The sequence below is a fragment of the Myxocyprinus asiaticus genome, chromosome 9 (assembly GCF_019703515.2).
Source record: "Myxocyprinus asiaticus isolate MX2 ecotype Aquarium Trade chromosome 9, UBuf_Myxa_2, whole genome shotgun sequence".
Lineage (NCBI taxonomy): Eukaryota > Metazoa > Chordata > Actinopteri > Cypriniformes > Catostomidae > Myxocyprinus > Myxocyprinus asiaticus.
The window spans coordinates 52,489,412-52,561,500 of record NC_059352.1 but is presented as its reverse complement, the minus strand read 5'-3'; the positions used below and the strand labels follow the sequence as shown (position 1 = coordinate 52,561,500).

At 37.8% G+C, this 72,089-nt stretch overlaps 4 protein-coding genes across 6 annotated transcripts; 1 reads left to right on the top strand and 3 right to left on the bottom strand.

Annotated features, from left to right (window-relative positions):
• Nucleotides 1-961: 961 nt before the first annotated feature.
• On the bottom strand, nt 962-18,126 carry LOC127446193 (transmembrane protease serine 6). Its single transcript, XM_051706923.1, has 18 exons — nt 17,768-18,126; nt 17,560-17,680; nt 17,002-17,144; nt 14,847-14,914; nt 14,571-14,758; nt 13,103-13,144; nt 10,707-10,911; nt 10,395-10,531; nt 10,068-10,180; nt 6,969-7,078; nt 6,735-6,877; nt 6,438-6,536; nt 6,081-6,194; nt 4,967-5,083; nt 4,721-4,889; nt 2,447-2,718; nt 1,624-1,760; nt 962-1,525 (listed from the first exon to the last, which is right to left on the bottom strand). The coding sequence occupies exons 2-18, from the start codon at nt 17,651-17,653 to the stop codon at nt 1,364-1,366; spliced, it is 2,313 nt and encodes a 770-aa protein (XP_051562883.1). The 5' UTR covers nt 17,654-17,680; nt 17,768-18,126; the 3' UTR covers nt 962-1,363.
• A 3,671-nt stretch (nt 18,127-21,797) lies between these two features.
• On the bottom strand, nt 21,798-48,129 carry LOC127446198 (uncharacterized). Of its 2 annotated transcripts, none has more exons than XM_051706941.1 (12): nt 47,963-48,129; nt 37,985-38,039; nt 32,358-32,452; nt 30,710-30,836; nt 28,137-28,263; nt 27,481-27,559; nt 27,252-27,360; nt 26,951-27,084; nt 25,500-25,683; nt 24,430-24,544; nt 23,594-23,678; nt 21,798-23,322 (listed from the first exon to the last, which is right to left on the bottom strand). In XM_051706941.1, exons 4-12 carry the CDS (start codon nt 30,792-30,794, stop codon nt 22,663-22,665), a joined length of 1,578 nt encoding a protein of 525 aa, XP_051562901.1. In that variant the 5' UTR covers nt 30,795-30,836; nt 32,358-32,452; nt 37,985-38,039; nt 47,963-48,129; the 3' UTR covers nt 21,798-22,662. The 2 variants fall into 2 exon arrangements, with proteins under 2 accessions (XP_051562901.1, XP_051562902.1); XM_051706942.1 differs by having other exon boundaries at nt 37,985-38,035.
• Nucleotides 47,738-50,002, bottom strand: LOC127445702 (uncharacterized). Its single transcript, XM_051705920.1, has 2 exons — nt 48,958-50,002; nt 47,738-47,772 (listed from the first exon to the last, which is right to left on the bottom strand). Exons 1-2 carry the CDS (start codon nt 50,000-50,002, stop codon nt 47,738-47,740), a joined length of 1,080 nt encoding a protein of 359 aa, XP_051561880.1.
• Nucleotides 50,003-55,930: 5,928 nt separating this feature from the next.
• rps19bp1 (ribosomal protein S19 binding protein 1) lies at nt 55,931-60,939 on the top strand. Of its 2 annotated transcripts, XM_051706964.1 has the most exons (5): nt 55,931-56,025; nt 56,524-56,579; nt 58,893-59,060; nt 59,156-59,259; nt 59,391-60,939. In XM_051706964.1, exons 2-5 carry the CDS (start codon nt 56,531-56,533, stop codon nt 59,520-59,522), a joined length of 453 nt encoding a protein of 150 aa, XP_051562924.1. In that variant the 5' UTR covers nt 55,931-56,025; nt 56,524-56,530; the 3' UTR covers nt 59,523-60,939. The 2 variants fall into 2 exon arrangements, with proteins under 2 accessions (XP_051562924.1, XP_051562923.1); XM_051706963.1 differs by lacking the exon at nt 55,931-56,025 and having other exon boundaries at nt 56,427-56,579.
• Nucleotides 60,940-72,089: the final 11,150 nt, after the last annotated feature.

Here is a 72,089-nt window from a genome sequence, read left to right as displayed (position 1 = left end):
TGATTGACAAGTGATGTCTGTATCTAAAAGGTGATTGGCTCTTTTACCTGTAAGGTGGGACTTCCTTTCTCCATCCGTTGACCGTTCCAGTATCTCCCACTCATTTAAATAGAAGTGGCCCGTCTCTGCTAAATAATCTCTGATAATATGGCATTCTAAACTTCACCTTTGACTTTCTTTATGCTTTATACTTTTTTTTAAATTTTATTCCATGAACAATAACATTTTATAACACTAGATCGCAAACAAGAAATTCTTTGAGTCTCATTTTCGTTACCTGAGCATGTGCAGAATCCCTGATGACGTCACGATGTGCTGTCACTGGTCACTGCGAGTAAATGGGAAACCGGGGCTAGTTGTCTTTTTATTTTACTCTAGTAAATATCTCTCACAGTAGGTTGATTTGAAAGTACATTTCTGTCTTTTACTAAGACACATACCTTGAAGTCTTAGTTACAAAACAGCAATTGAACATTCCCACTGTTATTGTACAGGAAAAAGACGGTTCACAGCGACTGATAATGTGTTTCATGTGATTCTGCGGCTGACCGCTGGGTGTCAGAAAAGCTGAAAGCTCGTTTAAAAAAACAAAAACATTTAAATCTTCACACCAAGGGTGTTACCTCCCCCCAACCCCCCTGGAATCTACACCCCTGCTTCTCACAGTTTCAGTACAGAGTTTATTTGTTCCAGAACATGTAACCATAATTAGTTGTTTGTGGATTAGTTTAGTCTTGCTTTTGATTTCTCAACTACATAAAGTGCTTGCAATTCACAAAACCTCTGCTGGGCATTAGTTCACCCAAAAATAATTATTCAGTTTCATGTCACTGATTACATCATCTTCATTTTTGACTGGGTTGAAAAGTGAACAATAACAATAACAATGTTATCAGATCGATACAGAGTATCGGGAGAGAAAAAGCGGTAGCGGTGCATCTCTAATGAGGACCTCACAATCTGAACATCACACAGCAGTGGTTTTTATTTATCAGTTCACATCATCCTGAAGAGGAAGTTTTACACTTGAAGGAATGAATACTACTTCCATATAAAAAGACATATTTATATGAGATGAAGACTCCATTCACATCAGTATCCTAATAAAAGCTGTTTTATTTCACATGGAGCAGGTTGCCTAATTGAGTATTATTGCTACAAAAGTTGAATAGAGTGTGGAAATAGACCGACTGCATTTCAACACGCACAGAACATGACTGACATTTACACTGATATACTACACAAACACACAACTACATCTCCATGAGTCTTTGAGCAGACGGACACAGCATTAACAAAACTCTCATCCTGGAGGTTTTCCAAACCAACCTTCCATTCTGAACCTCTACTGAACTGATGTTCCTCAGGAGGAGATGAGGGGTTTGATCCAGCTCGTGAGTTTGGTGATCCGTGTGTAAACTCCATAATAATCGGGCCGTCCGCAGCCTCGGCCCCAACTCACCACACCTGCGAGAAACCAGCGTCCCGACGGCTCCTGGCACACCAACGGACCTCCAGAATCACCCTGATGGAGAAACACATGGTTTTCACTTCAGCACTCTGTGGAGTAAATAGATCATCACAGTTAGTGAAAGTAATGTTAATATGATAATGACGTGTCACCTGACAGGCGTCCTTGCCTCCACTACGATAACCAGCGCAAATCATTCTGGGAGTGATCGTGTAACCATAGGAACGGACACAAGCATCTTCACTGACCAATCGCACATCTACTTTCTGTAGAACATCACTTACCGCTCCTGACAGAGGGATAGAGAAGACGTGAAGAAGACAAAGAAAGAAAGAGGAAGATTTTCGCTTGTCAACACTGAGAGTCCAAAATGAACTTTTTGCATCACGTGCCAATGGTGAGTGAACTGAGACGATTAACTGGCCATAAATATTTCTTACTGTCTAGTATTGTAAAGTACATATTTGTCCTTATGACAGTGAAATTATTTAATTGAATTATTTCTTCTTTGCATACTCAATTACTCAAAAAAAAATACTCAAAAATATTGCAGTTTGTACTCACATTTGGCGCTTGGTGAATTATATATATTTTTCTTTTTATCATAAGATTGTAAACATATACAATATTATTTATAAATAATATAAATGAGTCTTTTTTTATTTGAGTTTTTTATTTAAAACATAGACCAATTTCTGGCAGATAGTCCACAGTATGTGTTAAGCGGCAGGTGGCAGTTTGCGTTTGGGTTAAAACAAAACGCACCTCAAAACCCCGGCATGGTGCAAAATTGATTGTTATTCATTTTATTGATTTATTTTTCTACAACTAATCACACTGAATTAACATGTTATTAACTATTAATTATAAGTGAAGAACAACAGAAGTCAGTGGGAAATCCCTATTTAGATCATGAGGTAAACGTGAGTGTGAGTGTGTGTGTGTTTGTGTGTGTGTGTGTGTGTTTGTGTTCACCTCCCTCTCTCAGCGCTCCCCAGCCCGTCACCCAGCACAGCAGGTCAGGCTCCAGCTGGTGTGTTGGGGGTGGCAGACAGACCGGATGCGCTAACGTTCCCACCCACACGGGCCGCACCAGTCGCAGCAGCGCCACGTCATAATCATGCGTCTCATCGTCATAGTAATGATGCAGGTGAATGTGTGACACACGAACCGCCTCTTCTGACTGACTGTTGCCCTGGAGATGCAGTTTACCCAGATACACCGTCCAAACGGATGGGGAGAACAGTCTGAAGAAAGAGACAGATAAGATGTATTTTAAGCTTCATAGGCACCCCAACACTTCAAACTCTATTGGAATCAATTGTGAGTCAAGTCTGCTTTAACCCTGCTGGATTTTTTCTGCATAACAGCGGAAACAACTTAAAATACTCCGTCATTTTTAGGCATACAGATAAGTGTCATCATTAGAGACTATAAAGGGTCTACTTTTATTTGTGTTCACTCACAATAACAACAAAACCTTGTGCTTTTGTAAAATAAAGAAAATAAACAGGGTGCGCTTTCAGCCGTCTCTGAATCTTTCTGAAACACGTCACAAAAATGAACTGAAACTCCGCGAATACTTATCACACAAACAAGAAACCTATGTCTAAAGAAAGCTTAAAATGTCTACTTTTAAATAAAATAATTCAAATTTAAAACAAATATTTTCCTGCAATGTAATCTGTATGAAACAAAGCGATGTACAGTTTCTCCTGGCTCAGCTCATTATCCCTATTGTGACCCCACCCACCAGCAGAGGGCGCTATTCATACGGTAATGTGCTGAGACGATCAATGCAAATGGTGAACGCCCCCAACAGAGCCTTAAAAAACATCAAGTTCATTCACTGTTCTGCATGTTTGGAAGATGGCACGCTACACAGATGAGGAAGCTCTACAGATGGTCCTGGATATTGACGAAGAGTTCACATTTTCCTCAGAAGAAGAGCGGGACTCCGACGAGGAACGTTTGCATTTTGAAGAGCGATTTGATCCAGCCGAGGTTACAATTTCGGATGAGTAAGTCATTTAGTTTTACTTACATTAGTTGACATGCTATTTTATATAAACATGGACATATTTTACTAGCTGGACTATTTCCAGACTTGCCAGTCAGGATTCAGAGTGTTGAAATGTGAAATATGTCCTAATAGGCAAGTTTTAGTTACATTTAAATGTTTCAGCTAAAGCAGGTATTTAAATTGTATGCTGTATGATATAAATATGATATGTAATATGATATAAAAAAAATATGAATGTTTAGATTATAGTTTTAACTAGTGTTTATGCTGCCTCATTATCATCAACGAAGCTTGTGCTTGCAAATATCTGTTTGGGTGTAAATGTGTAAAATGTGCTGTAAATATGCCCATATTAGAAAATCAGCATATTAGAATGATTTCTGAAGATCATGTGACACTGAAGACTGCAGTAATGATGCTGAAAATTCAGCTTTGATCACAGGAATAAATTGCATTTGACAATATATTCAAATAGAAAACAGTTATTTTAAATTGTAAAAATATTTCACAATATCTCTGTTTTTGCTGTATTTTGGATCAAATAAATGCAGCCTTGGTGAGCAGAAGAGACTTCTTTTAAAAACATTTAAAAAATCTTACAGATCTATAAACTTTTAAACGGTAGTGTAGGTTTAAAGTTATTAAGTAAAGTCTTTATGTACAGAAAATGTATAGTCAGATAATACATTCAACCATTAAGTCTCCTCACATTCATTCTCTCTCAGGGGAGGGGTCTTTGTCTCCTCAGGTGTGAATCACATTAATATTCATGATCATCCACACCTCCTCACATATGGCCTTTCTAACACTAAAAGTGTCTTACAAAAGTTAAATGACTTTATTGTTTGTGATCAGGATGGTTTTCACATCATGTTCGTAGCAAAAACTCTAGGCTACAAGATCCAGTTCTCAAAAGTCTTGTGAACAAATGTTTAGTATGTGTTATATGGCCTTATTTCAGTGACTTAAAATATTTGTTTTTTAAAATCCACACATAAACGTTATTTTCTCAAAAATACAAACATGTACATACATGTTGTTCACATAGTATTGTAGCCCAGTTTGTGCTGAATACAGTGTTATCAGACTTTAGCCATTAATATGTTTATAAGCAACTGAAAAAAGCACAAATGTCAAGGCATGTCCACGGCCCAAAACACCCTCAGACCCCAAAGGGTTATAAGGCAGCTAAAACAGAGATACAGACATAGAAAATGGTTCTTCACCTGTCATCATAGAAGCAGTGAGCTGCAGACACCACCCACTGGGTGGAGACTAACGCCCCTCCACATATGTGACGCCCACTGAGCTGCAGGCTGGCTTGCCATGGCCACTCCCCCTCCACTGCATCGGCCCCACCCACCACACGACTGCTGAATGGCCGCAGTCCACAGTCTGCACAAAGAACATGCTTGCATGTCAGAAACATGTGCTCACACACTCACACTTACACACACTGAAGTCATACTTACCGCAGTATTTCTCATCAGATTCATCAGGACAGTCGGTGATAAAGTCACATTCTGGGTTTGGCTTCTTCAGACATGTCCCATCACCACAGACATATGTCATATCAGAACATGGAACACCTGAACACACACACACACACACACACACACACACACACACACACACACACACACACACACACACACACACACACACACAGAGAACCAGGGCATCAATAAGTGGAGCTCTACAGCCATCTTTTGGTCATTGTTGGCATAACAAGTCATCTGTTAATTTTGCAGTTCATTTCTGTTTCTTGATGTTCATTTTCTTGACATTATTATGCATTTACTCAAGGTAATTTTTGTTTGAAATAAATTATTGGTATAAAAATGCTTATTCTGTGTTTTCTCTTTGTAACACCATGGTCAGGTTTGATTGCAGCATAATGACATTAACTGCAAAAACTGACACTTCAAATCAATTTTAAAATGCTAAACTTTGACAAATAATAGTTTGATAATGTCTAAATATATATCCAAATGATAAAATATAAAATTAGGTTACAAAACTCCATCAGACTACACAGTATGTGTCTACAGTCATCTACTGGCTGTTACTGGCATGATGTGGTGTTCAACTCATGTTATTTATATTTTGTTCACCAGACGACAGCAATCTGCCTCCAATTTATGTCACATTCTCATGTTTCCTTCATGTTTCAACTTATAGAAGTGTAGGTTATATTTATATTTGTATATGCAAATTAATGGTAACATTTTGACATTTACATGTAATTTATACCAAAATAACATAAAATCCCAAAAGAAATGCATCATTTTATTGTTCTTATTTCAGGGAAGAAGAAATGTTATCATTATCATCATCAATAATAAAAAGGTGTTACACATCTGACAATGATGACAATTAAGCACATTTCCCCTATTACTATATTCTTATTATCACGATGCAGATAATCTTAATAATCATAAAATAGGATTCATTTTCTCTATGCAAAATATAATTATTTTTTTCTTTTGGGGTGAGATATGAGCTGGACATGTTTTAATGAGATTCACCAAAATTCAACAGCAGTTTGTGTGTGTGTGTGTGTGTGTGTGTGTGTGTGTGTGATACCATGTGTACAGTTGTCCTCATCGCTCCCCTCTCTGCAGTCTGAATGCTGGTCACACACTTTATACTGATCGACACACTGACTGTCCTCTGTGCACTGGAACTGAGCGATACACACTGAAACACAATTACACTGTTTTAGTAAGACTCATACTGTTGTTTGGACCTCATATCTACTGTGTTTTTTGGATTTCATGCCTCATAAATGCAGTGACGCATTTTCTGTGATATTTGCGTCTCTGCCCACACTCATGTCTCATTTCTCACTTCCTCATTTCTTTAGAATTAGAATAAATGTCATTAGTCATCGCTCTTAAAATTCACCAGAACTGTGAAAGAAGGGGATAAATGGTGTTTTACCACAGTTTCTCTCATCCAGTCCATTGGGGCAGTCTGCAATACCATCACACGCTGACACGCAAAGACCGTTGATGTTACAAAGCACCTGACCAGGACATGCTGAAAAAACAACAGCAATATAAACCAAATATTAAAATATAAAATAAATAAACAGCGTATGGTAAAAAATACAACTGATATAACCCCAGTGCATGCTGGGAAACTAAGTGCCAGGATGTCACATATTAAGGGCATTTTACAAAGTGTGTGAAAAACAGCCAATCAGAAGCAGTTAAAAAAAGTCAGAGCTGTACTAACGATCCGACTGGTTAAAGATGCTGTAGTGGACCTGTAACCCCGGGCCTGTGAGAGACACCTCTGACATCATAGCAACCGTGATAGTGGTGGAGAGCAGGTAGATTCGCTCAGCGTACGGCTGTAACCCTCGAACCCCACACAACCTGCACACAACACACACACACTCATTATCACACACACTCACACTGAGCGTTAGGAACCATGAAGAGTGTTTATGTGGAGTGTTGGACGGACCTGCGGTTCTGGATCATCCATCGGCCCTGTGTGCATGTCTGACTGTAACTCGCTCGATTCAGTTCATATCCTTCAAACGACAAAGTCAGACCGTACACCACAGACGGCACCTACACACACACACACACATAATATAGAGCAGGACATTTGCATGGGTCACTGACTGAAAAACGATTGTCTAAGGTGAAAAAAATAAATTAACAATCTTTTTAAAATCTAGTTTTAAATGTGTCAAGTTCATAATAATGTAAACTTTGAGTGTGTGCATGTTGGTTTCATGCATTGTTAAAAAATATTACAGCATTTTCTACGAAACATTGATGATTTAATAGCTTTAAAAATGTCATGTGGTGTAACCATCAAGTAATAGGTATTAAAGTACTTTTCTTGCACATTGAAAAAACTTGAATGTATTAATAATAATAATAATAAAACATTCAAACTTGTTTTTTAAGGTAAAAAAAAATAAACACTGCCTGGCCGCATACTATAATATTTCGTTGGACCGTGTTTTGCTTTGATTACGGTGCGCATTCGTCATGGCATTGTTTCGAAAACCTTATGCAACGTCACAACATTTATTTCTGTCCAGAGTTGCATTAATTTTTGGCCGAGATCTATTGATGATGGGAGAGTCGAACCACTCCATAAAGTCTTCTCCAGCACAGGTCAGGTCAGGACTCCGTGGTGGCCAATTCATGTGTGAAAATTATTCCTCATGCTCCCTGAACCACTCTTTCACAATTTGAGCCCGATGAATCTTGGCATTGTCGTCCTGGAATATACCTGTGCCATCAGGGAAGAAAAATCCACTGATGGGATAACCTGGTCATTCAGTACATTCAGGTAGTCAGCTGACTTCATTTTATTACCGCATAACATTGCTGAGCCTCGACCTGACCGATTGAAGCAACCCCAGATCATAACACTGCCTCCAGAGGCTAGTATAGTGGGCACTATGCATGACGGGTGCATCATGTGCTTCCCTTCTTACCCTGACATGCCCATTGCTTTGGAATAGGGTAAATCTGGACTCATCAGACCACATGACCTTTTTCCATTGCTCCACTGTCCAATCTTTATGCTCCCTAGCAAACTGAAATTGTTTTTTCTGATTAGTCTCACTAACAAGTGGCTTTCTTGTGGCCTCACAGCTGTTTAGTCCCAATCCCCAAAAAGTTCTCGTCTCATTGTGCGTGTGAAAATGCTCTTACTTTCACTATTAAACACAGCCGCGAGTTCTGCTGTCGATTTTTTACGATGTGACTTCAAGCGTTAGGTGATCTCCGATCACGATCATTCAAGATTTTTTTTCGACCACATTTCTTCCGTGAAGCTGGCAGTTCACCACTGTCCTTCCAGGTTTTAATAACGTGTTGGACAGTTCTTAACCCAATTCCAGCGATTTCAGCAATCTCCAGTGTTTTCTTTGCTTGATGCAGGCCAATAATTTGCCCCTTCTGAAACACAGTAACATCTTTTCTACGACAATGGGATACGTCTTCCGACATGATTGTTTAAGAAATGAGAAGCTGCACACCGCATCAGTTAGGGTTAAAAGAAATGTTGCCATCTGAAACATATTAATCACTGTAATAATGATCCAATCATAGGCTCTTAAGGATCTGCTTATTTAAATCCAAACGGCAACTTTTTTTTTTTGGCCAGGCAATGTATATAGTATGTGTATATATATATATATATATATATATACACACACACCGATAAACCAAAACATTATGACCCCTCACAGGTGAAGTGAATAACATTGATCATCTACTAACAAGGCCACATGTCATGGTCTGGGTAGATTAGATGATAAGTGAACAATCAGTTCTCATAGTCAACATGCTGAATGCAGGAAAAATGGGCAGGAGTAAAGACCTGAGTGACTTTGACAAGGGCCAAGTTGTTGTGGCCAGACAACTGTGTCAGCAGTGGTGAGTACCTACTGACAGTGATCCGAGGAGGGACAAACCACAAACCAGCGACAGGGTGTTGGGTACCCTAGGCTCATCGATGCACGAGGGCAATGAAGGCTATCCCGTCTGGTCCAAACCAACAGAAGATCTACTGTGGCACAAGTCACAGAAAATTTTAATGATGGCTGCAGAGGAATGTGTCCCAACACACAGAGCATCGCACCCTGCTGCAAAAGCACCTACAATCAGCACACGAGTGTCAGAACTGGACCTTGGAGCAGTGGAAAAAGGTCGCCTGGTCCGATGAGTCCTGTTTTTTTTTACATCACATGGACGGCCATGTATGTGTGCGCCTTTTACCTGGGGAAGTGATGGCACCAGAATGCACGGTGGAAAGACAACAAGCTCTGGGCAATGTTCTGCTGGGAAACTCTGGTTCCGGCCATTCGCATGGACATCAATTTGACACGTGCCACCTACCTAAACATCACTGCAGACCAGGTACACCCCTTCATGTCAATGGTGTTCCCTGATGGCAGTGGTTTCTTTCAACCACACTGCACACATTGTTCAGGAATGGTTTGAGGAACATGATGCAGAGTTCAAGGTGTTGCCCTGGCCTCCAAATTCCCCAGATCTCAATCTGATTGAGCATCTGTGGGATGTGCTGGACCAACAAGTCCGATCCATGGTGGCTCCACCTCACAATTTACAGGACTTGAAGGATCTGCTGCTAATGTTTTGGTGCCAGATACCACAGGACACCTTCAGGGGTCTTGTAGAGTCCATGCCTCAGCGGGTCGGTGCTGTTTTGGTGGCTCACAGAGGACCAACAGCATATATATACTGTATGTATATATATATATATATATATATATAGCCTGATGGAGGGAACGAGATGTTGTGTCCCTCCTGCCACAACGCTGAACTACCCGCTGATAATATTGGTTATTTAAATATTGTTCAGATTATTTAAATAAAATTATTGCTTATTTCATTAATATCATTAGTTATATTTAGCCAGAGTATTGTATTATGAAAGATTATGAAAACAAAATGTATTTTCTTTTTGATCTTTATTTAGAAAGTAAATTGGGTAACTTTTGATTTCATGTTGTCTTTAAAGTCAGTGTGTTAAATGACTCCAATTAAAAACTGAATGAGTCAAATGTCTTACAGTGAAGATCCAGGTGCAGTTGGTGTCAGGTGGATAGTAACTGGGGTAAAACGGGGTCCGTAAAACCCCCTGATCTCCATCTTTCTTCTCTAACACAACACTGTATGAACATTCTGCAACACACAACCTCACTTATCAACATTAAGAACATTAAGAACATTAATAAATATGTTAACATTATACATTCACCTCACCAAAGAAGTCATAAAAAGTATTCTATGAAATCCCAATTAACTGTGCATCAACCATTACATAATTGTTTGTTTGTTCATTTACACCTGTAGAGAGAGAGAGAGAGAGAGAGAGAGAGAGAGAGAGATTGTTTACCCTGGTTGGTCCACGCTCGTGTGGTCAGTGAAAATGGATCTTTATAATTATATAGACCCTGTTTCCACACCACAGTCATCCAGTCAGCAGACGACAACAACTGCACCGTCTGCTCGTACCTGCTGCAGCCGTACAGACTGAGAGAGAGAGAGACATATTAAAATAAAACAATATATAGTTGAGGTCCAGATGCAGTAACAGATATGACGTGAAACACCTGTTCACCAGCTCATGTGTTCAGTATAAGTAAATCAATTCATTTGTGTGGTCTGTTGAACAGCCCTCATTTGTTAATGACACAGTAGTTCTCACGAGGTGATGAGTCGTGAATCTGATGGTGTGAGTGAATCGTAGATGATCAGTCGATCTCGACACTCGGACAGGAGCCACTCGACCCTGAGCTCAAGACGAGAGCCTGCAGGAGCCCTCAGGTGCCACAGACACGATGAGCGCTGAGTGTTCGGCCCCTCCAGCACCACCGGCTCCATCGACACCACCGACTCATAACGATAACAGTCTGTGAAGAGAACATGCCAACAGAAATACTGTTCAGAGAGTGGCACCAAAACACTTTTACACCCCACTTAAAATGGCATTAGATCAAGTGTGTCTCAAATGCTGCTGGATCTTTTCTCAGAACAAACTTAAATTTTCTGAGTGATTTTTACTCAATGAGCATGTTTACATAAACGTTCTTATACCCGACAACGGGTGTGGTCATGTAAACGCAATAAACAACGTTCCTTTATTGGTCTAAACCGGTTGACATGGGCAGATCTTTGCCCATTAAGGTCCCATTATACACTACTGGTCAAAAGTTTTGAAACACTTACTCATTCTTTAATGTAATTTTTTTTCTTCACATTTTAGAATAATAGTAAAGTCATTAAAACTATGGAATAACATCAATGGAACTATGGGAATTATGTTGTGACTAAACAAAATCCAAAATAAATCAAAACTGTGTTATATTTGAGCATCTTCAAAGTAGTCACCCTTTGTCTAGAATTTGCAGACATGAACTCTTGACATTTTCTCAACCAGCTTCTTGAGGTATCACCCTGGGATGCTTTTTAAACAGTACTGAAGGAGTTCCCATCTATGTTGGGCACTTATTGGCTGCTTTTCTTTATTATCTGGTCCAAGTCAAAGTTTTATTACATTATAGTTTAATGAAATAAATTAATATGGTGGCACAATTATATTTTTGTCTACAAATCTCATTTCAAACATTTAAGCATACGCCTTCAGATCAAAAGATTTTCAAGATCATGACAAACATTTCAGTCAAGTGTTTCAAAACTTTTGACCGGTAGTGTACTTCCGTAGAAGTTCTTCTTAGTTCTTCATTCAGGGGTAAAAAGAAGTTCTAAACAGCAGAGCAATGGTATAATGTTTGCAAACATTCAGACACTCGTCACACTCTGTGGGAGGCGTTTAGAAGTACATTTAAAACGAATGTGACATTAAAATGTGTTATCAATAACTTTATGCCTCATAAAAGCTGTTTTAATCACTCGATGATGATTTAAAGTAATATATATGCAGTAGATAATGTGTCATTTGTCATGTTTACATTTTGTATTCATGACACTAATGCACTAACACATTATACGCAGCTGTAATATGCCGGTTACACTCTGTTATTGTAATTTATGATGACACTAAAACTACTGCAAAGATGAGCGTATAAAAGTGTTAATGTGCAGAATAAAGACAAAAGAATGATGATAGATACATATGTTACTTTAGACAGATGTGCGAGTGGCTTTCGCTGCAGATGGCACATGAGTGAACGGGCACTTTAGAGTATTCGAGTAGATTTGATTCCTTTTGTAGACAAATAAAGCAAAAATCACATGACATGGTCTTGGAAAATTTCTCTAAGCGAACGAGTGTACAGATGTAGGTAAATATGCACCAGCTCACTAATAATGCTACACTTGTTGACTGAACAACATAAACAAAATCAGCTGTCGGCCTCAAGGTAGGTGGAGCTTCAGGCCACACCTACCGATGACGTGGACCAATGGCAGTAAGAAGGTGTTTAGCAGTCGGTTAGAAGTTTTCCTAAAAGTTCGCCCAGGCGAGCTGTTACGAACCATTGAAACGAACGCAAAAACACCGTCTTTTTGGCCGGATTTTGTTCTAAATGACGCCACACACATTCCGATTTCGTAGGAAGTTTATCTGGGCCTTTATGCAGATTTCGTGTTTCATGTAAACACCTGTACCGGTGTTCTTACCAGCTTATTCAATGAACACACGTGTTGAGCGCATGTCTCTTCACAGTTTGACGTCAAAAGCAGAGAACAGCACGATTATTTCAAATCTCATGTAAACGCGGTCAGTGACTTTGAATCAACTGGTGTGTTGGTGATTTTTAGTGTTTGTATGAAGTTCAAGCAGGTGGAGTTCAGCTCATTCACTATCTACACACTGACAAACACAAAGTGTTCATTTTAGACACTATCATCTATTGATTACCATTTCAAACCTAACAAACATTTTATTTTACACTTGCTTTGATAATTGTTATCCAATGCAATGAAGTGTGATTTAAGCATTTAAATGCCTCTAAAGTGATTTAACAATGTGATTTAAAGGCATGACATGAAACTGAATTAAAACTTCAGAATTAATTGCTCAGAAGAATTCATATTAAAATAAGAAACAAATTAAGAAATGAAATCATAATGTTTTCATACCAAATGAGGCTTGAAAAAGATCTATAACTTTGGGGTTCGTTTCTGAAAAGTAAAAAAGCACAAATGACTAACACAACAGAATTAAAAAACAGAAAAACAAATATTATGGGTGTTTCTTCAACTACGGAAACTTTAAGCACTGTGTGCTTCTATAAAGTAAAGTCTCATTAAAATATTTCCACACACACAATTAGTCTACTAACAATGTCCGACAGTATATGTTCATGCATCACAGGAGATTCATGTCATTTCAGCACATCTTCTGTATTGTGTTTAATAGAATTCTGTGCTGGAAATGACGCTGATGGAAATAATATTTTTAACCTTTTTCAAAAACAATGATCGACTTGCTAAGGCTAATTTCATACCTAACATTTTATGTATCATAAAAACACACAATTAAATCATATTTTCACACATTTTGTGTAATTTGGCAAAATTACAGCTTTGTTGGAAATGTCATATTTCCTTTGATTTTTCTTTGTTTTGTCTCATATTTCATCTCAAGCATGCTCTTCACTGACACTTTTGTTCACTTGGTTAACAAGTACACTAATTTATAAACTAAATGATATTAGGGGTGAAACTGTTCAGTGGGGTGGAAATTTTTATCATTTTCACACAATAAATATTGAAATTAGGGCTGCACTATATGGAGGAAAAATGTGAGATTGCGTTAAGCATTGGAACCCCCAAATATACAGTCCTGACATTTATAGGGAGGGGGAAAAGGACTTATATCCCAGAGATCACAGACATAGTTAGGGTTAGGTTAGGGTCTAATTGCATGTAGACTGTGTGTAATATATACTGTTTTAAAGCTGCATATACACAAATGTGACACGCTGGTTGGAAACAGTTTTTGGAAAAACATTACATTAATCTTAGCTTTCAAATGATGTCAATTTTACCACAATAAATGTTCTTTAATGCTAAGTGTGACAGATTGTGGAAGCTACCCATTGACTTATTCCACATAATCTGCATCAACATAAACGTTACTTCTTATCATATCTATTATCCCAAGCCCTTGCTACTGTCGCCATATGTACATTTGCAATATTTTCATAAATGCGATATATTGTGCAGCCCTAATTGAAATGGTTTCTGTTTATTTCACTGTTTGTTTAGATGATCATAGTTTTAAACATGTAATAATTTGAATTTTTATAGTTTCATATTGAAAGTCTGGGTCTGAGACAAAGTTAAACAGTCAAATCTATATATAAAAGACATTTGAAAAGTACCAAAAATAAATGATGAAGGCTTGGTAAAAAAAAAATTCCAATTCAGTTTTAACGAGATCTTCATATAACAAAAAGAAAAATGTTGAAATCTGTTTGTTTTAATAAAAATCAACACCTGAGACATGAAAGTGCCTGAAGTTGAAGAAACACCTGTTTGTAAATAAATAATAAAGTGTAAATGAGGCAAACAGTGAAGCTGGTTGTGTGATGATGAGTTTTACCAGTTATGATGAGGGATGACAGCAGTAGCAGGAAGCCGTCATAATTGCACATGTGTTCTGCATGCGTGTCTCTGAAGCGCTGCAACTCTCTGTATAGACTCTCATTCACACGCTGCATGTTCACCTTATCCACATGACTGACAGGCAGCGACAGCAGCAGCCAGAAATGAGCCACCACACTCCCCTCACTACACAAACATCACAGGAGAACATGAAGGTCCTGCACAGCTCTCCGTTCATCAAACACTTCTGGAAGGAATAAATGATGTTCCTCACCCGAAAGCAAAGACAGCCGTGGAGTTGAAGTATCTAGAGAGATCTGTGGACTTCACGAGCTTCTCAACCTGTGAACGATTCATTACAAAACCAAAAGAAACCCCTCACAAGCTGCCGCTTCACATTCTGCCTTGTGTAACCCTAACCCTTACGACATGAAGGTGAGTAAATGTAATTGTGTAATTTAGAAATATCCTGGGATTAAGACGTATCAGACCGGTCATCCGGGTATCGCGAGTCATCTTTCCTACTGCTCGGATCACTGTCTGATCTCTACAAGTGAGCTAATAAAATCAATTCAACCTAAATCAATGTTTCATGTCCATTTATTTATTTATTTATTTGGTAAGTAGTTTTGTAATAAGCAGGATAATGAGCAGTCAGAAGGTCATAATAAACAGAACTCCGACGCAAACCACAGCTGAAATTTCTTCTCACATAATTACATAATTTCAAATCAATATTTTACATCCATTTACTTATTTATTTGTTTAGTAGCCGTGTAATAAGCGGGATAATGAGCAATCAGACAGTTGTTATTGCAAAATAAACCCCTTCAAAGTGCTCTACTTCTCATTGGGGTCCTGATCACCCTGCTAGGATTTATTTTGCAATAACAACCGGCTGACTGTTCTTTATCCCTTACTTATGTGTTTTACCCCTCACTCAGCCCTAATATCTATATACAGTATATACTCCGATCAGCCACAGCTGCCCCCTGATAGTCGACCAAACGTTAGTTGATGAAAAGAGTCTTGGTCGACCAAGTTTTGATTGGTCGGTTGGTCGCAGATAAAAAAATACTCCACAGGAAGTGGCAAAGTCACACAGTCAGTGATGGACAGACACAATCATTTACACGGCTGGTTCATGCGGTAATTAATTATGTCGGGCAGGAAATCCAAAGTGTGGGATCATTTCGAGAGGGTAAAGGATGACCCCAAGAAGGAGACATGCAAACTCTGCAGGCAAACGTTCGCCTATCATTCATCGACCTCAAACATGGCTTATCATTTGAAACATGCAAGTAGCCTAACGTTAGCCACTTAGCATGTCCGCTCGCTCTAACTTTAGATAACCTTAGATAAATTAGTACCTGTCTTACTGCATGTTTCACTTAATGTGCATTTCTCTCTATAAATTAACAAAATGTTCAGATAGTCTTCTTGCTGGTTTTTCCGACACATTCAGAATCATTACCGCTTTTGCCGGTGTCGCTGCGGTTCGCTTCGTGCGCTTGTTAAATGTATATTTTAAAAGCTCATAATTACGGTTTAGTATTTCTCTGTAATGTAGAACAGTGTTAGCAATGTTACTGATAACATTCTTTCTCAGTCCTGGAACTCAAACCATTTTCTGATGTCCCCCAAAATATATATATTTAAGTAATTAAATTAATATCATAAACATGCGACTAGTCGACTAATGGCTTAAACTAACGACTACTAGTCGACTAGGAAAATATTTGGTTGGGGGCAGCCCTAATTAAAACCACCTGCCTAATATTACTGTGTAGGTCCCCATCCTGCCGCCAAAACAGCGCCAACCCGCATCTCATTAAATATGTATATATATATTATATATATAGTTAAAACATTTAATTTATATATGTAACTCAAACAACAGAACAATATACGCCTAGTGACAAAAAATTCTGACTTTTTTTTAAAAAGAGTGTAACTTTTTATTATACAGCAAAACAGTGAAAACTGAAAGAATGCACTCGGTTTTTATTGTATTTTTATTTTTTTATAAAATGTTTTTTGTAACAAGACGCAGAAAAACTGATTTTTTCCAATAAAAGACTATTCAGATTATGGTGCAATTTTGTGTACATCTTATTTGCTCTGATTAAACTGTATTATGCCAACATTATATCTGCCACACTGCTCTGTAGATATTGGGAAGTTGGGAACGGTCTGTCATTAAAAAATCCATATCGGATGACCAGCAATCTCCATTCGGTTTTCTTCCGAAAGCACCAGCATGTGTTGTGTTTGGGATGCTGGTAAGGACACTTAAGAAGCTCAACCAGCTTCTGTTTGATGATGAACAGCAGCTAGACCAGCACTAACTAGCAGTGTAGGTATTTTCATCACATAAACTGTTCTGGACTGAAAGTGTTGATGAAAAGTGATGTAAAGTCCATTCTCACCATGTTCTGCACCGCTCTGGACTGCAGTTTGAACTCTGAACTCTCATGACTGGACAGAGAATTAGAGAAGTTCTGACTGAGGATTGAAACGCTGCCTGTGTACTGTTGAATGACCCGCGGCTCCAGAACCCAAACACGATACTCTACAGCCCGACAGAGAAACAGACAAACGGGGCAGTTAAACACAAGAGTCAGTATTCTAATCCAAAGCAGTTTACGCTGTTTTTATCCTAATGTAGGTCCGAACCTGTTCAATGAAATGCTTAAAAAGCACATACGGGTGTGATGCCCACATGTACTTTTGACCACGTGGTGTTGGTGAATTTAGAAACACAAAAAAACAAAAATGCTTTCACATCATCCAAATGAACTGATCTCTGTCACACATGGACTCAGCGCCTTTATTTCCCATATGACAGGAAGTCTCTGGGATACAGTGTCTCCATGGTCACAGATCAATCATGATTGGGGAAAAGTGTCTTACAAACTTTGGGTCACCAGTAATGACAATGTACTGTACACAAAACATTTGGGATATTTATGTCTGCGTTTCCTCACCAACAAAGTACCAGATGAGAGATGAAGATCCTGCCAGAATGAGGATGATGATGGTGACGATGAGAGCGATCAGACACTTTCGGAATCTCTTCATTTTATGGGACAGAACCGGACCGGATATCTATAGACAAACATAAAAAACACTTACATAATTCACAACACCCCCCATTATTTCTATATTATTACAGGATTGTAAATGTTCGCTTACATTGTTGGTCTCGTTTTGTGGACTCGGATCCGCGCTGAAACCGTTCGTGAGATCTGTCGTTCTATCGAACCGTTATATCGCGCTCATCTTCGGTTCCATGAAGATACTCCGAGTCTTGAGGACGATTCAGCTGATTCTTACCTGGATTTACATTCGGTGTTCACATATAATCGTGTATACATGCATGTTCTGAGGGAATCGCTCAACGAACCGTTCTGTTTGTCAGTCCAAAGTTCGCGGTGGATCAATATTCGCCTCAGCGTGTTTGAGGATAAACCTTTCCATGTGCGCTTACATTTTCACCAGTAAACCCGACGCTTTTCTGTTTAATACAAGCCTGCTGTGATTATGTGTTTATCTAGAATATTACAGATGTCTTAACGACAGTCAACGCCCAGCAACGCGCTCACCTGCGCACCTCCGGTGACGTCACTCAGGGGGAACTCACCTGTGGACTGATGCTCCTGGACATTTAGGCAGTAATGAAAATAAAATGCCGTATAAATTAATAGTAGATGCCTTCAGATGATTTGGTTCGCCCTGTAACAATTAATGCATTAGACAAATATTTCAATCAAAATGCTCAAATTTCTGGCATTGATGGGAATAAAGCTTGGATAAATCCTTATAAATTCTGTATTTCTAACAGAGTGAAAGACGTGCATTTTAAAATACTACACAAAATGTGCCACTGTAATGCAGCTTTATCTAAATGTAAATTGATAACAAATGTTTATTTTGTGGGGTAATTGAGGAAGACTTTCATTTATTTTATAAATGTTTGTTCAACGTTTGCTCCTACTTATTTAATCCACGACAAATTAACTACAATTAAGCTATGAAAGGTGTGATATGTACAGTACATATACAAATAAGAACAAGATGATCGAGTATTTGCTAAACTTTTATATTCTGCATGGCAAATATTATATCCACAAACAGAAATTTGCTTAGTTAGAAATGGAACTTTTGAAAATGTCTTTATATATATATATATATATATATATTCTCCCCTTTTTCTCCCCAATTTGGAATGCCCAATTCCCGATGTGCTCTAAGTCCTCCTGGTGGCGTAGTGACTCACCTCAATCTGGGTGGCGGAGGACGATTATCACGTGGCTTGTTGAGCGCGTTACCGTGGAGACCTAGCGCGTGTGGAGGCTTCACGCTATTCTCCGCAGCATCCACGCACAACTCACCACACGCCCCACCGAGAGCGAGAACCACATTATAGCGACCACGAGGAGGTTACCCCATGTGACTCTACCCTCCCTAGCAACCGGGCCAATTTGGTTGCTTAGGAGACCTGACTGGAGTCACTCAGCATGCCCTGGATTCAAACTCGTGACTCCAGGTGTGGTAGCTCAGCGTCAATACTTGCTGAGATACCCAGACCCCCATCTTTAAAATGTATTAACAATAAGAAGAATGACACATTACTAGTCAAGTCATTTTTACTTGTTTAGCACTTTTCACAACACACATCGTTTCAAAGCAGCTGTAATATAGTGATGTCTTCAAGTCATAATAGTGCGGTTTAATACAAAACAAATTATTGTAAAATAAATAATAGAAAATAATTATATTTAACAATTATGCAAAATTTTATTGAGAAATTCTTTGTACTGTAAAGCCCTTAACTTTGCATCTGTCTGTATTGTATATTTGCCCTCGTATGATGTATATTTATTAAGAAAAATATTTTTTTTCCCCGTCTTGTTTCTTCTTTTTTTAATATGCAACCTTTTGTTATGGTACTGACATTTATCTAAAATGCTGTGAACATGTCAGTTATCATATTACTGTCACTTTAAAAAAAAGATGTTAAAAATAAATAAATAAAACTTTGTAATATATACATACATACATATATATATATATATATATATATATATATATATATATATATATATATATATATATATATATAAAATACATGATAAAAAAAATAAAATAAAAAAAAACTGATGCTCCTGGAGGGTCATGCTATGAAACGGCTGCCTTTTCTGTTTAATAAGATGGTTTTAAAGGGATATAATTATGCCTTCAGAAAAGTTTTACAGTTTAATTTGACATTAATAGTGTTGTGCACAAAAATTAAAAAAATTAGAAAGATGCTGTAATTTACAAATATCCACTTTCTTACATTTTTTTCCTCATTTAAAAAGTTTTACTAGTAATTTTGAAACCTATGTACAAAATCATGACCAGTCATGTGAGATGAAGTGTTCAGTCATATGAGTAACCTTATAAAAGCTGTTTTCTTCTACATGGAGAGATCACATGACCAGCTGAATACTACTCACTTAATCTCAGTAACCGTCCTGTTATTGGACACTTATTCATTGAATAAATTAATCCAGGCTTACTATGTATGTTGCATTTCTACAATGGTATTGATAACCGAAAACTGCTGTGTTTAATTACGCAGCATCCAGGCCACTAGGTGTCAGTGTAAGCCACTACGACACACTTAAAAAAATTACTGACTGCACCTTTAATTATCATTTGTTTACTATTGGTAATCATGGTGACAGGATTAACATTTTAAGACCATCCCCAACTGACAAACATAACAAAATATACGATAAAGTAATACAAATATAGGAGACAGGGCTGCTGCATAATACAAAACACTAGCGGCCAAAAGTTTGGAATAATGAACAGATTTTGCTCTTATGGAAAGAAATTGGTACTTTTATTCACCAAAGTGGCATTGAACTGATCACAATGTATAGTCAGGACATTAATAACGTGATAAATTACTATTACAATTTGAAAAAACCCCAAAACAAAACAAAAAAACATTCAGAACTTCTTAAACTACTTCAAAGATTTCTCATCAAAAAATCCTCCACGTGCAGCAATGACAGCTTTGCAGATGCTTGTTATTCTAGTGGTCAGTTTGTCCAGATACTCAGGTGACATTTCACCCCACACTTCCTGTAGCACTTGCCATAGATGTGTCTGTCTTGTCGGGCACTTCTCACGCACCTTACAGTCTAGCTGATCCCACAAAAGCTCAATGGGGTTAAGATCCATAACACTCTTTTCCAATTATCTGTTGTCCAATGTCTGTGTTTCTTTGCCCACTCGAACCTTTTCTTTTTGTTTTTCTGTTTCAAAAGTGTCTTTTTCTTTGCAATTCTTCCCATAAGGCCTGCACCCCTGAGTCTTCTCTTTACTGTTGTACATGAAACTGGTGTTGAGCGGGTAGAATTCAATGAAGCTGTCAGCTGAGCACATGTGAGGCGTCTATTTCTCAAACTAGAGACTCTGATGTACTTATCCTCTTGTTTAGTTGTACATCTGGCCTTCCACATCTCTTTCTGTCCTTGTTAGAGTCAGTTGTCCTTTGTCTTTGAAGACTGTAGTGTACACCTTTATATGAAATCTTCAAGCATTGTAGAGCCTTCATTCCTCAAAACAATGATTGACTGATGAGTTTCTAGAGGAAGCGGTTTCTTTTTGGCCATTTTTGACCTAATATTGACCTTAAGACATGCCAGTCTATTGCATACTGTGACAACTCAAAAACAAACACAAAGACAATGTTAATCTTCATTTAATGAACCAAATATCTTTCAGCTGTGTTTGATATAATGGCAAGTGATTTTCTAGCACCAAATGATCAATTTAGCATGATTACTCAAGGATAAGGTGTTGGAGTGAAGGCTGCTGTCTAGATTTGATCATAAATGACTTTTTTCAAATAGTGATGATGCTGTTTTTTACATCAGTAATGTCCTGACTATACTTTATGATCAGTTGAATGCCACTTTGGTGAATTAAAGTACCAATTTCCATCCGAAACAGCAAAATCTATACATTATTCCAAACTTTTGGCTGCCAGTGTACCTTTTAATAATACATTATGCTAACTAAAATCTAAAAATGTGTAAAGGGAATAGAGACTTCCACTTCCACGTTTTTAATCTTAATGTTTTATTTTTTGCTAAAATAATGGAAGTAATAAAGGTGTGGGGACAGACCAGAGAAGGCCTCCTAAAAAAAAAACACAAAATAAAAATAAAGTTACTGGACTTTTTATTTATATGTGTTATAGAAATGTAAAACAAATGTTCAATTTAAATAAAGTTTTATTTTACAACATTCAAAGTCACAGCAAGTCTTTTTCTCTGTGATGTGCATGTATCTCCAGGGATGTGTGCGCCAGCCGAGCAACTGTTATTGATATAAATGAGAATACTAACAGATGAAGTTCCATTCAGAAGGATCATCCCTATGCCCTTGTTCCCTTCGAAGTCGTTACCATCCACTGTGAGAGCTTCGGAGTACTCAAAGGTGTGGAGCTTTAAAATGACAGTCATTCGGAATTCATATTTTAAGTTATTCTTACAGGAAATTCTGTTTGGAATGACCGTTCAGCATGGCAAACATGACTGTTCTCCCTTCGAAGTGCCCTGCGAAGGCATCATTTTTCAATGCCGACTGGACTGCAGACTCCAAGAACAAGTTCAAAAGAAATTCTGTCTGTCTGACACAGCCAGCGTCCACTCAAATGGGTTTCAATTTCACGGAGTCACTGAGAACTATTGACTTATTTTACATTCCTCAAAATAGCAGACATTGTTCAAAATACATGTTTGAATAAAAAAGCAAACTTGAAAAAAAAAGACAAGCATATTTTACTTCTGGTATCTGACAAACATCCAATAAATATAAATAATATATTATGATAACACATGTGGATCATTAAACCTTCTTATCACATACAATAAGAATTTTCCTGGTCTGATTCATTGTAAACTAAGTTGTAGAACGGTACAGTACGTCTAATTTGTTCATTGTTCATAACTGAACTGTATGTGAATAGAAGAGTATTTAACACCCTGCTGCTGCATGGATGCTGCTTGTGCTGCCTTCTGAATAAATTAATTTTGCACATTTTTCACGGGCATGTAATCGCCACTACAGGGTTCTATCAGCCCACACGAGCTGTGCAGATCCAGATCTAATTCAATGGCGGGAATTAGACAGTTGGGTCCCAGAATAAGAGGAGTTCGCTCCCAGCCTGAGAGCAGGAGTTTGTTGGGATGAGGAGCAGGGAGGTCCAGTGGCAGCTGAGGGAGCAGATTTAAACTGAGAGGACTCGGAAGATCCGTTTCTTCCAGGCTGTCTTCAGCTCCAGCGGCGAAGCCTGAATCGGGACTCTGGGTGTCCTGACGGAGCTGCTCAAGTCTCTTCAGAGCAGATTCCATCTCAATCCCTCCATCCTTCTCTTCAGCGCTGTGAATGACCACAGTGGAGCACTGCACACCCGGCTTTGGAGCGCTGTCTCCCCCCACAGGCCCGTACGAGCAGTGCGCCGGACAGGGTTCCAGGGTGTCGCGGGGCCCAGTGGAGCTTTGAGACAGGAAGTAGGTGGAGTTTGAGAAGCTGGAGGATTTGGCAGAGGATTCCCACTTGTCCTGCAAACCGCTGCTGATTCTTTCGGTGTGTCGGGAATCGTTGCAATCCTGTGGTTTGATGACCTCGACCGGACTGACGCACTCCGAGTCCACCTCAAGAGCGAAAACTGAACCGAGCCAAGACTGAGAGAGAGAATATACCACCGTCATGACAAAACAGACAAAGAACAGAAGCAAAAATACTGTCAAAGCAAATATAATAGTGCAGAATTGGAAATATTTCTTATTGATTTCATGTTATAACTTTTCTTCATTTTAAATGTTTTTAAAATTCTAAAATGTTGTTTATTTCCAGGTTTAAATACGATTGGTCTCAGGACTTTTGAACGTCACTATATGTCCACTTATCAACATAGATAACTAATCTAACCTGACTAAACCACACAGGACTCACCTTAAGATTTCCTTTATGGTGAGAGTTCAGATCACCGAAGTATTTGGAGGGATCAGGTATATATGAGGACTGGATTTTCTCGAACCTGAAAAGGAAACATCCCACAATTCTGGTTGTCACATTCTGTGTTTTACTCATACACATTCTTGGGATATTTAATGTGTGATGAAGCAATTTCTTTCTACTCCCTGAAAGATATTACTGAAATATTAGTCATGAGATATAAGGTGAGTCTCTGTGACAGCTCTAGATTCTGTAAACAAAAATGTGTCCGCAGGCTGTGGTCCCTGACAATTTCGACCTGTCAATCATTTTGTGCATTCTCACAGTAGTGTAGTTGCAGCGAATTGAGGCTTAATGCCATTTTTATGCCATGTTGTTCATAACATGCTACTGTTGCTACTGTTGTTTTTATCAACTGTTTCTGCTTGTGCTGGTCTCAATAAAGCTCACTTGGTGTCTTTGGAGTGCGGGGTTTGGAAAGAGGGGGCATGGCTAATCCAACGGCTCAGACTCGTAGAAGTAGAACGGATAAAATCACTCAAAGCACCTTTAATGTGATAAAGGTTTTATTGCATATTTTCACCTAGTATCTTGTGATCTGAACTTTTAAATGACAAATTGTTTGTCCTCAGTTGTAAGTTGCTTTTAATAAAAACATCTTTAGAATTACTTTATGTAAATGAAAAAAAAATAGAAAAAGTCCCGCACACTGACTATGTTTTTTTGAACGAAGCATTACTAATGTCATTTTGTAAGGTACAAGGGCGTGCTGGACTTTTTTCAAATGGTGCGTGAGGGGTGTGTATTTGTTTATCTAGTGGCTTCTTACTCACCATATGTTTTTGTTGCATTTGAAGAGAATGGTCAAGATTGAGATGATAGCAAGAGTGATTCCGGTAAGAGTTATTCCTATTATAAATGAAGACCAGTCCAGAAACTCAACAGCACCTGAAACAGACACATGAGTTATAATAAGTGATATTGTTATGAAATAGCACACAGAAAATGTCTCTATTACCTGATAAATATCACTGACACTGGCGTAGCTGTGGGTGGGCCAGGGTCAGTATTGCCAAGTGACTTTTGGCTTGTTTTTCTTTTTCTTTTTTTTAATATGAGCAGTCGCTGCTTATAAATACAAGCAATTGCAGGTTTTAAGGGCTTATTTCCAGAATATGGTCATGCTTTTTTTGGGCTTGGTGGTGCTTTACCTCCTAACCCAACTATATTTGTGAGTGACACCATCACAGGGCAACCCAGTTCTTATTCTCCCTTTCACGGCAGTGATGACAACATGGACAGACACAAGGAAAAATATTAGAGGTAAAGGTGGATTTCTCATTTGCTTCCAAGTGAATGATTGTTAGATATGATGCATTAATACAGATTTGATGCTGCCAGAGTTTGACTGACAAGCAGACCAGTAATTATAACCGGGTCTTTGGGGTTCAACAGACGTAGGAAGTCCAACCGTACAGGTAAAAGAGAGAAAAACAGTCTAGAAAAGATACAGTCTAACTTCCTGTTTCTCAACGACTTTGCCAAATTCGTTACAGCATTATTCAGTAACGCCTGAGTAAATCAAAAATCCATTGATTAGCTTTGTGTGGTTTGGTCTGAAGATTATCTGAGACAAATTTGGTGACAATTGGACAAGATTTGTAGGAGGAGAAGCAAACAAACAAACAAACAAAAAAAAACAACTGGTAATGACCTATTTTTCAATATTGCACACAGGTAAATTTAAAATACCTGTATCAATTAACTCAGCACGAGGAGTGAAACCAGAAGGAAAATTATTCTTCTAGAGAACAGAATTACTCTTCTAGGTCAAATGGTTTAAAAGTTATAAGCAAAAGAAAAGTTAAAATTTGTGAGGCAGGTGTGTGTTAATGTTCCTCACCAGATATGGTGGATCTCCTGCCCACTTCAGATGTCCAGCTGTATTCTTTGCTCCACTCACTCCAGATGGCATTGGACAGTGAAGGTTTGACTCTCACTCTGACCACATACTGCTCATGGAAGATCAAATGCTTTTCTGGCAGCTCCAAATGCATATCAGTGATTTCTGCAGTCGTTTCTATATCCTGCTCAGATAACGAGAGAAGGGAAGAGGCCATAGCTTTGTTACATGTCTCTGTTAATCATGTGTCACTAGTGTGCTGCAGCGCCCTATGGTGACAGTTAAACAATTACACGACTTGATTAAACCTCACATGAGTGACCAGTCACAAGTTTAGATACACTTGACAACATTTTTGTTTCTCATGATCTTTAAAAACCAGCATGCATGTGAATGCCTTCAATACTGCTTAAAAAGCATCCCAGGATGAATCACCTCATGAAGTTGCTTGAGAGAATTACACAAACAACCTCAATGGTTTATGAGTTGCCCCAAGCAGGGTTCGAACCTGTACCCTTGTAATCTGCCACTGCGTCACACTGCTACAAGTTTGATAGGTAATAAAGAGACATACCGAACTGTGTCAACACACAAAATCATTGCTGAGACGCTGCGGTTGTTCGTGCAGGTTTTGGATGAAAAAAAAAAAGAAGAAAATTTGAAAATGTATGCTTTGTCTGAAGACTTAGGATAAGGAAGCAATGATACATTAAAAGTTTTGTTTAAATTGACTAAAGCATTTTTAGAACCATCTGGCGCTGTCTCAAGACTGTTCAGGTGTCCTCAGGACATGTTGTTAATGATGCATACCGAGTTTCGTTTTGATACTACAAAGCGTTGAAAAGAATTTCGTTGAAATCCAAAACCGCAGACAGGAATAATGGCTGAAGGGAATCTAAAGAGAGTTCAACCCTAATTCTAGGCAAAATTATTTAAAAGTTATAAGCCTAAATATAATTTTTTGGATTTCTTGACCAATAGATGGTGCTGTCTCCAAACTCAGATAATGATTATAATGATGCATGCTAAGTTTGGTTTTGACAGGACAAAGCGACATAATGACATATTTTTCAATATTGTAAATTTAAAATACCTGTATCAATTAACTCAGCACGAGGAGTGAAACCAGAAGGAAAATTATTCTTCTAGACTACAGAAACGGTTTAAAAGTTAAAAGCAAAAGAAAAATGAAAACTTGAGCTGATGGTGGCGCTATAGACTTGGAGACCCCAAATTGGGCCTGATGACATTTCAGATCACCGCCAATCAGTGTGCCAAATTTCACCATTTTCCTACGTAGGGTTCTGTGGACTGCCATAGACTCCAACAGCCGCAATAAATTGGAGTGTCTAAACTTATGACTGGTGGTGTATATGGACACATACATCAAATTACACACATTAAAATAAAATTCGGAATATCAGAAATATATGCGGCATCAGTATACTCACCGTCCAGCTCTGAGCAGCAGATTTGAACTGAAGTTCAAAGTTATAGTTGACGAATACTGACTTTGGGGATCCGAAACTCCAGGAAACATTGAGCCTGTCAACTTCCACCTTCTGAGGAGGAGACACTTTTACTACTGCACACACACACACACACACACACACACACACACACCATTTGGATTACGGTTAATGGAGCTTCACGTTCTAATATATGCATGAAGTGCTTGTGTGAATCAATGTATTGCACATGCAAATCTGAAAACTTAATTTGACAAATATCGTGTGACTGTGTTTGACTCACCACTGTCACGTGCTTTGTGTTTAAGTATTTCAGCCACAGGATTCACAAAGTTATCGCATCTGACGTTTTGATGTATCCACACTACTGGAATTATTGTACCATCAGTTCGCTAAAAAGAGAGAGGAATCATCTATTATCAGATATGTTCAATTTCACTTTATCAATAAAATGAGCCAGTTCTGGAAGATCAACAAGACATCAAATTCTTCAAACGCAGGTCAACAGTCACCTGAAACTCGATGGTGGCGTGGCGTATGTTTGGCTCTGTGCTGTCAGGAGACAGTTTGGCAGTTTTCTCCTCTGAGGATCTGAAATTACTGTCAATTAATGACTGTATCATATATATAATTTATGTCTTTACAGAAATCAATGATCAACTGAAAACGAGGTTTGTCTGAGCACTTTTTGCTGTTTTATATCTTAATGTTCTATGTATTACACAAAAGAATTGTTAAGCCAAAAATGAAAATTTTGTCAATATTTACTCATCCTCATGTTGTTCAAACACACATCACAGATGTTTAGCAGAATGTTCATGCTGCTCTTTTCTATACAGCAACATATGGACTACTTTTGTGATACATTTATGGTGCTTTTGTCATTTTTGGAGCTTGACAGACATGGTCAGATTCTATGTCATTGTACGGAAATGAGCTGTGTGAACATTCTTCAATATTTCTCCTTTTATTTTCCACAGAAAAAAAACTAATACATGTTTGTAATTTATTTTCATTTTTGGGTGAACTATTGCTTGAAATATATCATTATCAAGATAAAACTGCATAAACAGCACACAAGCAGGTGTTTTTCTGTCTCGTTGAATGTAAAGGCTCATTGTTTAATCACATCATGTTACATAAAATGTGAATGAAAGAGGTTTCTTACCTACTAGTCTTAACTAAGATGTTCAGGGAGCAGTTTGAGTCCGGTCTGACTGGTGGACTCGTTGTTAGTTTTGAGGTGTTCCAAACGCATGTGAAGGTGTTGAAGTAGTCATTATGACACTCTAAACCTAAAGAAAAATAAAAAAATATATATATTTTTAATATATCAACTGTTTCTCCAAGATAGTGATGAGATTCAATTATGAGCCATTTCCTTAAAGCTGAAGTGTGTAATTTTTGCGAAACCAAAAAGAATTGCAAAAATGATCACTGTTTTTAAACAGGTTTTCCAAACTCTTCCTTGAACAAACAGATAGTTTCGCCTCAAACTCACACCATCGGTTGAGTCAATGTTACTGCGTCGGGCTGCTCAAATAAAGAGAGAAATGTTCTGAGAGCCACAGTAACTATGTTTCCATCCAAGGGTTTTTTGCAACAAAAGGTGTAGCGCATCAAAAAGTTTACAGATATAGCTGATGGAAACGTAAATTATCGCTAAAATTTCACAAGTGTCGACATAATATTTTCCAATTTAACTCTAGCACATAAACTCTATGTCGATACTCCAAATGTCACAAAAAACTGGTTTGGAAACACTTTTTGTCGAGAAAATTGGCATTAATGCAAAAATATAGTGTCACATCACAGAATTAACCCCAATTGTTAGCCTGTGTTAATCATGACAACAAGGTATCCTTGAAAGCCAATTTATTGTACGTGAAGTGTTACTTGCACTGTTATGGATTGATCTTAATGGCATACCTGCACAGATCCGATGCTGTAAACACATCTGCATCATGACACTTCCAGGAGTGCCAACACAAATATCTCGTATCATGCACCGGTCATCGACAAGTGCAAGGAGAACAAATGAATAACCATAACCTATGCATAACCTAACCACTCTTTGTGATTAATTTAATCACGGTAGACATTCATTTATTTATTAAAGCTGCTTTTCCACTCCATTCAAAATAATAGACGGCAGTCAAGGAATTAGCCCACAATACAAAAAACATATCATTTCTGTGCACAAAGATGTTTTAAAATTAAAAATAAATACACAATACTGGAGAAACGTTTCAGTGTGCTTTTTTGAAACACTAACATATAGCCCAATTCTATTAAATTATTGTTGTTTATTTCCCTGTATTAAATTAAATAAAGTTAAATAAATAAAATAAATATTTGTTACCAAACAAATAAAGCATTAAATTAAACAAATCAATTACCAAATGAAAAAATATACTTGCCTTTTCTTAACACAAACTTCAATTAGCCGTACCCTCTTCTGTAGATGAAAAAAGTCATCTGAATGACATTCTCAGAATATTCTAGACTTTTTTCAAAGACTATAAACTATCAGAACTATTTGTGGAGTTCACTTTCAGAAAACGAGCTTTTGAACATTTTAAAATGTTTAAATATTTTAAATCTAACCCTCTTTACCTCGGATCGCATTAGCTGAGCTTCTTCAGAAAATGTAAATTGCATTATGACAATAAAACTAATTTGAGATGATAATCAAGTTCAGTTGGTCGTTAAAAGTTGCTGGACAAATATGTGGGACATAATGCAGTTGAGATGGCGATGCTTTAGATTAGATGATTGTTTAAAATAGCCTGTTGAATATCAGGAATGTATCATATGTAAACCCTGATATTTCACCGCATCAATTTTCTTTAATATCTGTGCACACAGCAGATACACATCGATGGATGCGCCTTATACTAAGACTGAAAGTTTCCTCCACTACTTAGTGCAGGTTGCCAGCTTGAACACGGCCATGATGATTCACTTTCGGGTCGGAACCGGTGGCAACCTGCGACAGGTGCAACATCAGGACCAATATTACAGTCCTATTAGAAGGGCAACTGCTCCCTTTTGATTGCAATTATTTGTGAAATTAAAATGACAGTAAGCTGGTTAATTTCAATGAACTGTCTCAATACTTTCCCCATTTAGGGACATCTAGGAGGCAAAAGGTACACAATTAGCGATAAACACACATTTCTGTATGGAAACGGCTTCAGGGCAGATTTCTTTTGCGATAAACCAAAACTTATGGGACAACGTTTTTTTAGGCATGACGTCATCACGCACACCATTTTTAGCGATAAAAGGCCATTTGAATGGAAACAGGCAGAAGTCAGCAAATTTCCCAAACATTTTTTTACGCATTTTGTCGATAACAAAACAGCGCAAAAAGTGGATGTAAACTAGGTTATTGTTACACTTTGTATTTTAATATTGGAAAAACAAAACACATCAGCTTTAAGTCTCCTGCTTCTCAGATGTTTCTCCTGAGAAAAAGACTCATCACATCTCACATATGTCTTCTCTAGAGTTTCAGAATGTGCTCAGATTTACCAAGATACCAAAGAAAGAGATGTCAATATATGAACTTAAACATTTCTCATCAAATGATCTGAGCTATGCTATCCACATTCACAACAACAATTGACACATTTCTGTCTATTTTTATGTCTCATAAGGAATTATAAGGGAAACATCTGAGACAAATTTGTTACTTAAATGAAACAAAACAGAAGTACTCTAATGTCTAGTTCTTACTTTGATCAGCAAGAACTGAGTATAAGAGTGACATCATCATGACCATCATCATCTTCATTGAATTCATACTCAGAATCTGCATCATGAGCTTTTCCTTCCAGCACACATCATATCCTGCCAACAAAAACTGAGAGAGAGAGAGAGAGAGAGAGAGAGAGAGAGAGAGAGAGTTAAATTTATGACATGTTCTATTCTCTTGCTGTATGCAGTGGAGACTAATTACCAAATAAATAATCAGTGTTAATTCAGCAGTTTCTTCCCTTAAACTCACACATATGAGTGTCAGAATCAGTTAAAAGATCAACATGATACAGGTGGAAAACCCCAAAAACACACCACACACACACACACACACACACACACACTAGAAATGTCTTCATAAACCACATTTATAGAATGTGTTAATTACCAGTTTATAACCTAAAAAAAAGTCCTCGTAAATCACTTAAACCTGCCCACTCACACACTCACACACACACACACACACACACACACACACACACACACACTCAAACACACACATACAAACACACACACACTCACACACACACACACAAACACACTCACACACACTCACACACACTCACACACACTCACACACACTCACACACACTCACACTCACACACACACACACTCACACACACATACACACTCACACACACATACACACTCACACACACATACACACTCACACTCACACACACTCACACACTCACACTCACACACACTCACACACTCACACACTCACACACTCACACACTCACACACACACACACTCACACACACACACTCACACACTCACACACTCACACACACACTCACACTCACACACACATTTACAGGCGGGAAGGTCAAACTTTAATCAGACAGTTAGCCCCTAAAATATTTAAAACTTTCCATTCTTAACACGTTTATCAGAATGTCAACATATGTGTTTGTGTTTGTGTGCACTGATGTTTACACTGAAATATTCTTATTTCAATAATCAGGTGACCATACAGTAAGTAACATATTAAATGCCTTGTTGCATTAATGTTTATGAGGAAAATAACTGTGGTCCATTGTTGTGCTGATTCTCAAATGAAATAATAATAATAATAATAATAATAATAATAATAATAATAATAAATTTAACTAAAATAATTCTAAATAAAGTTCTGGCTACACTGGTCATGGATATTTTCTGTTGTGAGATGGACAGTATAGGCCAGCGGTACAGACTTAACAATTATAATGACTTTAGTATAAATCACAAGTGTAAAGTCTTTACTTTGATTTTCTTTGATTTTCCTATTTGTATAAACAGCCCATAATAATAATCTATAAAACAGAGAAATAAAGGAAAAATGTAATCTGCATTTGAACTTAACTAAATCATAAAATGAAGTATAAAACCATATTCATATTTCAGAAAGAATATGGTTTCAAAGACAAAGAAATTCTGAATGTTATAAATGAATGAGAAAATGTAATTATTATTTTCTTCACACATTTAAAGCATTTGTTTAGGTACAATTTATATACACAAAACTTCAAGCATTTAAGCTTTAGCCTTTAGATCAAGAGGTTTTTAAGATCACGAGAAACATACATTAGTCAAAAGTGTCCAAACATGCAGTAGAAACAGACATGTGGCATGTTACATACCTGTTGTGTGTGAAGTCGGTACACTTTATGGTCTTTACAGTCTCATTTCAATCCAGCGCTGTCGGTCAGCTCACACATGTTCCCGTCTGTGAACACTAGAACACACACTTCAGTGTTAAAAGAACAGCGATTCTCTGTAGACATAACCCTTTCTGTCATCCCACACACACACACACACACACACACACACACATGCTGTAATGTGTAGTGAAACAGGTCATGGATAAACCAACCGCAAGGCTGATGAGGTGACATTTACGCTAAAACTCAGAGCAGGAAACGAGTGGGAAGCCATGTGCTATCTTTTTCTCTCTTTTTTCAGTCTGCCTACCTCTCTCTCCCTCCTGGTCTCTCTAAAGTAAAGCATTAATGCTTATTCACAGTCATAATAATAAATATGTTTTCAAAGTCTTATAGCTGGAAACATGTTATATTTTGTGTGAGTTTGCGGTGCAAAAGGGCCTCACATTTCCGAGCATGAGAGAAACGCTTGTGGTTATACCCCGAAACCCCTTTACAACTCTATCTATCTATCTATCTATCTATCTATCTTATCTATCTACACCAGAAGTAGCTGAGGTGTTGAGCACAAAATCATTTCTTATTCTCCAAAGGTGTCAGGCAAATGATAATGTTTCTGTCACATCAGGATCACTAAAACAGTTAATGATATTGATTAAGGCTTCCTAACGACAACACTGAGTTCTCATCAGTTTAGACAAACCGCGAGCTGACCACACATCGGAGGGGCTGCACCTGTTATTTCTCCGCTCGTGTCAATGTAAGAAAACAACTGTGGCGGTTTCAGGTGTGCTGTTCTCGTTTCACTCTTTCAGAAAAACAAAACTTTGGATCAGTAGCAACATGGTCAGTTGATGTTGAAATTAGTTGATGGTTTTCAGATAAATGGCTACATCACTGAGAAAGACTTATGAAGGGATCAGCAAACATAGGCAGGTGTGCCATTATTGGCATACAAGCGATTAGAGCATGATAGATTTATATTGAAGTGCATTCATTTTATTTAGCTGTTCATTAAAAAAAATGGTTAAAGTCCCTCAGATCTGCTCACCAAACTACCTTTATGCAGCATTTTCTTTCCTCACCGTCACAGTTTAATTTTTATTATGACCTGTTTTAGAGGCCATACTGTTAACTGCATAATCCAGTGTAAATCCAATGGGCCAATCAGTGCCACAAACACACACAACAGTGATGTAGTTCATTTTGCTTTTTGCTCTCAGAATAATACTTTGCATAGAGTTTAGAAAATGAGATGTTACCACAGACAATGCGATTTCCACAAAAAATTAAAAATGATACTTCATGTCAAAAATGTTGCCAAACTCTGTTCTAATACTTTTGCAATGTTCTATGTTATATTCATATATATATATATACTGTACATATATGAAACAGAAGGTATGGATTAGCTATTCAGAAGTATTCAAGGAATAGATGTGTAATATGTCCAATCATGAATATGTTGGTATACTGTTGGAGACAGAGAGAGAGAGAGGGAGAAAGAGAGAGAGAGACTGGAGACAGTAAAATAGAGAGAGAGAGAATGATGTCTTTAGAAATGCATCTACACTGAAGACAATTCATGATTTCTGAAACATATTTATGTAGCATTATTAAATGGAGCAATCAGAATACAGACAGAGAGAGATCAGATCAGAGTATAGACAGAAAAAACTGAGTATAGATAGAAAGAGACCACAGTATATATAGATCTTATTCTATATATACTCTGATTTCTCTACCTAAATCAGAGTATAGATACAAATATCAGAGTATATATAGATATATCAGAGTATAGATATAGAGATCAGAGTATAGATAGAGAAAACTGAGTATAGATAGAAAGAGACCACAGTATATATAGATCTAAATCTGTATATACTCTGATTTATCTACCTAAATCAGAGTAAAGATACAAATATCAGAGTATATATAGATATATTAGAGTACAGATATACAGATCAGAGTATAGATAGAGAAATCAGAGGATATATAGAGATATCAGAGTATATATAGAGATATCAGAGTATAGATACACAGATCAGAGTATAGGTAGAGAAATCAGAGTATAAATAGAGAAATCCGAATATAGAGAGAGATATCAGAGTATAGAGAGAGATATCAGAGTATAGATATAGAGATCAGAGTATAAATATAGAGATCAGAGTATAGATACACAGATTAGAGTATAGATAGAGAAATCAGAGTATAGATATTGAGATCAGAGTATAGATAGAGAAAGCATAGTATAGATATAGATATCAGAGTATAGAGAGAGATATCAGAGTATAGATAGAGAAAGCATAGTATAGATAGAGCAATCAGAGTATAGATATAGATATCAGAGTATAGATACACAGATTAGAGTATAGATAGAGAAATCAAAGTATAGATAGATAAATCAGAGTATAGATAGATAAATCAGAGTATAGAGAGAGATAGAGTATAGAGAGAGATATCAGAGTATAGATAGAGAAATCAGAGTATAGATATTGAGATCAGAATAAAGATACACAGATCAGAGTATAGATATAGAGATCAGAGTATAGATACACAGATAAGAGTATAGATAGAGAAATCAGAGTATAGATATAGAGATCAGAGTATAGATAGAGAAAACTGAGTATAGATAGAAAGAGACCACAGTATATATAGATCTAAATCTGTATATACTCTCATTTATCTGCCTAAATCAGAGTATAGATACAAATATCAGAGTATATATAGATACATTAGAGTACAGATATACAGATCAGAGTATAGATAGAGAAATCAGAGTATAGATAGAGAAATCAGAGGATATATAGAGATATCAGAGTATATATAGAGATATCAGAGTACAGATACTCAGATCAAAGTATAGATAGAGAAATCAGAGTATAGATAGAGAAATCAGAGTATAGATAGAGATCAGAGTATAGATACATAGATCAGAGTATAAATAGAGAAATCAGTGTATATATAGAGATATCAGAGTGTAGAGAGAGATATCAGAGTATAGATAGAGCAATGAGAGTATAGATATAGAGATCAGAGTATAGATACACAGATTAGAATATAGATATAGAGATCAGAGTATAGATATAGATATCAGAGTATAGATACACAGATTAGAGTATAGATATAGAGATCAGAGTATAGATATAGAGATCAGAGTATAGATACACAGATAAGAGTATAGATAGAGAAATCAGAGTATAGATATTGAGATCAGAGTATAGATACACAGATTAGAGTATAGATAGAGAAATCAGAGTATAGATATTGAGATCAGAGTAAAGATACACAGAGTATAGATATAGAGATCAGAGTATAGATAAAGAGATCAGAGTATAGATACACAGATCAGAGTATAGATAGAGAAATCAGAGTATAGATAGAGAAATCAGAGTATAGATAGATAAATCAGAGTATAGATAGAGATATCAGAGTATAGAGAGAGATATCAGAGTATAGATATAGAGATCAGAGTATAGATACACAGATAAGAGTACAGATAGAGAAATCAGAGTATAGATATTGAGATCAGAGTATAGATACACAGATTAGAGTACAGATAGAGAAATCAGAGTATAGATAAAGAATTTAGAGTATAGATAGAGATATCAGAGTATAGATAGAGAAATCAGAGTATAGATAGAGATATCAGAGTATAGAGAGAAATATCAGAGTATAGATACACAGATCAGAGTATAGATAGAGAAATCAGAGTATAGATATTGAGATCAGAGTATAGATACACAGATTAGAGTATAGATAGAGAAATCAGAGTATAGATATTGAGATCAGAGTAAAGATACACAGAGTATAGATATAGAGATCAGAGTATAGATATAGAGATCAGAGTATAGATACACAGATAAGAGTATAGATAGAGAAATCAGTGTATAGATATTGAGATCAGAGTATAGATACACAGATTAGAGTATAGATAGAGAAATCAGAGTATAGATACACAGATAAGAGTATAGATAGAGAAATCAGAGTATAGATATTGAGATCAGAGTAAAGATACACAGAGTATAGATATAGAGATCAGAGTATAGATATAGAGATCAGAGTATAGATACACAGATCAGAGTATAGATAGAGAAATCAGAGTATATATAGAGATCAGAGTATAGATACACAGATAAGAGTATAGATAGAGAAATCAGAGTATAGATATTGAGATCAGAGTATAGATACACAGATAAGAGTATAGATAGAGAAATCAGAGTATAGATATTGAGATCAGAGTAAAGATACACAGAGTATAGATATAGAGATCAGAGTATAGATATAGAGATCAGAGTATAGATAGAGAAATCAGAGTATAGATAGAGAAATCAGAGTATAGATAGATAAATCAGAGTATAGATAGAGATATCAGAGTATAGAGAGAGATATCAGAGTATAGATATAGAGATCAGAGTATAGATATAGAGATCAGAGTATAGATACACAGATAAGAGTACAGATAGAGAAATCAGAGTATAGATATTGAGATCAGAGTATAGATACACAGATTAGAGTACAGATAGAGAAATCAGAGTATAGATACACAGATAAGAGTATAGATAGAGAAATCAGAATATAGATATTGAGATCAGAGTAAAGATACACAGAGTATAGATATAGAGATCAGAATATAGATATAGAGATCAGAGTATAGATACACAGATTAGAGTATAGATAGAGAAATCAGAGTATAGAGAGAGATCAGAGTATAGATAGAGAAATCAGAGTATATATAGAGATCAGAGTATAGATACACAGATTAGAGTATAGATAGAGAAATCAGAGTATATATAGAGATCAGAGTATAGATAGAGAAATCAGAGTATATATAGAGATCAGAGTATAGATACACAGATTAGAGTATAGATATAGAGATCAGAGTATAAATACACAGATTAGAGTATAGATAGAGAAATCAGAGTATATATAGAGATCAGAGTATAGATACACAGATCAGAGTATAGTGACATATATCAGAGTATAGATACACAGATTAGAGTATAGATATAGAGATCAGAGTATAGATATTGAGATCAGAGTATAGATACACAGATTAGAGTATAGATATAGAGATCAGAGTATAGATATTGAGATCAGAGTATAGATACACAGATTAGAGTATAGATATTGAGATCAGAGTATAGATACACAGATTAGAGTATAGATAGAGAGATCAGAGTATAGATATAGAGATCAGAGTATAGATACACAGATTAGAGTATAGATAGAGAAATCAGAGTATAGATATAGAGATCAGAGTATAGATACACAGATAAGAGTATAGATAGAGAAATCAGAGTATAGAGAGAGAGAGATCAGAATGCAGACATAAATGTTATGCTCAACTACTTTTAATGAAGAAATGTGTCTACTCTGATAGTATATTATATTGTGGAATGCTTTTTACTGAATTATTCAATATGAAAGTGTTTAACAGGCACTACTGTACTGTACCTACTGCTAATGCGTCTGTTAACTATATATAACCCCATTCTGCAGAGCTACGTTTCCACCAGAATCCTGCAGTTGGCTAATGTGTGGCACCTTGTTGTACCAACACAGAGGCACCAAAACACTTTCCTGGACTTTTGGCTTCACTGTACCTTGTTTGTGGAACGAGCTTCCCAACTCCATCCGTGAAGCAGACTCACTCTCTGTCTTCAAAAAAACAAATAAAAAAACAAACAAACATCAAAACACACATCTGTTCCATGAAAATAAATAAATAATATATATATATATATATATATACACACACTACCGGTCAAAAGTTTTGAAACACTTACTCATTCTTTATTGTAAATTTTTTTTCACATTTTAGAATAATAGTAAAGTCATTAAAACTATGGAATAACATAAATGGAACTATGGGAATTATGTTGTGACTAAACAAAATCCAAAATAAATCAAAACTGTGTTATATTTGAGCATCTTCAAAGTAGTCACCCTTTGTCTAGAATTTGCAGACATGTACTCTTGACATTTTCTCAACCAGCTTCTTGAGGTATCACCCTGGGATGCTTTTTAAACAGTACTGAAGGAGTTCCCATCTATGTTGGGCACTTATTGGCTGCTTTTCTTTATTATTTGGCTCAAGTCAAAGTTTTATTACATTTTAGTTTAATGAAATTAATATGGTGGCACAATTATATTTTTGTCTACAAATCTCATTTCAAACATTTAAGCATACGCCTTCAGATCAAAAGATTTTCAAGATCATGACAAACATTTCAGTCAAGTGTTTCAAAACTTTTGACCGGTAGTGTACATCATCTACATACATGTAATTTCCTTTATGACATGGTTTCCTCTTTAAAGGAACTCAATATTCTTAGTAAAACTAATTATCAAAGGGTTTTTTTCTCTTTTAGGTTCAATGTTTAAAATAATGCTTCTTTAAATTGCAAATTGAAAGAATTTTCACAAGTAAAGTGACTGTCATTACTGCATGTCATAACTTCTGGTTTCAATGTTTTAAATGTTGCTTATCATAACCAAAAGAAGCGTGTCAGTAGTTCCCATTTTGTTTGAGAAATCATAATGCTAGGAATTTATACGTAATGCCTATTTCTCAAACGAAAGAAAAAAAAAATATTGTAATTGTTTAACCACAGCTGATTAAATAGCAACAGGCACAGGATATGTCATAGCTAATTATTAAAAACAACTGTAGGTTTAGTTTAAGCTGGAATGCACAGAAGAAATATTAGCCAATACTGTTAGATTGAACTATTCTTACTAGTCTTTGTACACTCAGTCTTAAATTTGTCTGTTAAGACATAACAACAGCATCCTTTCATAACTGATCTAGTTTCAGTGACAGAGAATTGGGCAGAGGGTCAATCTTGAATATATTTTTACTCCACAACATTATTTTTATTTTTTTTTATTTTAATGTCATATTCCTGTATCAATTCCTTTTTTGTGTATAGCATGTCACATCACTTCTCTTCATTGTTGCCTTTATAACGTGTGACCTCGTGGTTATTTTCTGTTTTTAAGCCAGTTTCAGTATCAATCAGTGATTTTTGCCTCTTTAACCCTGTTAACTGAGATTCATACTGATAGAATCAGGCGAAACGGAACAGTGGCTGAACTTTCACAGCAAATTCAGTTTTCAGCTTGTATTTACAGACCTGATTTTCTTCACAAGACATGAACAAGAAAAATAAACTTTTGAATGATGGATTGACAAAGCCTTGCTTGGAAGTCTAAAAATATCAGCCTGGAAGTGTGAAAGCCAAATGCAATTTGAATAGAGCTTTGACAACTGAGGGTTTTTTGTGCCTTGTAGATTTGGAATACTTGAAAAAGTTTGACAACAGTTTTTAAGTAGGATATTAATAGCGGGTGCTTACATGCACATAATGTGAATCCATTAATTCAGTCTCGTTTGAAGGTTATTTTTGCTGTCTGCCTCAAACTCATATACTTTAGAAAACAGGAAATCAAGCCAAAATAACCACTTCATCATCTGTGAGAGATTCATTCCCTCAAATACACACACTTTACCAATGACAGCAACAGCCAGAAGCCAAAACCATTTTTAATTAAACCAAATAAAATGTTACGTAACTAGTAATGTAGTTATTGAGGTCGGAAAAACTTTGTGTATGGCTTTACCGCAATCAGCCTACACTAACACACCACACACACACTCATACAGCATAAACAACTAGACTGAAAAAAAAAGTGAGCAGTGTTTGCCCATGCAAAACTCACTGCAGTTATGCTTGGGAGTTGTAGGTGGTTGCCAGGGCATTCAAGTGCACGTTGGTAAGGTGTTCTGAGTGTTGTTAGTGTATTGCCAGGTTGTTGCGAGAGCGTTCTGGGTGGTTACAGGGTTGGGGAGTAACGGAATACATGTAACAGGATTATGTATTTAAAATACAAAATATAAGTAACTGTATTCCACTACAGTTACAATTTAAATCATTGATAATTAGAATACAGTTACATTCAAAAAGTATTTAGATTACTGAAGAGATTACTTTGCATTTTATTGTCATTTGTTTCATTTAATATTTAGTCCTTTCAGATGGAAAACATTTATACATATAAATGATGCGATCCAAAGTGCATTTGAACAGCGGTGAAACACTTTCTTATGATGTGTTACATTCATACGAGCAGACAGAGAAGTACGTTTGAAGTAAGTTTGGAGCAGAAGAAATAGAAATAAACCTTGTGTAAATTGTCAGCTGTACGCTAAGCTAAAATGCTATTTCTAGCCATTTTACATGCACATGTTACCAGATACGATCATATTTTTTTATCAAGAAAATTCATGTTGGATCATAATTTCTTTTTTTCTAGTAAGACCTTTGATATTAGGGCAAAGATCATAATTGTTGTATTGTTTTCCTGTAAAAATATCTAAAAATCCTTAAAACAAGATGAACTTGATTAATCTTGTTTCAGAAACAACACTGCATAAGATATTTGGGTTTTCAGAGAATGTATTTTTAACATGTGTATTTTGTCTTACTGTACTGGCAGAGTTTTTATAGTCAAAACAAGTGAAAAAATCTACCAGTGCTGAAGAAGTAATCCAAAGTATTTAGATTACATTACTGACCTTGAGTAATCTAATGGAATATGTTACAAATTACATTTTACAGCATGTATTCTGTAATCTGTAGTGGAATACATTTCAGAAGTAACCCTCACAACACTGCCAATAGGGGACGCATGAGCAATTTGCAGCTTCGATACGGGACTTGAGCATTTTCCTTTACCTTTAGTACGGGATTCAGTCTCTATGACCCAACTCTCTGTGATATTCTGGTCTCTAGATATATGACTCTTCCTTCTTCAGTTTTAGGGCAGAATGGGGCTGTAGGCATCCCATAAGGAAGATAAATTCTGGTCGTAAAATGTATCAAGATTGAAAAAAAAAATTTTTGTTTTGTTAAATATTGATGGAGTAACATCATATGTGTGAAAAGAAATAATAATGGAAGGTTGTTTAAAAAATAATGTGGCAAGGGGGCCTTTCACTGCATGCACACTTGGTTATAGTGATATCGTGCAGATTTGAAAACTTATGCAAATACTTTTAAGACAGCAAGAAGTTCTTTTGAGTAACAGATTAAGAATCATTTGAATAATTTGAATCACATTTGGCCTTTCAGAACATCTCAAGTATTCTATAAACAAATGAATTGGATCAGTCAATGTGAGCCACTTTAAACATTCCTCATATCAAATTTATTGAGAAGGGTATAGCTGCAGGCATTGCTCCAGAAAGGGGCGTGAGCTCCAAATCACCATTAAAGAAATAGGGAGCCCCTAACCTTACCCTTTTCCTAACCTTAACCGTGTGTTGAAGTGACGCCCCCTTTTGGAGTTGGCACAGCCACAACCACAACTCCGCCACCTTTTGGAGTAACCCTGCCCTATTTTGGAGATTCCGCCCCCGTTTGGAGATCTACGGTTTGCAGCTATACCTACTTGAATTTATTCGCCCTACTTAAAGGTGCTGTTAGCAATTTTTTCTTGAAAATGTATGCAAAAATGTTTCCTGCTCCCTAAGAGATATTACTGAAAATAGTGTTGTGAGATATCTCATCGGTCTCTGTGACAGCTCTAGACTCTGTAAACAACAAACAAAAATGTGTCCGCGGTCTCTGATGCTTTCTACCTGTCAATCATTTTGCGTGTTCTCATAGTATTGTAGCTGCAGTGAATTATTGAGGCTTAATGCCATTTTATGCCATGTTGTTCATAACAGTTGTCAGTTGAGGGCGCTATTTTGTTGCTGTTGTTTTTGACAACTGTTTCTGCACGATGTCGGTCTCAATGAAGCTCATTTGGGTATCTTTGGAGTTCGGAGCCACACCCCCTCTTTTGGAAAGAGGGGGTGTGGCTAATTCAATGGCTCAGTCTCGTGGAAGTAGAGCGGCTAAAATCGCTCACAGCACCTTTAGGAAAAACAATGTGTTTTATAGGGGCCTTTAGCCCCTGCAACAGGGGGACTTTTTTTAATCCAAATACTATCCTTTCACTTATTGGACCGTTATTAAAGAACTTTTATAATAATAATAATTCCTTACATTTGCATAGTGCATTTCTAGGCGCTTAAAGCGCTTTATATAGTAAATATACTATATACCCTCTGGATGTTGCGACGGCAGCCATAGTGCACCAGTACACTCACCACACACCAGCTATTGGTGGAGAGGAGAGTACAGTTATGTAGCCAATTCAGGGATGTGGATTATTAGGAGGTCATGATAGAGAAGGGCCAATGAGGGGAATTTGGCCAGGAAACCGGGGTTACACCCCTAGTCTTTACGAGAAGTGCGCTGGGATTTTTAATGACCACAGAGAGTCAGGACCTCGGTTTAAAGTCTCATCCGAAGGACCTTGAACAAAACTGAAAATGATTAATTAGTATTTTATCTCAAAATAATTATATAATAAATAATACTTTCAGGGATTTTCATTAGCTACATAAATATGCAACAATTCAAAAGTTATAAAATATTAGTTCAAATTTGCTCAAAATCAAACTTTAGACATGACATGCAATAATCTCATGGATCAGGAATATTTTACAGTGTACAGTGACAAACAGGTGTTTAGGAAAGTACTGAGGTCGTTTTTGTTGCTGTTTAGTGTTTTGGGAGAAAATAAAATGACTCATGACTTCGGTTTTAAATAAAATAGATGAAAAGATCTCATAAAGTTAAGGTACATATAAAGGCCCTCCAGGGTAAAAGGCAATTTTGATTTTATTTCCTCCAAAAGACTACAACTACTAACACTACAAAAAAAAAAAAAATTAAAAAATTGTGAAAAGTTTGATTTTGAGGTAATTTTATCTAATATTTAATCATTTTTAAAATCTTGCATATTTATGTAACTAATGAGAACTCTTGAAATTAACACATTTATTTTTAGGGTTATTACTAATTTGTAATGTTCAGTTTTGTTCAAGGTGGTTAAAACAAAATATTTTAAATAACTGTCCAATAAGTGAAAGGATAGTATTTGGGGTAATCAGACTCCCTGTTGCAGGTGCTAAAGGCCCCTATTAAACACATCGTTGTTCTTAAGTAGGGCGAATAGATTTATTATGAGGAATGTTTCAATCACAATGGAGATTCATTTGTTTATAGAATACTTGAGATGTTATAAAATGCCAGATGTGATTGAAATTAACAGGAGAAGTTTAATCTCTGTAATAAGTCACTGTTACTTTAAAAAAAGCATCTTGCTGTCTCAAAAGTATTTGCATTAAATGACAAATGTTGCCCTGTAACTATTGCCCCTTTATCTACACAATATCACTATAACCAAGTGTGGGGTAAAAGGCCCCCTTTCTTTAAAAACTGATGTTTAATCAAAACAACATTGTGTTATTATTTCCTTTCACACAAATGATGTTGCTCCATCAATATTCAGTAGAAAGACATGTGTTTCTGTTTTAGTCCTGACACACTTTGTGACCAGAAAAAAGCACATTTTCCTTAAAGTGTGACTTTAGCCCTGTTGTATCCTAAGTGAAAATCATTACAAACAATAATAATAGAGATGCTTATGCTTAAAGCAAATCCCATAAACTGTGAGCTGTCTCACAGATCATGTGCTTCATTAACTCTCAAATATATATATATATATATATTAGAGGTCGACCAATAGTGGATTTTACTGATACCGATAAATAAATTGGGCAGTAACTGTCGATAACTGATTAATCAACCGATAGTTTTTAAAACTGATACTTAATGAAAAAGTAACACTCAAATTAAAATAGTGCTGAACTTTATTACAAATATAACAGTACTGAATGAACCATGAAAATGTATTGTACTTTTTTAAATGAAATAAATATATAAATATTTATATATATGAACTAATATTTGAATTTTAAAGTCAGATGATTTTTTAAATTGAGATTGTTTCTTTAGTCCACAAGAGGGCGCAATAAATACATAAACCATACCACACCATTATATTATTGCAAAGAACATTCCTGGCTGTTAAAAAAGAGCATTTCATTTTCAACTAATGTGCATAAAATAAATAAATAAAAGGTTTAATCGGTCCATATTCTCAAATGTTAATTCAAAAGTAAAATGAGGGGTGAAACACTTCAATAGACAGTTCACATGTTGTTACACTTGCACTGATTCCTACTACTCCAGACTCAAGCTTCATAATAACAGTGAAATAGCACAATGTTTCTTATTCAGTACAGTTGTATGTCGAGTAGCAATATTCACAGATAGCAGAGGTATTCGGCTGAACTCGGTGGTGAAGTGGCTCAGACTATGAGCACAGGTCAGGGGCTGTTCAATCAGACGAAACACAGCAGACTGGAACCGAACACGAGGATCTCGATACACACATTTACAAGTTGAACATCTTTCCTTACAAAGCATTTAAACAACTCCTAATCTGAGAAACACTTATAAGAGAGCAAGACGCAATGGCCAAAGACCTCCACCAACTGTAAGGGGCTGTTCACACTGAACGCTTTTGCAACCATCCATTTGTATTTCTATATAAACATGCGCTAAACGAACGTCTTTGTTTCACTTTGTTTTTGTTTATTCAGCGTCTTGTGCAGGAGTGAGAGTTTTTTAGATGATGTGTCTAAATAAAAAGAACTTTAAAAGCATATTGAGACACCTGCTTTCAGTTAAACTGTATTTGTTGCACTGTGTCTCGCCTTTATCAGCACAAGAATGTGATCGATCTGAAGTCATCGTATTACAGTGAGGATAAAAAATTTTATTGAAATCAGATGCGTTTCTGATTTGTTTATACGTTTCTTTCGGCTGCATGAAGATATTAATTTGCTTTCTCATGTCACTAGCTTAAATATGCAACTTAGCTGGATACCAAATGTATAAACGTCACCAGCTGGATATAAACTAATGCAAATAGATGATAATAGATGGAAACAATCGTGACATTTAAACATTTGGGTAGGGCTTGCGTGTATTTTTGTCACATTGTTCTAACCGCTTGAGGTTAGCTTTAATGTTAGCGTCCTCTCAGCCTTGTCAGCAAACATACTGCTGCTCTACTAATACAGCATCTAGTCAACAAATTAATTACTTTATAATGATATGACACATACTGTAGTGATGTTTTAAATCCGCATCTGAAGTGTTCTGCTCCATGCAGAGTGTAGTCTCACGTCAAAACAAACACCACAAGGCATCAGTGAAGTGTTTTTATTTCGCCACTAGAGGACGCTCTCATACAGTATAACGACAGCGGACCCTTCCCAGCCACTCCAGCACCGGACACAACAGGGAAAAACTATCGGTGTGGATTTTTGCCGATAACCGATAGTTCCAGAAATCTGTTATCAGTGCCGATTAATCGGCAAAACTGATATATCGGTCAACCTTAATACACACACATACACACACACACACACACACACACACACACATATATATATACTATATATACAATATACAGTACATTGCAAAAGATTTAGGCACTTGTAAAAAATGTTGCATAGTGAGGATGTCTTCAAAAATAATGCCATAAATAGTTTTCGTTTATCAATTAATGTCATACAAAGTCCAGTAAACACAAAAAAAGCTAAATCAATATTTGGTGTGGCCACCTTTGCCTTCAAAACAGCACCAATACTCCTACGTGGACACAGTTTTTCTTGGTTGTTGGCAGATATGTTCCAAGCATCTTGGAGAATTGGCCACAGTTCTTCAATCTATTTAGGATGTCTCAATTGCTCCTGTCTCTTCATGTAATCTCAGACTAGACATATTTAATGGGGGGTTATGCTATCATTTGCAGGGCTCCCTGTTCTTCTATTCCATTCATAGGCATAAATTTAGGTAGGGGTAATGGGACATGTCCCCATCAACTTTCAGAAAATCGGAAATGTCCCGACCAACATTTGGGCAATTTTACAACACAAAAAATACTTTAACTTTACACTTGGATTTTATTTTCATTTTAACAACTATTAATTGTCCTTAGTATAATTATTCATGTTTAAATTATTTTCCTACATCTTCTAAAGTGCCGCAAAAATGGTGTTGTTACATAGCACCTGTTACTTTTCTCAGCACTGGATGCTCCCATCACTGTTGTTTGTAAGAAAAAGAAAAGAAAAAACATTTCTGGAGACTACATGGCCGGATTTCCATTGGTTTCTTATGTCCAATCCTTGAAATTAATAGATTTAAACAAGCATCCTTTTTGTGTAAACCACTAAACCACACACACACACACACACACAAACACACACACACACACACACACACACACACACACACTCACTCACTCACACACACACACACACACACACAAACACACACACACACACACACTCACAAACAAACACACACACACTCACACACACACACACACACACACTCACACACAAACACACACACACACACACACACACACAAACACACACACACAAACAAACAAACACACACACACACACACTCACACACTCACTCACTCACACAAACACACACACACACACACAAACACACACACGCAAACAAACAAACAAACACACACACACACACACTCACACACTCACTCACACAAACAAACACACACACACACACACACTCACACACTCACTCACTCACACACACACACTCACACACAAACACACACACACACACACTCACAAACAAACACACACACACTCACACACACACACACCCACACACACACTCACACACAAACACACACACACACACACACACACACACAAACACACACACGCAAACAAACAAACAAACACACACACACACACACACACTCACTCACTCACTCACTCACACAAACACACACACACAAACAAACACACATACACTCACATACACACTCACACACACAAACACGCACGTACACACACACACACGCACGCACGCACACACTCACACACGCACGCACACACTCACACACACACACACACATAAACACACACACACACACACACATAACACACACACACACACACACGCACACACACATGTTGGTGCAGCTATCATTATGAGGACTCTTCATAGACATAATGATTTTTATACTGTATGAACTATAGATTCTATCCCCTAACCCTAACCCTACCCCTAAACCTAACCCTCACAAAAAACTTTCTGCATTTTTACATTTTCAATAAAACATCATTTAGTATGTTTTTTTAAGTGATTTGAATTATGGGGACACTAGAAATGTCCTCATAAACCACATTTATAGCATAATACCCTTGTAATTACCAGTTTATAACCTAAAAAAAAGCTCTCATAAACCACTTAAACCTGCCCACACACACACACACACACACACACTTACACACACACACATTTTGTGTTTACAAGAAAAAGTGGTGCTACATCCTCTCACACCTCTGCTGTCACATCCTTCTTTCCACGATCTGTTATCACACATCGAACAGTCAACAAAACACCATTTATCAGTCCATCCCAACGGTCTTGAGCTTTCCAACAGTTCAAGTGTGTAAATTATCATTTAGCCTATGTGTTTTCTCCAGGTTAAAACTTTTATTTATAAAACTATTTTACTGGCCCCTTTTAACAAAAGATATAAAAAGAAAAGACACTGACCTGTGTGCTGTTTGACTTCACCTCATCAAATCAGTCCCTGATGGACCACAACTGACATTCACAATCACATCACAGATTCAAGAGTTTGTCACATAAAAGGTTTCCTTTTTCGTTCTCTGTCTCTCTTTTTGAGTTTGAAGAGAAAGAAATGGTAAAATCCCTGTGGTTTGTTTTTCGCTTCTGAAGAAACCGCGTCTCACTTCTCTTAAAGAACTTCTTCTCTAAAAATCCCCATGCTATTCTTTCCTTAAAATCACTAAAATACAAATGTCTTCTTTTTATGCTGAATATGAGCTTAAATCATATAAATACTAGCAGGATGATTTCTGCAAAAATATATATTTAAGGAGTGTCTGAACTATCATTTCTATTATTGTCTATTAGTGCGCTTACTGAACTTTTATTAATTACATTAAAATTATTAACCTACATTATAATGTTGTTTAAAACATAATTATAACAGCCCACTTGCTGCTATAACATTCATAAGTAAAATCAGTTACAACTTTACATTAATAAGTTCATTGCACTTTGAATTTCATTAGCGAGTGTTGAAAATAATCTTGTTAAAACTTGATTAAATTAAGTTAAATGAATGTAGTTTTAACATAATGATGAAATTTTTTTTACAGTGTTACAGTGATGTTTTAAAATGTCTGATTTATGCATTATAAAATAGCTATGCATATGGACAACGTATTTGTTAAGTGTGAAACTTTAGTGTAGGCCACCAAAAAAACAAACATACGAACTTTTTCATAAACATCTTTTTTCATAGATTTCCATAAGCTTTATACAGTTATTAAATGGCAATATACTGAGAGCTGTAGGGACTCTACCACCCTCTACAGACACACAAAATTATTTTTGCCCACAAAATTTCTGTTCTTCAACATAAAGCATAATGTTTAATTGTAATGTATTTTTAAATAATGTAGCTAACACATAACATAGGCTCAAAATGTGTGCGTTTGAGTGAGGGTGTGGTGGGACACTGAGGGTGTGGTGGAACATTGAGGGTGTGGTGGGACAGTGAGGGTGTGGTGGGACATTGAGGGTGTGGTGGGACGATGAGGGTGTGATGGGACACTGAGGGTGTGGTGGGACAGCGAGGGTGTGGTGGGACAGTGAGGGTGTGGTGGGACATTGACGGTGTGGTGGGACATTGATGGTGTTGTGGGACAGTGAGGGTGTGGTGGGACATTGACGGTGTGGTGGGACATTGACGGTGTGGTGGGACATTGACTGTGTGGTAGCATGGTGAGGGTGTGGTGGCACGGTGAGGGTGTGGTGGGACGGTGAGGGTGTGATGGGACGTTGAGGGTGTGGAGGCACAGGGAGAGTGTGATGGGACAGTGAGGGTGTGGTGGGACTTTGACGGTGTGGTGGGACAGTGAGGGTGTGGTGGGACAGTGAGGGTGTGGTGGCACGGTGAGGGTCCGGAGGCACGGTGAGGGTGTGGTGGGTCAGTGACGGTATGGTGGGACACTGACGATGTGGTGGGACAGTGAGAGTGTGGTGGGACATTGACAGTGTGGTGGGACAGTGAGGGTGTGGTGGGACAGTGAGGGTGTGGTGGGACAGTGAGGGTGTGGTAGCACAGTGAGGGTGTGGTGGCACGGTGAGGGTGTGGTGGGACGGTGAGGGTGCGATGGGACGTTGAGGGTGTGATGGGACGTTGAGGGTGTGGTGGCACGGTGAGGGTCCGGAGGCACGGTGAGGGTGTGGTGGGTCAGTGACGGTGTGGTGGGACATTGACGGTGTGGTGGGACAGTGAGGGTGTGGTGGGACAGTGAGGGTGTGGTGGGACATTGAGGGTGTGGTAGCACAGTGAGGGTGTGGTGGCACGGTGAGGGTGTGGTGGGACGGTGAGGGTGCGATGGGACGTTGAGGGTGTGATGGGACGTTGAGGGTGTGGTGGCACGGTGAGGGTCCGGAGGCACGGTGAGGGTGTGGTGGGTCAGTGACGGTGTGGTGGGACATTGACGGTGTGGTGGGACAGTGAGGGTGTGGTGGGACAGTGAGGGTGTGGTGGGACATTGAGGGTGTGGTAGCACAGTGAGGGTGTGGTGGCACGGTGAGGGTGTGGTGGGACGGTGAGGGTGCGATGGGACGTTGAGGGTGTGATGGGACGTTGAGGGTGTGGTGGCACGGTGAGGGTCCGGAGGCACGGTGAGGGTCCGGAGGCACGGTGAGGGTGTGGTGGGTCAGTGACGGTGTGGTGGGACATTGACGGTGTGGTGGGACAGTGAGGGTGTGGTGGGACAGTGAGGGTGTGGTGGGACATTGACGGTGTGGTGGGACAGTGAGGGTGTGGTGGGACAGTGAAGGTGTGGTGCGACATTGAGGGTGTGGTGGGACATTGACGGTGTGGTGGGACAGGGAGGGTGTGGTGGGGCAATGAGGGTGTGGTGGGACATTGACGGTGTGGTGGGACAATGAGAGTGTGGTGGGACATTGAGGGTGTGGCGGGACATTGAGGGTGTGGTGGCACGGTGAGGGTGTGGAGGCACAGTGAGAGTGTGATGGGACAGTGAGGGTGTGATGGGACGTTGAGGGTGTGATGGGACGGTGAGGGTGTGGAGGCACAGTGAGAGTGTGGTGGGACAGTGAGGGTGTGATGGGACGTTGAGGGTGTGATGGGACGTTGAGGGTGTGATGGGACGGTGAGGGTGTGGAGGCACAGTGAGAGTGTGATGGGACAGTGAGGGTGTGATGGGACGTTGAGGGTGTGATGGGACGTTGAGGGTGTGATGGGACGGTGAGGGTGTGGAGGTACAGTGAGAGTGTGGTGGGACAGTGAGGGTGTAGTGGGACAGTGAGGATGTAGTGGGACGGTTATCTCTCTGAGGGTCACACGTGTCAGTGCTGCACAAGGTAATACACTAAACTATCAGACTGTCCAACACTGAGAGCTCGGAAGTGAAAAGCATTTCTGTCCAACCATCACAGCATATGAATTAATATAATGTAACAATAAATGTATTGACATGTGACAATAATAAAAATAAAAAAAACATTTGGACACAAAAACTTTATTATGTTCCACATTTTCGAGTAATAGTTAATTTATCAAAACTATTAAATAACACAAATGAAAGTATGAGAATTATATGAAAAATATGAAACAAATCAAAACTATATTTGAGCTTCTTCAAAGTCTCCAGCTTTTGTGTAGATTGCAGCTCTTTACTTTTCTACATATGAGTAAGTTCATCAGGTGCTTCATCCTGCAGTGCTTTTTAATCAGTACTGAAGGAGTTCAAATGTGTGCTGCTGGACACTTTATCACTGATTTTACTTCACTATCTGCTCTGACTCTTAATACTTCAACATTATAGTTTAGTTTTGTAAAGCATGTAGACTAAATTTATATTAGTAAATTCAAGCTTTAGGCTTTAGATCAAAAGGTTTTTAAGATCATGAGAAACTCAGTCAAGTGTGTCCAAATTTGTGGCTGGTACTGATTTTTAGATTTCGTAAAATGTATTGTAATAACCAGACTGTTGTCTAATCATACAACAACACAGTTGGTATTCAATACTGGTATTGAATCTGGAATATATTTTGTGCCAAAATCACTAAATAAAAATATAATCAATCAAATTATAATGAATTTATTTCAAATAAAAGCATGTCTTTTAAACACCAGCAAAGACACATATAGTCTTAGATTCTTATCACAAGCATTAAAGGTCATTTTTACAGTCATTTTTAAGTTTTACTCCTAAGAAATGAGATGTAATTTTCTTGAGCACTCACTTGAGATGAAGACTCATATGAGTAACCTTATAAAAGCTGTTTTATTCTACATGGAGAGCTCACATGATCAGCTGAATACTACTCGATAATCTCAGTAACCGTCCTGTTATTGGACACTTTCACTCATGGATTAAAGTAATGATGGCTGACTGTGAATAGTGATTTTCTACAATGGCATCCATCACTAAAAACTATGCTGCATCCATGCCACAGTGTCTCTGTAAACCGAAGATGACAAACAAAAAATTACTGTGCACTTTTAATTAAACGAAGACATTTTAACTATGAGTCAAATCACTAAATATACTAAGAAACAAACAGATTTCTTTTACTAAGAAATACAATAGGCAAATGATTTAAAATATATATATATTATTTTTAATATTATATTTAAATAAAAATATTATTTATTTAAAACATAATTATAAATGAACTGATTTTTATATACATTTTAAGGATTCAATAAATAATTTCACATCTATTAATTTGTTAATTTATAATCAAGGTGGTTTATTTACATTTTTATTGTCAAATTAATAATTGATCGTTCATCAAGTGGCACTAGTCTACTCTACAGCTGTGAGGTTCAAAGGCCGAGCTTTAAACACACAACATGATGTAAACATGAATCAACATCATCCTGCTCTATTGCGATCTGATTCTTTTGTTTGCTGACAGATCTGTGTTCCTCACGGTCTGTGAACTGAGACAAACATAAACCTTGGTCAGGGAGTCGAATATGACATGGTTAAAATTATTGAAGAGACATTCTTGTTTTGTTCTAGAACATAAGTGACATAAGTCATACCTCAAACGGTAAATCTGAAGCTACTGAGTTTTCTAAAAACACATGTTGCTATCACAATTCTAATTAAGGACTACAACTCCCATCAGCATGAAAGCTACATGCTTTAGAAAATGGATGACTGTTGTAGTCCTTATTTAGTGACGGGTACGCAACATGCATTTTTAAAAGACACAATAGCTTCAGTTGGTGGAGGTCTTTGGCCATCGTGTCTTGCTCTCTTATAAGTGTTTCTCAGATTAGGAGTTGTTTAAATGCTTTGTCAAGAAAGATGTTCAACTTGTAAATGTGTGTATCGAGATCCTCGTGTTCGGTTCCAGTCTGTTGTGTTTCATCTGATTGAACAGCCCCTGACCTGTGCTCATAGTCTGAGCCGCTTCACCACCGAGTTCAGCCGAATACCTCTGCTATCTGTGAATATTGCTACTCTACATACAACTGTACTGAATAAGAAACATTGTGCTATTTCACTGTTATTATGAAGCTTGAGTCTGGAGTAGTAGGAATCAGTGCAAGTGTAACACCATGTGAACTGTCTATTGAAGCGTTTCACCCCTCATTTTACTTTTGAATTAACATTTGAGAATATGGACCGACTAAAACCTTTTATTTATTTATTTTATGCACATTAGTTGAAAATGAAATGCTCTTTTTTAACAGCCAGGAATGTTCTTTGCAATAATATAATGGTGCGGTATGGTTTATGTATTTATTGCGCCCTCTTGTGGACTAAAGAAACAACGTCAATTTAAAAATTCAAATATTAGTTCATATATATAAATATTTATATATTTATTTCATTTAAAAAAGTACAATACATTTTCATGATTCATTCAGTACTGTTTATTTTTGTAATAAAGTTCAGCACTATTTTAATTTGAGTGTTATTTTTTCATTAAGTATCAGTTTTAAAAACTATCGGTTGATTAATCAGTTATGGACAGTTACTGCCCAACTTATTTATCGGTATCAGCAAAATCCACTATTGGTCGTCCTCTAATTTTGACTTTCTATCTCATAAACTTGATTTAGCTTCTCATAATTTTGACCTCATAATTTGTACTTTTTAATCTCATAATTTCATAAATATGACTTTTTTTCTCATCATTCTGACTAACCAAAGCATGATTGTTTTCTATGTGGCAGAAATGAGCCTCCATAGCTTCTATACTATGACAGTGTGACAATATGGGCATCAAATGAACTCAGTGTTTTATTTCGTGGGCAAGAACAGTGAAAATGTTTTTTTGAATTATTGTTGTGATATCAGTCATTTAAAACATTGATGTAAATGTGACTTACTGACTCTGGACTCTGGATCGACTCCTCTGAATCAACCTGCTGGACGCACGTCTACTACCTGAAATATCTTCGTGTCCAGATTGTCCAGTATGTGCTGGTGCGTTCTGACCCATGATCACTTCAGAGACGCGCTGTACTCCACTGGTTCTGTTCTCTTGTATTCATCTGTGAACCGAAAACTCTCTGTGACACCGAGCGGTGACCGAACACCCGGAACATCCACCACACACGTGGCGAGGAAAACGTGCCATACTCGCTGGCGTCATACACAACCTCATGAGAATCGTTGGAGATGCCCAAATGACTGATGTATTCTAAGAAGGCGCTGACTGAAGGGAGCATGTGATCGAGCGGGGAGCTGTGGTTGCTGCAGCGGTCAAACAACATGGCTCTGGGGATGTGTCTCTTCCTTAAGTCCTGCTTTGCATTCTACAGAAGTTTCGGCAGGTACCAGGACATGTCCAGAATGCGCAGGTGGGCCCACCAAACCCGGCCCGCAACACACCACACCGTAAAACACCGGCTCATTGATTTCATTTTCCGGCTCAATTTCAGGTATGTGGGTTGAAAAAATTACATTTCTATTGACTGCTAGTCATGACCACGGGCCTCACAGTGCAAAAATTGTCATAACTTTAAAATATATAAAATCACTGTAAATGTGATGAGTGGAGAAGCATTAAAATAAGCACTTTATAGCTCAAACAAATAACATGTACAGAAACTTTTTTCCCAACACACAGGTGTTAGATTAAAATGTACATGAAAGTACAAGGGAAAGTGTGTATTTTAGGTGCTGTGACAAGTCAGCATTTCTTCAAAGTTTTTAAAGATCTTAATCACCTTTCAAGTTTTTTCCAGAAATATCAATATATGTAAAAGTAATAATAAACATACCTCATAAAGTGTAGATCTTTGCAGGTATTTTGCAGATTAATTGCTCATATTTTCACTCTATGTGAGTTTGTTTTATCTTTATATCTGCTGTTTTACTTCCGTTCCCAGATTATTCATGAGAAAATGTGAAATGCCCAATGCTTTGACAAGCACTGCTTCTGCTATCATTTAAACAAAGTAATATTTTTCATGACTTATTTTCTGCATTTTTATCAGGCATGAACATTATTCAGCAAGTCACACTTCAGCTCCCACTAATGCTTTGGGGTATGAATAAATTATGCAAATGTCTATGTACTGCTCATATCTTTACTGTTTGCAGGTTATATATACGCTGCTGTTATTGTATTTGTTGCATTTACAGTTAATTGTCATTTTGTGATTATACAGAGCTCAGCATATACTTAATATGTTGTCTTTGGTTGTTGCCATTATTGTGATTTGTATGTCAAATAATTAGGTCCACCCGAGGTATGAAGTTAACATGCACTTATGAAAATGAGCTACGACGTGTAAGTAATTTCAAAATAAAAGCCTTATAGGCTTTACCTTACAAAGGTTTTTGAATATTTACTCTGTAATGGGGTCCGCGTGGTCAAGTTGAAGACCGGGCAGCTGCCTATACTGCCTGTAGGATGGGCCAGTACTTACGCAGCAATGGGTCAGCCCAAATTACCCAGCAGCCCACCGGGAAAATGCCCGGTGCTCCCGATGGTCAGTCCGCCCCTGTCGGAGGGCAACTGTGTGCTGACAAGAGCTTTAGTCTGGAGAGACATCACAGCTACACCCAGTTCAGACAGGACAGAGTGATAACAGAGATAAACAAACAACGTTTCACTGTTTTAGCCAAAGTGCTTTCAAGGCAAGTCAGTCCACTCGGCGGCGGGCAGCCGTTTTCTACGTAAACAAGTACAGCTTCTATCTATGTGAATGGGGAAAGACCGAAATCTTCAAAACAATTGGTCAAGATTACGATCAAAGAACATATTTCAAATCAACTTTTAAAATATGACAATAATGGTATCATAAATAACGCTTCCTTAGCTTAGAACACGTTAACAAACGCTATTTTCCAGACTGTTCTGGCTGATGCGCATGCGCGTTCTCGAGGTGACTGACATGTATATGATGTCTGTATCTTAAAGGTGATTGGCTCTTTTACCTGTAAGGCGGGACTCCAGTTTCTACATCCGCCATATTTGGTGTTCCGATTTCTCCCGTTAGTTTAAATACGTGTGTTCTGTCTCAAGCTTGTTGTTAACGATATCTACGTTACTCCATGTCATCTACTCACTAAGTATGAGCCACTTGTTTTTTTTATTTTTTTTATAATTTAATATGCTAAAAATCACACTATCCGCTATAAACATAAGCCGATGCGAGTATAAACACTAGTGATCGGAAAAAGAAAACAGCCAACATAATATCTTGGAATAAGAGCACTAGAATTAACTTAAAACTTGACATGTACTAGTACTTTTTGTGGAATTAATGTTAAATTGGCTTATAATACATTTTAGCTAATATTAAATATTCGTCATTAAAACAGAAACATTCTACAACTGTTTGACACTAGTTTGGTTCATCGTCACAAATAATATGAAATCAATAACAATAAAACATTGTTATTAAATGATTGACATCTGTAAATAGATTTGCTGGCGGAACTTTGATTTTGGAGTTCGTGTTTCACGGCGGAGTCTTTATTGAGAAACACACAGTGCATTCACATGGCATGAAAACACGGAAGACTTTAATCTGTTTATCTGTATTTATTCCCATTTTAATTCAACAGTTTCATAATGTCAGCATCACTGATCCGAAGAGGACTTGAATTATTCAACGAGAAAGGTAAACATTTGCTTACACAGCCGATTCAAATCTGTCATTGTTCACCACAAAAGATAACAGTAAAACTTTTGTTTGTATCCGTCACATCAGATATTTATTATGAGACATTGATAGACTATATATCTAATTTTTATAAAAACATCTATTTGGCTTCTCCTTCTTTGTTTTAATTCAGTTTTTAGAGTTATTTATTGGCATGACAACAGATGTACATTGTTTTCAGTATAGCTACATAATGACAAAATAAAATATACTGCAAAGAGTAAACGAGTAATACGAACAATGTAAGTAGTCCCTAGTGGAAATAAAATTAATGTAAAAGGCAATCTAAGAAATTGCAATCATAGAACTTATCAGTAGGTTAAAGCAGGGCTCCTATAGACTTCTCATATGAAGTTTAAATTAAGATAAAGGGACAGTTCATCCAAAAATGAAAATTCTCTCATTTATTCGCCCTCATGCCATCCCAGATGTGTGTGACTTACTTTCTTCTGCAGAACACAAATGAAGATTTTTAGAAGAATATTTCAGCTCTGTAGGTCCATACAATGCAAGTGAATGGTGACCAGAACTTTGAAGCTCCATAAATCACACAAAGGCAGCATAAAAGTAATCCATAATACTCCAGTGGTTTAATCCATGTCTTCAGAAGCAATCCAGTTGGTTTTGGGTGAAAACAGACCAATATATAACTCCTTTTCACTGTACATCTTGACAGCAGTCTCCTTTGTGATCGTGATTTAAGGCTCGATTACACTTCCTTTAGCGCCATGTAGCACACTGCGTATGCGTCAAACACAAGGAAGTGTAATCGAGCTTGAAGTCATTTTCGCAAAGGAGACTGCTGTCAAGATGTACAGTGAAAAGGAGTTATATATTGGTCTGTTCTCACCAAAAACCAACTGGATTGCTTCTGAAGACATGGATTAAACCACTGGAGTATTATGGATTACTTTTATGCTGCCTTTATGTGTGTTTTGGAGCTTCAAAGTTCTGGTCACCATTCACTTGCATTGTATGGACCTACAGAACTGAAATATTCTTCTAAAAATCTTCATTTGTGTTCTGCAGAAGAAAGATAGTCATACACATCAGGGATGACATGAGGGCGAATAAATGATGAGAGAAATTAAATTTTTGAGTGAACCGTACCTTAAACGCATACCTCGGGTCTTAAGAGACTTGGGACCTCATTTCACCCCCTGGACCTCATCCATTTTTTGGAGTTGTGCCCAAACCTCTTTAGTAGTCCTCAGTCTATCTGTAATAAATAGTGTAACACACACAAAAAGCCAAAATCACAAAAAATTAATACAAATAAAATAATAATCATTTTTTATAATGGTTTGAGTACCAAAAGTGTATAGGGTCATTAGAGACCCGTGGTATGTATAATGTCTTTTTTTTTTTTTTTTGCACTTCCATAAATGATATTTTTATGATTACTTCATATCTATATAAGTTTAAGTTTACTGTCACTATCTATTTCTTTGTTTATTTCAAGAGAAATGAGTACTATATTCATACAGATAAACACTATATCACATTGAATTTCTGTGCATCAGTGGTGAATTATCAGTATTTCATATGCGTGTATACATACATAATATACATACTGTTTCTTACTCAAGGTGGCGCTGATGTTTCACTGATTGACTTGATTTATATTTGACATTGTTATTTGATGAAGAAACAACATGGAAGTTAACTATAGCAAGTACAACACATGAACATGATATGACTTTTAATTTGGGTGTACTACTGAAATAATGTAAGTTGTGCATTTATTTAGACTCAATAAGTGCCTGAGAAAATACATATGTGTATCTTATGTGTATCTCAATATGTGTTTGACAGTCAGTTGCATCTCATTAAATTTCAGTGTGAAGATAATGAATCCTGTTCTTGATTTGTCCTGATTTATCGCAGTTTCTCTTTGACATATAAAAAATAAAACATCAAAATGTCTCAAAACATATTTTATTTTCTAATTGCCTTGAAAATATTTTAAAAATATCTGGGCATTTTGTAGATCCATTTTTGACAGATATACGTGCCGGTTCTCTAAAAACCTGAGAATGTAAGAATGTGGAAGTAAACTATAGCAGGTTAAATCGCTCAAACTGCAAAAAAAAAAACATTTCCAAAAGTAAAAATTAGAGAGCGGTGGATTGCGACAGAAGAGAGAATTTGCCAGATTTACTGTTCACTCTCTCAGCAGCTGGATTAGCAACATCACAGATGTGGAAACTAGTTAATTCCAAATTAATTAAATACAGTGTATATTGTTATAATTGTACTCTGTGTGTGTAGATGGACAGAAGTGTAAGCAGAAGAACAGTTCTCATAAAGCGTCACTGATGAATCAGATCAACTCTAATAAACAGAGAGTTCACAAACAGATCCGTCGACTGAAGAATCAGAGAGGAGCAGTGAAGAGTAAAACTACAGTTAAAGACAAACACATCAAATATGCTCTGGGTGAGTGTGAGATCATGAGACTCCTGCTCTGATACTGGACACATCAGTCCTTTATTATTCTTCAGAGTTTAATCCTCCTGTTTTATTGTTCTCAGATGAATACAGGAAGAAACAGAAGAAGAAGAAGAGTCAGCTGACGTCAAATCTGGAGTACTTCCTGAGCACCGATTACAAAACACAAACCAACCACTCCACAAAGGTGTGCAGCTCACGTTCAGTGTTCCCTCTAAAACTTCATGTGTTACCAGCATACTTTACAAACGCCTTTATTCAGTGGGTTATATGTGATGATGCTGGTATATAATGTTGTTTTAATCATTTATGTTTCAGATCATAAAGCAGAATTCCGGTCGTCGTGCGTGTCATCAGCCGGATCTGCCCGACACTAAACAGGAGGAGAAATCTGTTTTCACTGAGAAAGAGTTCCAAAAGTTTCAGAAAGAATATTTTACAAATCTTTAGTGTCTTCGAGGAGCATTTAATGCCCAATGACAATAACACGCTTTTTCCTGGAAATATTCACTCGGAATGATCTCTCATTGATGCAGCTGGAATGCAGTTATTCCACTTTTCAAATAAAAGATGTGCTGATGTTTTTTGTCATAAGTGATTGTTTGAGTTTCTTGAATGAATACATTTTGTTGACAGATGAGAAACAGCTTGTTTTCGGAGTGCAGTGACCCATCCTCAAAAGTTTCTTTAGACGTCAAGGTTGGGTAAATTAACCTCATGATTGAAACAGGCAAATACATATTTAGTTTAAAACAAACATTCCTACACAACTCAAAAAGTGCTCTATACCTTCCACAGATCTTAAATTCTCATATCAAAAGCAAGTGGCAATCAGAATGTGATTGACTGCATGTCATTTATTTGTTAATCTTGCTGTTGGGACAAGAAGTATTTTCTCTTTTAATAACCTCAAGTCATTTACACACGATTTACACATTTATGCCACTCAAAACTCACGCACAAATTTTTACTGTTGGGAAAATCCACCCATATGTGCATCATGTCAGAGCCACTATCTGTTAAACATATTTTATTGGACTGTAATATTTCTACTCCTTTGACAAAATAGTTTTAATTCCATTGACACCCTCGAAAAGGTTTTTAACCAAGTTAATCCGAATTTAGTTTTTAGAGGTGCTGAGTGACTCCAGTCAGGTCTCCTAAGCAACCAAATTGGCCCGGTTGCTAGGGAGTGTAGAGTCACATGGGGTAACCTCCTTGTGGTCGCTATAATGTGGTTCTCACTCTCGGTGGGGCGCGTGATGAGTTGTGCGTGGATGTCGCGGAGAATAGCATGAAGCCTCCACACACGCTACGTCTCCGTGACAAGTCACGTGATAAGATGCGCAGATTGACGGACTCAGACGTGGAGGCAACTGAGATTCATCCTCCACCACCCGGATTGAGGCGAATCACTACGCCACCACTAGGACTTAGAACGCATTGGGAATTGGGCATTCCAAATTGGGAGAAAAGGGGAGAAAATCCAAAAAAAAAAGAAACAAACAAACAAGAACAAAGATTCTGGACAAACTGTTTCCTGTTTGTGCAACAAAAGTGTTGGCACACAAAGGTTTCACCACTAAAAGAAAAGAAGCCAAATAAAGTTTTGAATAAATAAAATGTTTCACTTTGTGACAATTAAGCACATTTTTCCTCCAAATTCTCATTACTCTAATGCAAAAGTAATGATATATTATTTAAATTGCAAAGTATTTGTTGTACAGCTGTTAAGCTGATGAAAATGTAAAATCATTACAGTAATTTTTTAATGTGAAACAGTTTAATGCAGTTGCAGCAGTCAGAATCACCACTGAGAATAGTGTGATGTACCAAGAAAATGTTAATAAATAATGTGCTACAGGAATGAGAGTGAGATTTTTATGCTCCAGTTATGAGAAATTGTCATGACAGCTCTTGAGGACTCTTAATAGGGTGGTGATATATGATCTGGATATGTTTTCATAAGATTGACTTCATTATATTAACTCTGTTCATCAAATATGTCTTATATAAAACTCCTAGAACATTTAAACACACTTCATCACTCAGCAGAAGTTTATCTTTCAGAGACAATAATGATGATTAGACAGAAGAATGAGTCCGTCAGAGTTCAGCGTGTGTTCAGATACTGTAACAGGGACACATGTACAGTCAGTGTTGAACAATTGGACAACATTACATCAGACTGAAGACACTTTCTGTTTTTAATAAATAAATAAATAATGCTATCTGACTGTAAGTAGTTCTTTTGTGTGTACAACATTTACACTGACATTATTTGCTCAGAAATGAACCAGTAATGCAACATCTTATAATGTCTATAAGTAGAGACACATTTTAAATCATTCATACTTTTAACAAAGAATTATAAATTCTTCACATTTTAACCTACAGACCAAATTCAGATTGTAAAAATTCAGAAAATTCAGTCATTGTTTACTCACCCCTGTGTTGTTATAACACTATATGACTTCCTTAATTTTTCTGAACACAAAGGGAGAAATTGTGAATAAATGTTGTGTTCAGTGATGTCATACAATGGCAGTTTATGGTGACCACCTCTTCAAGCTTCAAAAGAACACAAAAGTATAATTCAGAAGTCTAATAAATTATTCATGAGACTCATGATTGTTATGAAAGTATACGATAAGATTTGATGAGAAACAAACTGAAATCTAATGTATTATTTAGTGTAAATGTTCACTGACCGTTGATGTGTTCATGATAGGACACGAGAGCATCAGTTCACGCAGCCCCCTCACGACATTGGGCCGTTCAAGTGAAAACTCGTTTTGTTTATCTAAAAACAGTGATAGTGACAACAGAACACAACACAGCTGCACACAAAACAGAGAACAGAACTTACTAAACATGTCTGAAGAGTTTGTAGTCAAATAATTTATGCATTTCTATGCCCAGCCTTATTTTTTTGAGAGTTTTTGGACCGGTGCCAGATCACAGCAGACGGAGTTACTTTTGTTGTCGAAAATACAAAACAAGCAACATCACTGAGCACAACATTTCTTCACAATTTCTCCCTTTGTGTTCAGAAAAAGACAAAGTCATATAGGTTTGTAAGAACACAGGGATGAGTAAACAATGACTGAATTTATATTTTTGGGTGAACTATCCCTTTAAGATCTGACAGCCCTCAGTCACCATTCACTATATGGAAGTTACTAACATCTTCTTTTGTGATATACCAAGGAAATAATGTAATACGAGGTCGGTTCTTCATGATGGTGAATAAATGATGACAGAATTAGCATGTATTGGTGAACTATCCCTTTAATGAATAATTAACACTCCATAACGTCTCCATTCAGATTATTAAGCCATGTTGTAAAGATTTGTTTTTGTCTGATTTCACGCTGAACGTTCTGACACGCTATATTCCATCACGTTCATTACGATCACAAAAAAATAAAGGCAATTTTGACTGTGAATACCAAAGGTATCACTTTATTTAACGACGTTATCGAATCAAGCCCATTTTTTAAAAACAATTATGTTGAGATGAACCACTGCACCACGGTCAAACGGACTCGAGGTGACTCACAGATTTCACTTTTCTACTTGTCAAATCAACAAATGCAACAAAACCCTTTGAAACTAAAAAGAGGAGGTCATGCCATTTTATTTAAAGGAACAGTTCACCCAAAAATTATAATTCTCTCATCATTTACTCTTATGCCATCTCAAACTCATAGGACATTCTTTCTTCTGTGGAACACAAACAAAGATATTTTAATGGAGGTGTTTTAATCCATATAATGCAAGTCAAAGGGGTCCAACACTTTCAAGCTCTAAAAAGGACATAAAGGCAGAATAAAGGTAATCGGGTGGTTTAATCCATGTCTTCTGAAACATTATGATCATTTTTGGGTGAGGAACAGAGCAAAATTTAACTCATTTCTCGCTATAAATCTTGATCTGCAGTGTGATTATGATCTGAAGCTCAAATTAACCTGAAGAGACAAATCAAGATGGCGCCGAGTATGGCTGCTGCGTTGCGAGCTCCGACACAACATGGCAGTGTTTTGTTTGTTTTGTTAACAATTCTTATGTTTTTTGTCTTGGATGTTGTCTGCCTTATTGTCTACGACAGACAAACACTTTTGGACATTGATTCAGCGATCTCACACCGTAAACCGGACTTCACATTCCTCAATGCCGACCCGCTGCTTACAAACACGCAAGCGGAGCCCTTTGTCTGGGAAGCACGGCCGCGGAAACGCAGGAGGAAAAGTGGAAACAGAGCCGGCGTTCTCATCAGAGTAAGACGCTGCGCAAATCGACCCCCGCTACCCACTATTTTACTGGCAAATGTTCAGTCTCTGGATAACAAGCTCTGCGAGCTGAAAGCGTGGATCTCTTTCCAACGAGAGACGAGGGACTGCTGCATTATCTGCCTAACAGAAACTTGGATGTCTGCGGAGATTCCAGACTCAGTCATTGAACCCGCGGGGTTCTCCGTGCACCAAGCGGACAGAGCGAAAGACCTCTCAGGTAAAAGCAGAGGAGGTGGTGTATGTTTTATGATCAACAAATCCTGGTGTGATCAGAGGAACGTACATTCTATCAAATCTTTCTGCTCTCCTGATCTGGAATTTATCATGCTTCTGTGTCGACCATTCTGGCTACCAAGGGAATTCACAGCGGTCATTATCACTGCTGTGTACATCCCGCCACAAGCCGACACAGACCGGGCACTCAAGGAACTGTATGGGAGTATAAGTGAGCAGGAAACCGCGCACCCTGAGGCCGCGTTCATTGTGACCGGGGACTTTAATAAAGCCAGTTTAAAATCAGTCGCACCAAAATATCACCAGCACATTAGTTTCAACACACGAGGGGACCGGGTTTTGGACCATTGCTACTCTCCGTTCCAGGATGGCTACAAATCCCTCCCCCACCCACCATTTGGCAAATCGGACCACTCTTCCATTCTGCTTCTGCCCGCTTACAGGCAGAAATTGAAACAGGAAGCACCCACCCTCAGAACGATCCAGTGCTGGTCGGACCAATCAGACTCTACGCTACAAGACTGTTTTGATCACACGGACTGGGAGATGTTCTGGTCCGCCTCTGATGGCGACATCGAGCTTTACGCTGATAGCGTAATGTGTTTCATCAGAACGTGCGTAGAGGACGTCATTCCGACCAGAACTGTACGAATCTATCCGAATCAGAAACCATGGGTTAAATAACAATGTTCGCGCGGCACTTAATGTGCGGACCTCCGCTTTCAATTCCGGGAACGTGGAGGAGCATAAACAAGCCAGTTATGCCCTCCGAACCTCAAAACGCCAGTACAGGAGTAAGATTGAAGGACAGTTTAACACCACCAACTCTAGAAGCATGTGGCAGGGAATTAACATCATCACAGACCTTAAAGGGAATAAAAACTCCGCCATGAACACCGCTGCCTCTCTCCCGGATGAGCTAAATACTTTTTATGCTCATTTTGAGGGAAATAACACCGCCCTCGAGGAGAGAGCTCTCACGGCTGAAGCTACAGAGGTTAGTTCACTCTCCGTCTCTGTAGTGGATGTAACCCGATCCTTCCGACGGGTGAATATCCGCAAAGCCGCGGGTCCAGATGGCATTCCGGGCCGCGTCATTAGAGTGTGTGCGAACCAGTTGGCTGGTGTTTTTACGGACATTTTCAACCTTTCCCTCTCTTTGTCTGTAGTTCCCACATGCTTTAAAACATCCACCATTGTGCCTGTTCCAAAACAATCAAAAATAACTTGTTTAAATGACTGGCGTCCTGTTGCTCTGACCCCCATCATCAGCAAATGTTTTGAGAGACTAATCAGAGATTACATCTGCTCTGTATTGCCTCTCTCTCTTGACCCATTGCAGTTTGCTTACCACAACAACCGCTCCACTGATGATGCCATTGCATCTACAATACACACTGCTCTCTCCCACCTGGAAAAAAGAACACTTATGTGAGAATGTTGTTTGTAGACTACAGCTCAGCATTCAACACCATAGTGCCCTCCAAGCTAGATGAGAAACTCCGGGCTCTGGGCTTAAACAGCTCGCTGTGCAGCTGGATCCTGGACTTCCTGTCAAGCAGACGCCAGGTGGTTAGAATAGGCAGCAACATCTCCTCATCACTGACCCCCAACACTGTTCTCAGCCCACTCCTGTATTCCCTGTACACACATGACTGTGTGGCAACACATAGCTCCAATGCCATCATGAAGTTTGCTGATGACACGTCGGTGGTAGGTCTGATCACTGACGATGATGAAACAGCCTACAGAGAGGAGGTGCACACTCTGACACACTGGTGTCAGGAGCACAACCTCTCCCTCAACGTCAGTAAGACAAAGGAGCTTGTGGTGGACTTCAGAAGAAAAGACAGAGAACACAGTCCCATCACCATCAATGGAGCACCAGTGGAGAGAGTCAGCATCTTCAAGTTCCTGGGTGTCCACATCACTGAGGAACTCACATGGTCCATCCACACTGAAGCCGTTGTGAAGAAGGCTCATCAGCGCCTCTTCCTCCTGAGACGGCTGAGGAAGTTTGGAATGAACCGCCACATCCTCACACGGTTCTACACCAGCACTGTAGAGAGCATCCTGACTGGCTGCATCTCTGCCTGGTATGGCAATAGCACCGCCCACAACCGCAAAGCCCTGCAAAGGGTGGTGCGAACTGCCAGACACATCATCGGAGGTGAGCTTCCCTCCCTCCAGGAAATATATACAAGGCGGTGTGTGAAAAAAGCTCGGAGGATCATCAGAGACTCCAGCCACCCGAGCCATGGGCTGTTCTCACTGCTACCATCAGGTAGGCGGTATCGCAGCATCAGGACCCGCACCAGCCGACTCCATGATAGCTTCTTCCCCCAAGCAATCAGACTTCTGAACTCTTGATCTCCCACGATCAAAATACATCAGCACTGCACTTTATTACTCTTATATCTCACACTGGACTGTCATAAATTATATTATTATTATTATTATATTATATTATTTCTTAACAACTTACTATCAACCGACAGCCTGAATGTCAATACAGTACAATAATGTACATTCTATATATATATACTTTTTTTATATATTTTTATTTTTTATTTTTATTGAATAATGTGTGTATTGTATACTGTACAGTGTATGTTATTATTTGTATACTGTTGTGTGTAATTATGTGTATAACAGATGTTTAAATTGTGCTGTGTTAATTTGATGTTATTGTAAATTGGTATATGTCTCATCACTGTCACGACTGCTATGTTGATTGGAACTGCACCCAAGAATTTCACACACTATTGCACTTGTGTATATGGCTGTGTGACAATAAAGTGATTTGATTTGATTTGATTTGATTTAATATCAAACCCCCCCCCCCCCCTTCTAAAGACTACTGTAGCTCAGTCATAACTCTCAAATCTCACACACATATTTAAACTTGCATGTCACATATGAGAACCAATGACATTTCTGAACGCGATTATGAATTTCAGAGAGATACACAGCTTCTGACAAGGGGAAGATTATCAGTGCATAACTATATAAATTCAGGTCTGTTTCTCACACATAGCTATCATATGACTTTAAAAGTCTTGAAAATTACACATGACTCATATGGACTACTTTAAAGGTGTGTTTTATAGTTTGTGGTCACTATAACCTGACACTGTATGCTGCGTAAAGACAAAAATGTTCTTTTGTGTTCCACACAGGGGCGTATCTATGTGGTGGCCTGCCACCCCTGATTGAAGCTTGGCCACCCCTGTTGTGCAAAGCATTTTTGACAACACTGACAGACAGGTGGCTTTTTTTCACCACTCTATGACGCAAATAGTCTGCACTATTCACGCTGAACAGCTACGAACTGCCCACATGGCACAAACCTCTGTGTGTAGAGGTGTGACGTCATATCACGACCGTTGCAGTGTATGGGAACAAAATCCCACCAAATGTATTGCGGTCACGGATCCAAAAATAATAAACGCAAAAACAAATAATAAGCAAAGATCAAAAAATAACAAGCATGAATCAAAAATATATAAACACAAACAAAATCAATTTCCTTGGTTATATTACTGTTTTTTGTGCTCTCGTACGCTTACGCTGTATTTTTCTTTGCTTTTGTTTCCAAGTTCTGCACTTGATTTTCCAAAACTTGTGAGTAGAGTTTCATGTAAATCAGGGGGCGTTTTGCATCCCTATTGTTCCACTAGTTCTTGATCGACAGCTCCTCCTCTAGTCAGTCATTGGAAGAGGGGAGGTGACATCACTCCAGTACGACTCTGACGGCTGCTGCTCAATATTATATTATATGTGGTTGATAGATACGCTGCTTGTGTCTGTTTTGAGTATTTTCTGCAGCTCTAGGACACAATGTGTTGTCTGAGTAGGTCATTATCATAGTCTGATAACACATGCATTATTTAAGACTTCATTGTTTGTAGGTTATTGGCTGCATATCTAAAAAACAAACAAAAAAACAAAACAAAAAAACAACAATGCTGGGTTGGTGTGGATGTTTGATGCATGTTTTTATTAGTTGTACCAATGTAGTCACGAGTTCAGAACCCAACTTGATCCACTTTTCCATTAAATAAAATCCAGATCCCGACACCAAGGCCTTTGCTTCAAATGTTACTGAAGTTGTATACTCTATGTTATGGAAATGTTTGTATATGTTTTGGATATGTATGCTCCAATGTTGCTGTATCTTTAGAGACGGTCCCTAAATTTGTGACTATTTATGAATAAAGAACGTCCAACATCAAGCTCACTTCAGTGCATTATTTATTGACATGGGGACGCTTGGTCACTTGTTTCTGATTTTGGTGCAGTATCATGGAAAAAGAAATGACATGCCACCGTGCCAATGATGCCAACGTAGGATCAGTACATAACGGCACATTCAGCAACATGGAAAAGTGGATCAAGTTGGGTTCTGAACTCGTGACTACATTGGTACAGCTAGTAAAAACATGCATCAAACATCCACACCAACACAGACTTGTTTTTTTTTGGGGGGGGGGGGGGGTTATGTGCAGCCAATAAATATTTTCCTTCTTTTGTATGGCATTGGAAATAAATTGATAACTTTAAATTCCTTGTGTACATTTGTGATCTCTAAATTCTGTAGAATTTACAGAATTTCTGTCTGTAGAATTTGCTTTTGGTACAGCATGTCACAGTCAATAGTGAATTTTTTTGGCCACCCCAATAAAATCACTGGGTCTTACCTGGCCACCTCTGAAAAAAAGTTCTGGCTACACCCCTGGTTCCACATATGCAGTGTCAGGTGCAATCTGATTACAATGTCATCAAATTATTTTTGTCATGAAGTATTCATGTAATCAGATAACAGTTACTGACTTTCAGTTAAGTACATTACTTACAACTATTTCTAAAATAATATTTATGTATACCTTTAATATATTAATTAATATGTACGTCTGTATGCATTTCTGTGACAGCTGAAGGGTGTGCGAATGTAAACAAGGAGAAAATATAGACATTATTTTGAATTTCTTGAGCGGAAAAAGAAAAACATTTCTGTGAAAATGTCTTAGAAAGTAACTTCTTTAGTAATGTGATTACTTTTCATTGAAGTAATCAGTAAACTGATTACAATTGTAGAGGAGTAATACATCATTTGTAGTGGATTACTTTTTAAAATAGTCAATACAGGTTTGTAACAACATGACAGTGAATAAATAATGACAGCATTTGTAAGTGAACTATTCCTTTAACCTCCTGAGACTCCCGCATGACTGCTGTGTGCAGTTTCCATTTCCCTTTTTGATGTGTAACTAGTAACCACCAATAAACAAGCATAAAAAAATAAATAAATTCTAGAGCAAATAGTTTTCCTGAAATGTATGTCCTCATATGTGGACAGCGGGACTAAGTTGTGATATTTTAAATAATACCAAGCTACGGTATATAAAGTCAATTTATTTTCATCAAATTGTTTATGATGTTTCCAGGAGTGTTGATTATTCATGTTTTTGAGATGTTACAGACATTACATCAGAAATTATCATAATTAATTCTGATTCAAAGTAATGTCCAGCATCATCCAATCACTGTCAATCATGTTAAAATAAAATGATACATTATAAATTCTGAATCTATGTACTGATTATCATTGTCTCATGTCTGTCAAACATGTTGAGTGATCCAAACATCATCTGCAGCCTGAAACTGAACTTTTGATCAGATTTTAGGAGTGAATGCACTTAACTGCATAGAGAGCTATAGGATGCTCCCTTGCTCCCTATTTAGTGAATGACTTAACCTCCAGTGTGCTGTCTGTCTGCACTGATCTCAGAACAGTTTGAAATGCACCTTATTTTCATCCTAACTCCATATAAAGCCTCTGAAAGACACATTTATCAGTTTTTAGATGAACACATTTATTCTCATTGTGATAATACACAGTAAATATAGGAATGTATTTACTAATGTTAATGAACAAAACCGTATTGTACAGTGATAACAAAATAAAATATAACAAAATGTTTATTAAAATGAAGCAAAATGACCCACAGATGTGTTGATGTTGAAAGTTATTCAAAATAATGAACATGTTTTTTCAACTTTTGAGGGAATAATGTCCCAAAATCCATGTATGTGGACATCATGTTTATTGGCGCGCTGATGCGTGATAGCAGCATATCAAACAAAACTAGAGACTCTACTCTTTACAACCAATCAGGTTTCAATGAAAAAACCTAAAGAGATTTCTTACCATAGGCACTTTTGTTGGCGCTGCGTCTGAAGGAGCACTTCATGGAAATCAACATCATGTTCTTGTGTCACGTGACTCGATGCGGCAGAAGTTTAACCCTGTTTAAACAGTTTAGAGTCTTGTGAACAGTATTAAGTCGGTTTTTATTCTTTTAAATTCTGCGTTGCGCATAGCGAAGCCAAAATACAACGTCCACACATGTGGATGCGGGGTCGCACAAGGTTACAGTTGAATTCTTCCAACCAGTAGAAAGCTGTCAACATTAGTGTCATAATTAAAAGGTTGATAAAATGATGACATAAACTAAATGAAAGATAATTATATTGAACTTCTTAATGGAACATCATTTATTAGTTTGGTTTGTTTATTGTCTTGAGGGGTTTAATCATGGATTTTCTATGCACTTCTGTAGACTGGGACGATCTATTTGACACTGACCTACATGAGAAAGTGGAGAATCAGTCCGGGTAAATAGCAGAATTGTGGTTCTGCCATTAAACCTCCAACTGATTCTGATTCATTCTCCACTCTCTTCTACAGTTAATCAGAACTGGTGTGCAGTTGTTACGACAGGTTCTGTTTCAGCGTGGTACGACCATGATGAACTGCATCACTGAACTGCACTGCATTGCTGACAAACTGGACAAGACGGTGAAGGAAATGCGCATCGCAGGCATTACGGGCGGCACCATGGGGGCCATCGGAAGGGCTGGCATCGTCACAGGCATCGCTCTGGCATCTGTGACCTTTGCAGCTTCTCTCACGTTGATGAAGACTCAGGACAGGAAGAAGGTGAAGATCCTTAGACACTATCAAACCCAGATGGAGGACTTCCATGAGTGTGTGAAGTTCATCGTTACTAGGATGGAGCTCCTGAAAAAATGTGACCGTTTATGGCTTGCGATCAGCAATGATGCAGTAGATATTGTGACGCTGGCGGAGCGCATCAGTAACTGTGATATCATCGATGCTCTCAGTGAAAACTCTCAAGTCATATAAGTGCAGGAACGTCGGAATGGGTCCAGTGCCACTGCCCGGCATCACTGGAGGAGGCCATCCAGCTGGCTGAGGACCATATGGCGGTGTACCCAGGGCAGAGGAGCTCTCTCTCTTCACTCTCTCTCTCTCTCTCGCTCTCTCTCTACCCCACCCTCCTATGTCTGGTCCCCACCCCACCCCGTTTCCCAACATCGAGCTCCAAATTACCCGGCAAGTGGCAAGGGCCCTTTGAGGTCACAATGGGAGATCTCGATAATGAGGTAAAACGTACCATCTCAACCTCCTGAAATTATGGAGGGAGGCGGTCCCTGTGCTGTTGTCAACAGTGGTTCCGGAGAGGGCAGAACTCAGTCTGGAGGTGAACCTAAAAGCCAATCATCTCACCCCGGTCACTTGTGGGGACCACCTCTCGCTGTTTCAACTTACAGAGGTTGCCAAGTTGCAAAAAGAATTTGCAGACGTGCTCTCGCCTCTGCATGGTCGCACAAACTTCATACAGCACCTCACTGAGACTAGGCCTGGGGTAGTGGTCCGTATTCATCCCTACCGACTTCCTGAACACAAGAAAAAAGTGATACGAGAAGAATTGTATGCAATGCTTGATATAGGCATAATCCCACAGTGATTGGTGCTGGTTCCTAAGAGCGACGAGTCGGTCTGGTTCTGTGTGGATTATCGGAAAGTAAACGCAGAGTCTAAATTTGATGCATACCCAATGCCTCGTATTGATGAACTGCTCGATCGGCTAGGCACAGCTCGTTTTTATTCAACACTGGATTTGACAAAGGGCTATTGGCAGACCCCCTTAACCCCAATATCCCGTGTGAAAACTGCCTTCTCCACACCATTCGGTTTACACGAATTCATGATGCTTCTGTTCGGTTTGTTTGGGGCTCCGGCTATGTTCCAGCGGCTCATGGACCGAGTCCTCAGACCGTACATTGCTTATGCAAAATCCGAGGGATGTCCTGAGGTCATTAAGGCATGCGGGGTTCACGGCATACCCAAAGAAGTGCACGATTGGGCGGGTTGAGGTACGGTATCTGGGCTTCCACTTGGGCCACAGGCAGGTTCGGTCCCAAATTGATAAAACCGCAGCAATTGCTGCCTGGGACCTAAGATCAAAAAAGAAAGAAAGACAGTTCCTGGTGCTGGCTGGCTTTTATCGTAGGTTTGTACCTAATTATTTGGCCATCACCAGCTCGCTGACTGACCTTATTAAAAGGCAGCACCAGATCCGGTCCAGTGGACGGAGCATTGTCAACAGATGTTTATGCA

Excerpts from the sequence above, each read along its gene's own strand:
- LOC127446198 (XM_051706941.1), bottom strand. The coding sequence starts at position 30,794 with ATGATGCAGATTCTGAGTATGAATTCAATGAAGATGATGATGGTCATG. Across the intron at positions 27,361-27,480 it reads ACGCCACCATCGAGTTTCAG|CGAACTGATGGTACAATAAT; the intron begins GTGACTGTTGAC and ends CTCTCTTTTTAG. Across the intron at positions 24,545-25,499 it reads CAGGAGATCCACCATATCTG|GTGCTGTTGAGTTTCTGGAC; the intron begins GTGAGGAACATT and ends TGTCTGTTTCAG.
- LOC127446193 (XM_051706923.1), bottom strand. The coding sequence starts at position 17,653 with ATGAAGAGATTCCGAAAGTGTCTGATCGCTCTCATCGTCACCATCATC. Across the intron at positions 17,145-17,559 it reads TCTCATCTGGTACTTTGTTG|AGTATCGTGTTTGGGTTCTG; the intron begins GTGAGGAAACGC and ends GTCGGGCTGTAG. Across the intron at positions 10,532-10,706 it reads GATTCACGACTCATCACCTC|TCTGTACGGCTGCAGCAGGT; the intron begins GTGAGAACTACT and ends TCTCTCTCTCAG.
- rps19bp1 (XM_051706964.1), top strand. The coding sequence starts at position 56,531 with ATGTCAGCATCACTGATCCGAAGAGGACTTGAATTATTCAACGAGAAA. Across the intron at positions 59,061-59,155 it reads ACACATCAAATATGCTCTGG|ATGAATACAGGAAGAAACAG; the intron begins GTGAGTGTGAGA and ends TATTGTTCTCAG. Across the intron at positions 59,260-59,390 it reads AAACCAACCACTCCACAAAG|ATCATAAAGCAGAATTCCGG; the intron begins GTGTGCAGCTCA and ends TTTATGTTTCAG.
- LOC127445702 (XM_051705920.1), bottom strand. The coding sequence starts at position 50,002 with ATGTCCCACCACACCCTCACTGTCCCACCACACCCTCACTGTCCCACC. Across the intron at positions 47,773-48,957 it reads AATGTTCCACCACACCCTCA|ATCGTGGAAAGAAGGATGTG; the intron begins GTGTCCCACCAC and ends GTGTGATAACAG.